Below are 72,089 nucleotides of genomic sequence, written 5' to 3' on the forward strand. Positions count from 1 at the left end.
ACAGTAAAGAGATTACCGTACCCATCAGCATTGCTAGCGGTCACCATGTTGACTTGCCTCGCATTTTTCTTGCGGTCTGCCCTCTGTGGACAGTCCTTAGAAAAGTGGCCAGTCTCTCCACAGGTAAAGCAGCTCAGATCTGCTTTGTTTATCATCTTCTTCTTCTTGAAGGTTGTAGTCTTCATAGGCTTATTGAAGGAGGGCTTGTTATTCCCTTTATTCTTGCTGTAGGGTTTCTTCTGCACCATGTTGGCGCTAGACTGACCCTCTCCTTTCTCAGTAGTATCCTTAGCTCGAGCTCTCTCCTCAACATCAAGAGACGCTATCAGATTTTCAACTGATATCTCATGTCTCTTGTGTTTGAGAGTTGTGGCAAAGTTCCTCCATGAAGGGGGCAACTTAGCGATGATGCATCCAGCCACAAACTTGTCAGGTAAGGCACACTTAAGGAGTTCAAGCTCTTTCACAATGCACTGTATCTCATGAGCTTGTTCGACTACAGAATGGTTGTTCACCATCCTGATGTCGTGGAAGCTCTCCATGATGTACAGTTCACTGCCAGGATCGGTTGCACCGAATTTAGCATTCAGTGCATCCCAGAGCTCTTTATCGTCTACTATGTGCATGTACAGATCACATAGACGATCAGCAAGAATACTCAGAACGCATCCGACGAAAAGAGTATTGTCTTCCTTGAACTTGTTCTGGTCTTGGTCAGATATAGTTCCTTCAGATAAGCCATTACTAACTTGGAATACTTTCAGATGAGTAAGCCAGAGCGTGGCCTTAATCTACCACCTCTTAAAGTGCACACCGGTAAACTTATCCAGCCTCAGTGCATCAGCAAAACCAGCCATAGTTAACTCAGGAAATTGCCTACAATTAGGTTTTTGGATTGTTGGATAATTAGGCATAATTTCCATGATTAATTCCAGAATATTAAGCATGACGACAGTAACTACTAACATGTGAAAATCGAACATACTAGATGCAATGATCAACATGAACAGTAGCAGAGCAAACAGTACAACATCCATCGCTAAACAGATCGAGATATGTCGCACGTACCGATCTGTTGGAGGTGGCGGTGAAGGTGTAGCAGACGATGTCGCAGCAGTAACGTTGTTGATGACAACGTTGTTGACGACAGGGACGACGGGTCGAAGTAGATGGCATTGAAGACGACGGTAGGCAGCACCGCCCGACTTGGACGGAAGGCGACCCGTGATGAAGAGCTTGAGCAGTCACGCAGAGCGCTTTCGTACAGGATCACAAGGACGAGCGGTTCCGGAGACCTGCTCTCCCGTTTGCCGATGCACGTCGGCGCGCGGGATGGAGTAGGCTACGATGGCGGTGCAAGCAGAGAGAGGTGGAAACCCTAACTCGTGTATTAGATGTATTTCTGCGGTAGCCGGGCTGGAGATTATATAGGCTCAGGAAACCCTACGCAACGTGGGGCACGCCCACGCAGCGCAGCCTCCATCCATTTCCCCCTTGGCGCGAATGAAATTTCAGCTCCTCCCGATTGCGCCACCCCCACTCCATCCGCCGCTCCCGATTCTACCGGTCCCACCCATCTCCGGCCACCAGAGCCCTCGTGTCCGCCCCGACATGGACGTGATACGTCTCCAACGTATCGATAATTTCTTATGTTCCATGCCACATTATTGATGTTATCTACATGTTTTATGCACACTTTATGTCATATTCGTGCATTTTCTGGAACTAACCTATTAACAAGATGCCGAAGTGCCGATTCTTTGTTCTGCTGTTTTTGGTTTCAGAAATCCTAGTAAGGAAATATTCTCGGAATTGGACGAAATCAACGCCCAGGGTTCTATTTTGCCACGAAGCTTCCAGAAGACCGAAGAGGAGACGAAGTGGGGCCACGAGGTGGCCACACCCTAGGGCGGCGCGGCCCCCACCTTGGCCGCGTGGCCCTGTGGTGTGGGCCCCTCGTGCCGCCTCCTGACCTGCCCTTCCGCCTACTTAAAGCCTCCGTCGTGAAACCCCCAGTACCGAGAGCCACAATACGGAAAACCTTCCAGAGACGCCGCCGCCAATTTCATCTCGGGGGATTCAGGAGATCGCCTCCGGCACCCTGCCGGAGAGGGGAATCATCTCCCGGAGGACTCTTCACCGCCATGGTCGCCTCCGGAGTGATGTGTGAGTAGTCTACCCCTAGACTATGGGTCCATAGCAGTAGCTAGATGGTTGTCTTCTCCCCATTGTGCTTCATTGTCGGATCTTGTGAGCTGCCTAACATGATCAAGATCATCTATCTGTAATTCTATATGTTGCGTTTGTTGGGATCCGATGAATAGAGAATACTTGTTATGTTGATTATCAAAGTTATGTCTATGTGTTGTTTATGATCTTGCATGCTCTCCGTTACTCGTAGATGGTCTGGCCAAGTAGATGCTTGTAACTCCAAGAGGGAGTATTTATGCTCGATAGTGGGTTCATGTCACCGTGAATCTGGGGAAGTGACAGAAATCTCTAAGATTATGGATATGCTGTTGCCACTAGGGATAAAACATTAGTGCTATGTTCGAGGATATAGTCACTGATTACATTACGCGCAATACTTAATGCAATTGTCTGTTGTTAGCAACTTAATACTGGAGGGGGTTCGGATGATAACCTGAAGGTGGACTTTTTAGGCATAGATGCATGCTGGATAGCGGTCTATGTACTTTGTCGTAATGCCCAATTAAATCTCACAATACTCATCATAATATGTATGTGCATGGTCATGCCCTCTTTATTTGTCAATTGCCCAACTGTAATTTGTTCACCCAACATGCTGTTTATCTTATGGGAGAGACACCTCTAGTGAACTGTGGACCCCGGTCCAATTCTCTATACTGAAATACAATCTCTTTGCCAATCTTGTTCTACTGTTTTTACGCAAACAATCATCATCCACACTATACATCTAATCCTTTGTTACAGCAAGCCGGTGAGATTGACAACCTCACTGTTTCGTTGGGGCAAAGTACTTTGGTTGTGTTGTGCAGGTTCCACGTTGGCGCCGGAATCCCTGGTGTTGCGCCGCACTACATCCCGCCGCCATCAACCTTCAACGTGCTTCTTGGCTCCTCCTGGTTCGATAAACCTTGGTTTCTTTCTGAGGGAAAACTTGCTGCTGTGCGCATCATACCTTCCTCTTGGGGTTCCCAACGAACGTGTGAGTTACACGCCATCAAGCTCTTTTTCTGGCGCCGTTGCCGGGGAGATCAAGACACGCTGCAAGGGGAGTCTCCACATCCCAATCTCTTTACTTTGTTTTTGTCTTGCTTAGTTTTATTTACTACTTTGTTTGCTGCATTATATCAAAACACAAAAAAATTAGTTGCTAGTTTACTTTATTTACTACCTTGTTTGCTATATCAAAAACACAAAAAAATTAGTTACTTGCATTTACTTTATCTAGTTTGCTTTATTTACTACTGCTAAAATGGCCACTCCTGAAAATACTAAGTTGTGTGATTTCACAACCACAAATAATAATGATTTCTTATGCACACCTATTGCTCCACCTGCTACTACAGCAGAATTCTTTGAAATTAAACCTGCTCTGCTGAATCTTGTTATGCGAGAGCAATTTTCTCGTGTTAGTTACGATGATCTTGCTGCCCATCTTAATAATTTTGTTGAACTATGTGAAATGCAAAAATATAAAGATGTAGATGGTGATATTATTAAACTAAAATTGTTCCCTTTCTCATTAAGAGGAAGAGCTAAAGATTGGTTGCTATCTCTGCCTAAGAATAGTATTGATTCATGGACTAAATGCAAGGATGCTTTTATTGGTAGATATTATCCCCCTGCTAAAATTATATCTTTGAGGAGTAGCATAATGAATTTTAAACAATTAGATACTGAACATGTTGCACAAGCATGGGAAAGAATGAAATCTCTGGTTAAAAATTGCCCAACCCATGGACTGACTACTTGGATGATCATCCAAACCTTCTATGCAGGACTAAATTTTTCTTCGCGGAATTTATTGGATTCAGCTGCTGGAGGTACCTTTATGTCCATCACTCTTGGTGAAGCAACAAAGCTTCTTGATAATATGATGATCAACTACTCTGAATGGCACACGGAAAGAGCTCCACAAGGTAAGAAGGTAAATTCTGTCGAAGAAACCTCTTCCTTGAGTGATAAGATTGATGCTATTATATCTATGCTTGTGAATGATAGGACTAATGTTGATCCTAATAATGTTCCATTAGCTTCATTGGTTGCACAAGAAGAACATGTTGATGTGAACTTCATTAAAAATAATAATTTCAACAACAATGCTTATCGGAACAATTCTAGTAATAACTATAGGCCATATCCTTATAATAATGGCAACGGCTATGGTAATTCTTATGGGAATTCTTACAATAATAATAGGAACACGCCCCCTGGACTTGAAGCCATGCTTAAAGAATTTATTAGTACACAAACTGCTTTTAACAAATCTGTTGAAGAAAAGCTTGGGAAAATTGATATACTTGCTTCTAAAGTCGATAGTCTTGCTGCTGATGTTGATCTTTTGAAATCGAAAGTTATGCCTAATGAAAATCATCATAATAAAATTGTTACTACAGCAAATGCCATCCAAGTTAGAATTAATGAGAATATAAGATTAATGGCTGAACTGCGTGCTAGGTGGGATAGAGAAGAAAATGAAAAACTAGCTAAAGAGAAGAATGTAGCTAAAGTTTGGACTATTACCACCACTAGTAATGCTAATGCTACACATGTTGCTGCACCTCCTACTATTAATAATAAAAGAATTGGTGTTAGCAATGTTTCCACTTCTAATGCAAAGCGCGAGAAACTACCCGAAACTGCTAAAATCATTAAATCGCTCGCGATAAAACTGCTGAAATTTTTTCCAACATTGGGGATGATGATCCCATTGCTTTAGATTATAATGGTTTGAATTTTGATGATTGCCACATCTCTGAAGTTATAAAGTTCTTACAAAAACTTGCTAAAAGTCCTAATGCTAGTGCTATAAATTTGGCTTTCACGCAACATGTTACAAATGCTCTCATAAAAGCTAGAGAAGAGAAACTAGAGCGCGAAGCTTCTATTCCTAGAAAGCTAGAGGATGGTTGGGAGCCCATCATTAAGATAAAGGTTAAATATTTTGATTGTAATGCTTTATGTGATCTTGGTGCAAGTATTTCCGTTATGCCTAAGAAAATTTATAATATGCTTGACTTGCCACCGCTGAAAAATTGTTATTTGGATGTTAATCTTGTTGATCATTCTACAAAGAAACCTTTGGGTAAAGTTGATATTGTTCGCATTACCGTTAACAATAACCTTGTCCCCGTTGATTTTGTTGTCTTGGATATTGAATGCAATGCATCTTGTCCAATTATATTGGGAAGACCTTTTCTTCGAACTGTTGGTGCTATCATTGATATGAAGGTAGGTAATATAAAATATCAATTTCCTCTCAAGAAAGGTATGGAACACTTCCCTAGAAAGAGAATGAAGTTACCTTTTGATTCTATTATTAGAACAAATTATGATGTTGACACTTCGTCTCTTGATAATACTTGATACACACTTTCTGCGCCTAGCTGAAAGGTGTTAAAGAAAAACGCTTATGGGAGACAACCCATGGTTTTTACTACAGTACTTTGTTTTTATTTTGTGTCTTGGAAGTTTTTTACTACTGTAGCAACCTCTCCTTATCTTAGTTTAGTGTTTTATTGTGCCAAGTAAAGTCGTTGATAGAAAAGTTCATACTAGATTTGGATTACTGCGCAGAAACAGATTTCTTTGCTGTCACGAATCTGGGCTGTTTTCTCTGTAGGTAACTCAGAAAATTATGCCAATTTACGTGAGTGATCCTCAGATATGTACGCAAGTTTCATTCAATTTGAGCATTTTCATTTGAGCAAGTCTGGTGCCTCGATAAAATTCGTCAATATGAACTGTTCTGTTTTGACAGATTCTGCCTTTTATTTCGCATTGCCTCTTTTGCTATGTTGGATGAATTTCTTTGATCCATTAATTTCCAGTAGCTTTATGCAATGTCCAGAAGTGTTAAGTTTATGTCACCTCTGAACATGTTAATTTTTATTGTCGCTAACCCTCTAATGAGTTGTTCTAAGTTTGGTGTGGAGGAAGTTTTCAAGGATCAAGAAAGGAGTATGATGCAACATGATCAAGGAGAGTGAAAGCTCTAAGCTTGGGGATGCCCCGGTGGTTCACCCCTGCATATTCTAAGAAGACTCAAGCGTCTAAGCTTGGGGATGCCCAAGGCATCCCCTTCTTCATCGACAACATTATCAGGTTCCTCCCCTGAAACTATATTTTTATTCCATCACATCTTATGTGCTTTGCTTGGAGCGTCGGTTTGTTTTTGTTTTTTTTTGTTTTGTTTGAATAAAATGGATCCTAGCATTCACTTTATGGGAGAGACACACGCTCCGCTGTAGCATATGGACAAGTATGTCCTTAGGCTCTACTCATAGTATTCATGGCGAAGTTTCTTCTTCGTTAAATTGTTATATGGTTGGAATTGGAAAATGATACATGTAGTAATTGCTATAAATGTCTTGGGTAATGTGATACTTGGCAATTGTTGTGCTCATGTTTAAGCTCTTTCATCATATACTTTGCACCCATTAATGAAGAAATACATAGAGCATGCTAAAATTTGGTTTGCATATTTGGTTTTCTAAGGTCTAGATAATTTCTAGTATTGAGTTTGAACAACAAGGAAGACGGTGTAGAGTCTTATAATGTTTACAATATGTCTTTTATGTGAGTTTTGCTGCGCCGCTTCATCCTTGTGTTTGTTTCAAATAAGCCTTGCTAGCCTAAACCTTGTATCGAGAGGGAATACCTCTCATGCATCCAAAATACTTGAGCCAACCACTATGCCATTTGTGTCCACCATACCTACCTACTACATGGTATTTTCCGCCATTCCAAAGTAAATTGCTTGAGTGCTACCTTTAAAATTCCATCATTCACCTTTGCAATATATAGCTCATGGGACAAATAGCTTAAAAACTATTGTGGTATTGAATATGTACTTATGCACTTTATCTCTTATTAAGTTGCTTGTTGTGCGATAACCATGTTCACTGGGGACGCCATCAACTATTCTTTGTTGAATATCATGTGAGTTGCTATGCATGCCCGTCTTGTCTGAAGTAAGAGAGATCTACCACCCTATGGTTAAGCATGCATATTGTTAGAGAAGAACATTGGGCCGCTAACTGAAGCCATGATTCATGGTGGAAGTTTCAGTTTTGGACATATATCCTCAATCTCATATGAGAATAATAATTGTTGCCACATGCTTATGCATTAAAGAGGAGTCCATTATCTGTTGTCCATGTTGTCCCGGTATGGATGTCTAAGTTGAGAATAATCAAAAGCGAGAAATCCAAAATGCGAGCTTTCTCCTTAGACCTTTGTACAGGCGGCATGGAGGTACCCCATTGTGACACTTGGTTAAAACATGTGTATTGCGATGATCCGGTAGTCCAAGCTAATTAGGACAAGGTGCGGGCACTATTAGTATACTATGCATGAGGCTTGCAACTTGTAAGATATAATTTACATGATACATATGCTTTATTACTACCGTTGACAAAATTGTTTCATGTTTTCAAAATCAAAGCTCTAGCACAAATATAGCAATCGATGCTTTTCCTCTATGGAGGACCATTCTTTTACTTTCATTGTTGAGTCAGTTCACCTATTTCTCTCCACCTCAAGAAGCAAACACTTGTGTGAACTGTGCATTGATTCCTACATACTTGCTTATTGCACTTATTATATTACTCTATGTTGACAATATCCATGAGATATACATGTTACAAGTTGAAAGCAACCGCTGAAACTTAATCTTCCTTTGTGTTGCTTCAATGCCTTTACTTTGAATTATTGCTTTATGAGTTAACTCTTATGCAAGACTTATTGATGCTTGTCTTGAAGTTCTATTCATGAAAAGTCTTTGCTATATGATTCACTTGTTTACTCATGTCATATACATTGTTTTGATCGCTGCATTCACTACATATGCTTTACAAATAGTATGATCAAGGTTATGATGGCATGTCACTCCAGAAATTATCTTTGTTATCGTTTTACACCGCCGGGACGAGCAGAACTAAGCTTGGGGATGCTGATACGTCTCCAACGTATCGATAATTTCTTATGTTCCATGCCACATTATTGATGTTATCTACATGTTTTATGCACACTTTATGTCATATTCGTGCATTTTCTGGAACTAACCTATTAACAAGATGCCGAAGTGCCAGTTGCTGTTTTCGGTTGTTTTTGGTTTCAGAAATCCTAGTAAGGAAATATTCTCGGAATTGGACGAAATCAACGCCCAGGGTTCTATTTTGCCACGAAGCTTCCAGAAGACCGAAGAGGAGACGAAGTGGGGCCACGAGGTGGCCACACCCTAGGGCGGCGCGGCCCCCCTTGGCCGCGCGGCCCTGTGGTGTGGGCCCCTCGTGCCGCCTCCTGACCTGCCCTTCCGCCTACTTAAAGCCTCCGTCGCGAAACCCCCAGTACCGAGAGCCACGATACGGAAAACCTTTCAGAGACGCCGCCGCAGCCAATCCCATCTCGGAGGATTCAGGAGATCGCCTCCGGCACCCTGCCGGAGAGGGGAATCATCTCCCGGAGGACTCTTCACCGCCATGGTCGCCTCCGGAGTGATGTGTGAGTAGTCTACCCCTGGACTATGGGTCCATAGCAGTAGCTAGATGGTTGTCTTCTCCCCATTGTGCTTCATTGTCGGATCTTGTGAGCTGCCTAACATGATCAAGATCATCTATCTGTAATTCTATATGTTGCGTTTGTTGGGATCCGATGAATAAAGAATACTTGTTATGTTGATTATCAAAGTTATGTCTATGTGTTGTTTATGATCTTGCATGCTCTCCGTTACTCGTAGATGCTCTGGCCAAGTAGATGCTTGTAACTCCAAGAGGGAGTATTTATGCTCGATAGTGGGTTCATGTCTCCGTGAATCTGGGGAAGTGACAGAAATCTCTAAGATTATGGATGTGCTATTGCCACTAGGGATAAAACATTAGTGCTATGTTCGAGGATATAGTCACTGATTACATTACGCGCAATACTTAATGCAATTGTCTGTTGTTAGCAACTTAATACTGGAGGGTGTTCGGATGATAACCTGAAGGTGAACTTTTTAGGCATAGATGCATGCTGGATAGCGGTCTATGTACTTTGTCGTAATGCCCAATTAAATCTCACAATACTCATCATAATATGTATGTGCATGGTCATGCCCTCTTTATTTGTCAATTGCCCAACTGTAATTTGTTCACCCAACATGCTGTTTATCTTATGGGAGAGACACCTCTAGTGAACTGTGGACCCCGGTCCAATTCTCTATACTGAAATACAATCTACTGCAATACTGTTCTACTGTTTTCTGCAAACAATCATCATCCACACTATACATCTAATCCTTTGTTACAGCAAGCCGGTGAGATTGACAACCTCACTGTTTCATTGGGGCAAAGTACTTTGGTTGTGTTGTGCAGGTTCCACGTTGGCGCCGGAATCCCTGGTGTTGCGCCGCACTACATCCCGCCGCCATCAACCTTCAACGTGCTTCTTGGCTCCTCCTGGTTCGATAAACCTTGGTTTCTTTCTGAGGGAAAACTTGCTGCTGTGCGCATCATACCTTCCTCTTGGGGCTCCCAACGAACGTGTGAGTTACACGCCATCAGGACGCAGCCGCCCCTCCGCCGCTCCTAGGCCCGCCGCACAACGCAGACTAGCTGCAGCGACCGCATCTGGATTACAGATAGCACATGGTCCGGGAGCGACCCGAACCGACTAACTGCGACGCGTTCGTCTAGGACTCTATTCGTTTTTTCCTGAACTGCAAACAGAAAGGAAAGTCTCGGCTCGAGGCTCAATCCACTCACCACGAGCGCGAGTCGAGTCGAGTCGAGTCGAGCGAGGAGGAGGAGGAGCGCGCGTGAACCACTCCTATTCTTACTCACTTACTAGTGGTGGAACAACCCACCTTATAAGGTGGTCTAACTTCCTTCCAACTTTCCATGTGGGACTAAACTTCCCACCTCTTGCCACTCCCTAGTGAGCTGCCACCAACTTGGGCTCAAACTCACAAGGCTGCCACTATGTGGGTTTTGAGATTTATAGGGAAATCTGAAATCTACTATGGGCCACTTAGTGTAGGCCCAATATTTCAACAGTATTGTTATCACAAAAAGATTCAGCATCCATCATTAGCATGCAACGGAAGGGCAAACTGGCGAATCTATAATTATCTCCGTTTGGAGTTTGATGAAAACACCTACTTACAAAAGTATTAACTGGCATCTTATCTAAACTCCTTGCACAATATCTGAAAACCCCGGAGAAAGTAAATAAATTTACATGGCACATTAGAACTAAATAAACTGCCATCAAATATTTTATTCAGCCAAAGCAAATGTCTTTACTGATTAGTATATCATATACGTTGATGGCAAGTAAATCGCACAGAAGTTGGCACTTTCAAGAAAAAAAATTAATAACTTTTATGTAGTGCTACACTAAAATACTCAATGTAATGCTCTCAAGCCATTTAATAGCAATGTAATGCAAAAACTCCACAGGTAACCATGCAATCAGATCTGCACATTCGAATTGGTTTGTTCCAAAGTAAAAGGACAAACTTACGAAGAAATGGATTCTATGATGAACCTTCACCGAAGGCGTTTCCTACAAAGAATCACACTATAACTTGGGAGGATGAGGGAAGCATAGCTAAGAAATCGGGAAACAAAAGACACGCCATGATCCACATAAGGAAAAAAAAAACCCAAAAGGAACTAAAAAATAATGCCCACTAACAATGCTCGCAACATTGCCTCGTCGTCCACGCTAGCCAGTGCAGCGATAGACATGACAAATCTGTGAGCAACCATTCCTAGCATGACATGTGTTGCAACTTGCAAGTTATTTTCATCAATCAATGACAGAGATAGAATTTCCAAACAAAATAGTTCATAGCCATGATCTTTCTGTAAAATCATATAATCGTAGTAGGTGAGCCCTTACTCAGCCCATGCTTTCTGATGTAACAGTGCAAGCAGTAGGTAGCTTCAAACAGGAATATGACAGTGCAAAACTGATCCATAGCTAAGACATTGAGAAACTCGGGAAAGTACAGAACTGACCACACACATTCACATTACTCCAAACTCTAACATCCATGGGAATGAGACTAAAACAGCGGAAAACTGATCGCCCACCTTCACACTATTACTACAGTAATGCCCCTAATCTACTGCTACATGATTGTTTACTGATTTCATATAGTCACCATTAAACGTAATGGAAACCTCGCCCAACACTCAGCTCCAAACTGCCAGCTTACAAAATGCCAGTGCATATATTCAGATATGTATTTGAAAACAAATGATACACAGAAAAAGATGGGGATATGTAGAAAGATAAGTGCTTTAGTTTGAGCAGTGCTTGATTAAAAAGTGAACTTCTCCATTGACTATAACGAAAGTTTGCATGAGGAGTTAAGACTTAAGGCACATGTCTATGTGAGATATATCTCTGAACTTCACTAAACTAGAAGATTAATTATGTGATAAAAGACAAATGTGCAACTAAATTCCGTTGTGACTCTTCAAAATCCAAACCTTGATATATGCTTGGATGTTAATATTATCTGCCTGCATACAAAAAGAAGCTGTAATAAAACAAAAAGGAAAACCTCATGTACCGGCGATCATCCCCATGACTGGCAAGGCTCTGTCCAACGGTTGGCCCACCTCGTAAACGACCATAGCACTGGCTGGCCGTCGCGTGCGGACCTGCGGCTTCCACAACTTTTTTTTCGATAAAGGGAATACATTAATATCAAAAAGATACCAATTACACCCAACCTCTGCAACAACCCACCACCCTAATGGCACTACGGATGCACACAGCCAAAAAAAGGAAAAGAAAACTAAGAAACAAAAGTCCCGCTACAGTATCTCGGGCTTAACAACAACAATACATCCACCGCCAAGACAACACCTGAAATACAGACTCTCCAAAAATGACGCCTTCAAGAAGGGAACAGTGCTCTAACACCGTCGTCGCCCGATCAACGATCTTAGGTTTTCACCCTGAAGATAGTCCCCACTCTCAAAACAATGCCTCCAATAAGGTCATTGCCAGGCACAACCAGTTAAGGCCAGACCTTGGGTTTTCACCCTGAAAGGTAGGACACTGAACTTCACCTGTGTTGTCGCCCCCACTTTCATACCGCTGTTGTGAAGCCCGGAACACCAAGCAAGTCCCTCAACAGCGCGGAGACTTGAACCTCCCTTAGCTAGTCCTCCCCTCCGGCCTTCATGAACTTCTCTTCTTCCGACTTTCATCATGGATCCATAGTCACTTGATGTCAACACAGAAAAAGAGCTTCGCGCCGCTCCCTCCAGAACCAATCGTTCGGAATAAAAATATGGGTGCGCACGACCGAATACCATCGATCCAGCAAACTCCAGGCACAAAGCACTGTTACATTCGCCGGCGGAGCCTTCCGGAACTCAACACTCCGTCTAGATCACGAGTCCAGGCCTCCGGTAGGTCTTCCTCTTCATGCAAGAGAGACCCTAGGACCACCTCCTTTATTCACGACGGACCCCCACGTCGACGACCATCCCGGGATGGCCACTCCAACCCTCCACCGGTGACTCCGTCGCCGACTTCCAAGCATCTCCATCTCGCCGCCGGAACGCGGTGATAGATCGATAGATCCACCACCACCAACCGCAGGCCGACCCTCTCTGGCAAAGAAGAGGGCCATCTCCACCGTCGTACCCAAGGCTGCTGCCCCGGGCGACCTCGTGTCGCGGGTGAAGCCCGAGATCGCTTCCACTCACCGGCGAGAGGCGGGGGGGGATTGGCGCAGGCCATGGGCCTGGTCGCCGCCCACCACCAGCCCATGCCGGAGTGCTGCGGAGAGCCGACAGAAGGAGGGAACGCAGCGCAGGCCGCCGCCGCCCATCCCAACCGCGTCGGCCGATCCACCAGGGGAGAGCCGATGGGAGAAGGCGGCGCTGCGCAGGCCGCCGCCACCCATCCCATCCGCGCGTCCGCCATGCTCGAGGAGGGGAGATCCGGCCGCCGTCCACCATGCGTCGATGATACGTCTCCAATGTATCGATAATTTCTTATGTTCCATGCCATTTTATTGATGATACCTACATGTTTTATGCATACTTTATGTCATAATTATGCATTTTCCGGCACTAACCTATTAACGAGATGCCGAAGAGCCAGTTGCTGTTTTTTGCTGTTTTTGGTTTCAGAAATCCTAGTAAGGAAATATTCTCGGAATTGGACGAAATCAACGCCCAGGATCTTATTTTTCCACGAAGCTTCCAGAACACCGGGGGAGAAACGAAGTGGGGCGACGAGGCGGCCAGACGCTAGGGCGGCGCGGCCCAGGCCCTGGCCGCGCCGGCCTAGTGTGTGGGCCCCTCGCGTCGCCCCTTGACCTACCTCTCCGACTATAAGAAGCCTTCGTCGATAATAACTCCAGTACTGAGAGCCACGATACGAAAAACCTTTCAGAGACGCCGCCACCGCCAATCCCATCTCGGGGGATTCAGGAGATTGCCTCCGGCACCCTACCGGAGAGGGGAATCATCTCCCGGAGGACTCTTCACCGCCATGGTCGCCTCCGGAGTGATGAGTGAGTAGTTCACCCCTGGACTATGGGTCCATAGCAGTAGCTAGATGGTCGTCTTCTCCTAATTGTGCTATCATTGTTGGATCTTGTGAGCTGCCTAACATGATTAAGATCATCTATCTGTAATGCTATATGTTGTGTTTGTTGGGATCCGATGAATAGAGAATACTGTGCTATGTTGATTATCAATCTATTATCTATGTGTTGTTTATGATCTTGCATGCTCTCCGTTACTAGTAGAGGCTCTGGCCAAGTTTTTGCTTGTAACTCCAAGAGGGAGTATTTATGCTCGATAGTGGGTTCATGCCTCCATTAAATGCAGGGACGATGACAGAAAGTTCTAAGGTTGTGGATGTGCTGTTGCCACTAGGGATAAAACATCGATGCTATGTCTAAGGATGTAGTTGTTGATTACATTACGCACCATACTTAATGCAATTGTCTGTTGTTTGCAACTTAATACTGGAAGGGCTTTGGATGATAACCTGAAGGTGGACTTTTTAGGCATAGATGCATGCTGGATAGCGGTCTATGTACTTTGTCGTAATGCCCAATTAAATCTCACAATACTCATCATATCATGTATGTGCATGGTCATGCCCTCTTTATTTGTCAATTGCCCAACTGTAATTTGTTCACCCAACATGCTATTTATTCTTATGGGAGAGACACCACTAGTGAACTGTGGACCCCGGTCCATTCTTTTAATCGAATACAATCTACTGCAATACTTGTTCTACTATTTTCTGCAAACAATCATCATCCACACTATACATCTAATCCTTTGTTACAACAAGCCGGTGAGATTGACAACCTCACTGTCACGTTGGGGCAAAGTAATTTGGTTGTGTTGTGCAGGTTCCACGTTGGCGCCGGAATCCCTGGTGTTGCGCCGCACTACACTCCGCCGCCATCAACCTTCAACGTGCTTCTTGGCTCCTACTGGTTCGATAAACCTTGGTTTCTTACTGAGGGAAAACTTGCCGCTGTACGCATCACACCTTCCTCTTGGACGGACGCGTGTTGTACGCGTATCAAGCTCTTTTTCTGGCGCCGTTGCCGGGGAGATCAAGACACGCTGCAAGGGGAGTCTCCACCTCCAATCTCTTTACTTTGTTTTTGTCTTGCTTTACTTTATTTAGTACTTTGTTTGCTGCACTAAATCAAAACACAAAAAAGTTAGTTGCTAGTTTTACTTTACTTGCTATATTGTTTGCTATATTAAAAACACAAAAAAAATAGTTACTTGCATTTACTTTATCTAGTCTGCTTTATTTACTATTGCTAAAATGAGTAATCCTGAAGTTGAAGTTCGTTCGTTTAAGCAACAAGGGGGAGAATGTTTAAAAGATGCTTGGTATAGAATTAGTGATGCCCATAATAGGTGCACTAAGAAACACTCCACCACTATCCTACTCAGGAAATTTTATGTTGGTATCTCTAGCTGGAATAGGTATGTTCTTGATTGTCTCGCGGGAGGTAACTTCCTAGGTACTCCTGCCTTAGAAGCTAGTTGCATTATTGAGAGTCTATTTGGAATACCACCTGTTAATGAAGTTAAAATTGAAACCTCTCTTGAAGATGTCATGAAAAAGTTGGAAACCATAGAGCAAAGTCTTCCAAGTATTGAGACTAATTTGGGAGCATTACTTGATAGCACTGATAAACTTGATATATCTCTAGGTGGAATTAATGAGAAAATTGCCATCTTAGAAGCTTGTGCTATTCATGATAATCAAACCCAAATGATTAGTGAACTTGAAGAAGCTATGGGAACCTTGGGTTCAACTTTTTCATCTATTAAGTTTAGAGAGAAAGCTTATGTGGGTAAGGAGCAAAAGTTCATGTATGTCTCTAAGGTGCCTAAACCAAAAAACTATTATAGGCCTAAAATTGATAAAGCTCTTAATACCACTATAGAAAAAGGAGAATCTAATATACCTAATGGGATAAATTGTGAAAATGATGTAGATGCATCATCTCTTGATAATACTTGATACACACTTTCTGCGCCTAGCTGAAAGGCGTTAAAGAAAAGCGCTTATGGGAGACAACCCATGATTTTACTACAGCACTTTTATTTTATATTTGAGACTTGGAAGTTGTTACTACTGTAGCAACCTCTCCTTATCTTAGTTTTGTTGCATTGTTGTGCCAAGTAAAGTCGTTGATAGTAAGGTTCATACTAGATTTGGATTACTGCGCAGAAACAGATTTCTTGCTGTCACGAATCTGGGCCTAATTCTCTGTAGGTAACTCAGAAAATTATGCCAATTTACGTGAGTGATCCGCAGATATGTACGCAACTTTCATTCAATTTGAGCATTTTCATTTGAGCAAGTCTGGTGCCTCAATAAAATTCGTCTTTACGGACTGTTCTGTTTTGACAGATTCTGCCTTTTATTTCGCATTGCCTGTTTTGCTATGCTTGATGGATTTTTCGATTCCATTAACTTTCAGTAGCTTTTTGCAATGTCCAGAAGTGTTAAGAATGATTATGTCACCTCTGAACATGTGAATTTTGATTGTGCACTAACCCTCTAATGAGTTGTTTTGAATTTGGTGTGGAGGAAGTTTTCAAGGATCAAGAGAGGGAGATGATACAATATGATCAGGGAGAGTGAAAGCTCTAAGCTTGGGGATGCCCCGGTGGTTCACCCCTACATACTTCAAGAAGACTCAAGCGTCTAAGCTTGGGGATGCCTTGGGCATCCCCTTCTTCATCGACAACATTATCAGGTTCCTCTAGTGAAACTATATTTTTATTCCATCACATCTTATGCACTTTGCTTGGAGCGTCTGTTGTTTTTTGTTTTTGTTTTGTTTGAATAAAATGGATCCTAGCATTCATTGTGTGGGAGAGAGACACGCTCCGCTGTTGCATATGGACAAATATGTCCTTAGGCTTTACTCATAATGTTCATGGCGAAGGTTGAATCTTCTTCGTTAAATTGTTATATGGTTGGAAACGGGAAATGCTACATGTAGTAATTGGTAGAATGTATTGAATAATTTGATACTTGGCAATTGTTGTGCTCATGTTTAAGCTCTTGTATCATATACTTTGCACCTATTAATGAAGAAATACATAGAGCTTGCTAAATTTTGGTTTGCATAATTGGTCTCTCTAAGGTCTAGATAATTTCTAGTAAGGGTCGAACAACAAGGAAGACGGTATAGAGTCTTATAATGCTTACAATATGTCTTTTATGTGAGTTTTGCTGTACCGCTTCATACTTGTGTTTGTTTCAAATAGCCTTGCTAGCCTAAACCTTGTGTCGAGAGGGAATACTTCTCATGCATCCAAATCCTTGAGGCAATAACTATGCCATTTGTGTCCACCATACCTACCTACTACATGGTATTTCTCCGCCATTCCAAAGTAAATTGCTTGAGTGCTACCTTTAAATTTCTATCCTCTACCTTTGCAATATATAGCTCATGGGACAAATAGCCTAAAAACTATTATGGTATTGAATATGTACTTATGCATTTTATTTCTTATAAGTTGCTTGTTGAGCGATAACCATGTTCCTAGGGACGCCGTCAACTACTCTTTGTTGAATATCATGTGAGTTGCTATGCATGTTCGTCTTGTCTGAAGTAAGGGCGATTTACCATGAGTTGAATGATTTGAGCATGCATATTGTTAGAGAAGAACATTGGGCCGCTAACTAAAGCCATGATCCATGGTGGAAGTTTCAGTTTTGGACAAATATCCTCAATCTCATATGAGAAAATTAATTGTTGTTGAATGCTTAATCATTAAAGAGGAGTCCATTATCTGTTGTCTATGTTTTCCCGATATGGATGTCTAAGTTGAGAATAATCAAAAGCGAGAAATCCAATGCGAGCTTTCTCCTTAGACCTTTGTACAGGCGGCATAGAGGTACCCCTTTGTGACACTTGGTTAAAACATATGTATTGCGGTGATAATCCAGGTAATCCGAGCTAATTAGGACAATGTGCGGGCACTATTAGTATACTATGCATGAGGCTTGCAACTTGTAGGATATAATTTACATGATGCATATGCTTTATTACTACCGTTGACAAAATTGTTTCTTGTTTTCAAAACCAAAGCTCTAGCACAAATATAGCAATCGATGCTTCCCTCTGCGAAGAGCCTTTCTTCTACTTTTATGTTGAGTTAGTTCACCTATTTCTCTCCATCTCAAGAAACAAACACTTGTGTGAACTGTGCATTGATTCCTACATACTTGCATATTGCACTTATTATATTACTTTATGTTGACAATATCCATGAGATATACATGTTACAAGTTTAAAGCAACCGCTGAAACTTAATCTTCCTTTGTGTTGCTTCAATGCCTTTACTATGAATTATTGCTTTATGAGTTAACTCTTATGCAAGACTTATTGATGCTTGTCTTGAAAGTACTATTCATGAAAAGTTTTTGCTATATGATTCAATTGTTTACTCATTACATTTACCATTGTCTTGGATCGCTGCATTCATTACATGTGCTTACAATAGTATGATCAAGATTATGATGGCATGTCACTCCAGAAATTACCTTTGTTATCGTTTACCTACTCGGGACGAGCAGGTTCTAAGCTTGGGGATGCTGATACGTCTCCAACGTATCGATAATTTCTTATGTTCCATGCCACTTTATTGATGATACCTACATGTTTTATGCATACTTTATGTCATATTTATGCATTTTCCGGCCCTAACCTATTAACGAGATGCCGAAGAGCCAGTTGTTGTTTTCTGCTGTTTTTGGTTTCAGAAATCCTAGTAAGGAAATATTCTCGGAATTGGACGAAATCAACGCCCAGGATCTTATTTTTCCACGAAGCTTCCAGAACACCGGGGGAGAAACGAAGTGGGGCGACGAGGCGGCCAGACGCTAGGGCGGCGCGGCCCAGGCCCTGGTCGCGCCGGCCTAGTGTGTGGGCCCCTCGCGTCGCCCCTTGACCTACCTCTCCGACTATAAGAAGCCTTCGTCGATAATAACTCCAGTACCGAGAGCCACGATATGGAAAACCTTCCAGAGACGCCGCCGCCGCCAATTCCATCTCGGGGGATTCAGGAGATCGCCTCCGGCACCCTGCCGGAGAGGGGAATCATCTCTCGGAGGACTCTTCACCGCCATGGTCGCCTCCGGAGTGATGAGTGAGTAGTTCACCCCTGGACTATGGGTCCATAGCAGTAGCTAGATGGTCGTCTTCTCCTAATTGTGCTATCATTGTTGGATCTTGTGAGCTGCCTAACATGATCAAGATCATCTATCTGTAATGCTATATGTTGTGTTTGTTGGGATCCGATGAATAGAGAATACTATGCTATGTTGATTATCAATCTATTATCTATGTGTTGTTTATGATCTTGCATGCTCTCCGTTACTAGTAGAGGCTCTGGCCAAGTTTTTGCTTGTAACTCCAAGAGGGAGTATTTATGCTCGATAGTGGGTTCATGCCTCCATTAAATGCAGGACGATGTGAGAAAGTTCTAAGGTTGTGGATGTCTTGTTGCCACTAGAGATAAAACATCGATGCTATGTCTAAGGATGTAGTTGTTGATTACATTATGCACCATACTTAATGCAATTGTCTATTGTTTGCAACTTAATACTGGAAGGGGTTCGGATGATAACCTGAAGGTGGACTTTTTAGGCATAGATGCATGCTGGATAGCGGTCTATGTACTTTGTCGTAATGCCCAATTAAATCTCACAATACTCATCATATCATGTATGTGCATGGTCATGCCCTCTTTATTTATCAATTGCCCAACTGTAATTTGTTCACCCAACATGCTATTTATTCTTATGGGAGAGACACCACTAGTGAACTGTGGACCCCGGTCCATTCTTTTAATCGAATACAATCTACTGCAATACTTGTTCTACTGTTTTCTGCAAACAATCATCATCCACACTATACATCTAATCCTTTGTTAGAGCAAGGCGGTGAGATTGACAACCTCACTGTCACGTTGGGGCAAAGTAATTTGGTTGTGTTGTGCAGGTTCCACGTTGGCGCCGGAATCCCTGGTGTTGCGCCGCACTACACTCCGCCGCCATCAACCTTCAACGTGCTTCTTGGCTCCTACTGGTTCGATAAACCTTGGTTTCTTACTGAGGGAAAACTTGCCGCTGTACGCATCACACCTTCCTCTTGGACGGACGCGTGCTGTACGCGTATCAGTCGACGAGGAAGGGCCCCCGCCGCTGCCACGCCCCGTGGGTCTTTGTCCCGGAGGCGCTACCAGCGGCGGCGGCGGCGGTTAGGGCTGGGAGGCCGGGAGGCTGAGAGCTGTAGACTTAAGTCCTATTTTGCATGGATATTTTTGTCAGATTATGAAATGGCTAATGGACGCATTCGGCTTCCACAACTTACCTGCGGCGCCAACATCCATCTGCTGCATGTGTGTTGGGGTGGCCCCAGTGCGAGCATTACCTCGAGCTCCAGCAGCGCGCTGACCAACTTCATCATGGCAGCAATAGTGGGGTGGGGAGCTTCGGCAGGGGGGACTCACAGCGGTGCACCTTGACCACGGGGGATTGGAGCATATGTAGCACCAAACAAGATATTTCTTTTGTCAGATGAGAGAGATTTGGAGGTAGAGGGAGGAAGGGAGATCCATCAAAATGAATAAAGTGGATGAGAAAATGAAATCGAGGAGTGGTGACGGGGTTTGATGCAATTCTTCGAGAGGGCTCGGGAGCTAAGTGGAGATAGTGGAAAGGAAACGTGACAATCAAGTGGAGAGGAAATGTGCCGATCAACATGGAAAGCACCGCTCTAAAACACAACCGTTCTAAACCCCCACTACAATCACCGACAAATTTTCAACCAAATTAGATTTTTTTAGACATGCCACATTAGATTTTTGCTTAGTTGGAGGAAAGAGAATGAAGAGAGAGAAAGTTGCCTTTCCTTAGCTAAGAGATCATCTCTTATGAAATAAAAGAAGACTATTTTCTCCATTGTATCACATATGTCTTCCCTTAGCAACAAATTTTCAACCAAAATTTAATTAATATTAATTGCTAGAGATTGCTATAAGAGATAATGCATTATATGACTTATATATATTGCCTTCTCTAACTGATGTGGCGTGATAAGGGAAGAAATGTCTTCTCTACTATTGTACATGCCCTTATAACAATACAAAGGAAGGCAGCCCTAGAAACCGGTAAAAAACAACCGTTCTAAACCCCCACCGGGGCTCCTCTACAGTCGTGTTGTTACAGCATGGATGTTGTAGCTTTTGTGTCAGCCGTCCAATTCCCATCCAAAGGTTCCCTTTCCTTAGCCTTAACTATCTTGTTAATTAAGAAAACCAACAAGCTGACGCCAGAGATGAGAGATGCCACAACGACGCCATGGTCGTCGTGCTCCTCGCATCCGCTAGCTCGGATATCCGCACAACTGAGCAGGTGAAACTGAAATGCACAACACCGGCACCGTCGACGGTGTCGACCACGCTCGCCTCGTAGAGACGCTGCAGTATTCGATCACGATTATGGCGGTTGCAAAATCCTTAGCATAGTACAAAAGCACGAATGGAGAAGTGGTGCAGGGTGAGGCCGAGCTGAGCCTCGTCAGCCAGGTCTACATGAGAACGTGAGACGGTAATCATCACCACCACGGCGAGTTGGAGCTCTACTTCCATGGCGACCATGCCAGCCGAGGGAGTGAGGATGCAGATGTTCACGCCGTCGTGAGGGAGGGAGGGGATCAGGGTAACTCCTCAGTGCGCCTCGTATCCATGAGAACAGGGGCCAAGCGGGCCGCCGCCTCCTCCTCCGAGCGACCTCACTGCAAGTGTAAGCTAGGCGCGACGCACCCGTGGCAACAGTCGGCGAGGAGGGGCCCCGACGCGGAGCCTGCTGGTGAGGCGGTGGCTGATGAGTTCTCCGAGGTGCTTGCTGACGGGGAGCGACGCGCCGCCTTGTGCCCTCATCTTTGTCCACCACCGAAGGGGATCTCGGCCGCTTGCAATCGATAGACTCGTGCCCCTTACCGCCGCACTTGATAAACTTTGGAATCCAATAATGCTGCTCTGTGCAAGATGTTTGAGGATCACCGCCGCCACGCCCATGGCTTCCTCGGCGTCTGTCCATCACTGCGGTATTTTTTTCAGTTAATACGGTGAATTAACTAAGAGGTAGGGGAACCTTTGGATTGCGGCGGATGGCTGATATAAGAGCTACAGCATAGGCACTGTAATACCACGACTGCAGAGGAGCCCAGCCCACCCCCACCACAGTCACCAGCAGCGCTTATAACAACTAGATGATACCCCGCGGCGTTGCTGCGGGAATTTATGAAACTAAGTTATATGTATGGTAATGTGGGTTGAATGAAAAAATTGGATAATAGAGTATTAGCACAAGCAAGCATCAAAGTGACATGCAAATTATCCAAGTAAAATGTCTAATTGGAAAAAAATGATATTTCAAAAGTAAATTGAACGTTAAGAATAACATAAGTGAGTCAAATTAATGAGGCATTCTTATTCTATAAGTAACTGTTTTTCAGAAGTATCTAAACACAAATGTTGTAACTGAGTATAAATTCATTTACAAAAAATTAAATACATACATTCACATAAATTAAATAGTGAAGGATATTTTGGATGTGGTCGATATTGTCAGCAAAATGTTGGAATGAAACTATGAGCAGAAGCTATATGCACTCTCTTGTCAAAATGTGGGATTACTTTCTGTATTTCCTGCATACAACGAAGGTACTATAAAAAGCCTTATATAATTCTTAATTGAATAGAAATGTACTAACATGATAATTAGCATGGCAACAACGAAGCTATATAGTTCACAGTTTAACCACTAATACGGAAATTATGAAATTACTTCTTGCACACTGGAAAAATACATATAAAATTTCTGGAAAAAATGTGAATAAATGATAGTATAATCATGGAGAAGACTATTCACTCAATTCTGATTTGAATGCTGAACACAATACATCAAAAGTGACAGGTTTTACATTTAGTTTCTCAACCTGCATTCCTTGATTGTATGTTCCGTAGATTAGGTAAGAAAAATGCAATCAGAAGGTATATTGATTTAGTTAATGATTGTGTAAAAAATGCTAAACTTGATTTTTTTTTTTGGTTCAAATGTTGCAACACATACAGGTTAGAACTGGCAAAATTACTGTACCAGCTTCCTAATACTTTTATGCTGATGAAATTTTGTGCTTGGGCTAATCTTCAAAACCCTCAATTCCAAGAGTATAATAATGATTTTGATCCCTTAATAAGAAACCATAAGTCCACATGATTAGGTTGAATAGATGTAGCAGTTCTATACCTGATCGAAGAACGAAATAGTAAGTATAATAATGCTTAGAGTAACCTCCATATCTGAAGATTTAGAAAAAAAACTGAAGCTCACGTCATCAATTTCTTACATTCCAATATCTGCAGAATAAATCTTACATTACGTAAACTCTAAGCACCAATCTATTTGCATGCAATCCAATCTAGGCAAAGAATCATCAACCAAACCAGAACGGCTAGAGGAACATGAAACAGATAAGGAAGTATGTAGTCTGATACATCTGCAGCTGGTGGAGTGGTGTCACTTACTGGAATTAAGAGAAAAAACATGTCACAAATCACAATGGTAAATTGGATAACACATCAACCCCAAACCTGACAGTGGAGGAGGTAAAATGACTATGCATGAAATGCCGGAGACCAGGCACGCTGGAAAACTCAAATCCTTATAAATGGATGTGATAGCTGCTCCTTGCCTGGACTTTGCTTGCTGGTCGTTGGGGAGGCCTCACCAGTCACCAGGGGCGTTTGAGATTCCAATCAGCGGGTTGGCGCAGGAACACAGCCACTCAACTGCAGCAGAAACAATGAGAATGGAGCTGCTCCACTGCTGCTTAATGGCGAGAAAGCTACTATATAAAGTCTTCAGCGATTACTCCCGCTTGCTGAAGACGAAGAGATAGAAGAAAATCATCAATGCCAATTGTTCTGGTGTGCTAGTGCTGCGAGGAGATGAAAAGAAAGGTGAGGTGAAGAGCTTCAGTTACCATATGCGACATTAGAATGATATTGGCTTCACCGAGAAATGAAATAATAACATTAAAGATGACGTGGATGACATGGAAAGTTGCAACTGACGTGGCAGGCATGGATTGCTCAAAATACTTGGTGAGGTGTATAGCTTGCATGTTGAGAGAATTATCTTTAGTGGGTTGCTCCAATTTAGATATTATAGATACAAAGAAAGGTAGCCTAGAAAAGGGTAACTGGTAACCCTCACTGTCGAGAAAAGGGAAACCAAAACCAAATAATCAACTGATTCAACGTACCGCGGAAAAAGGAAGTGACGTGTCGTACATAGATAGGAGAATGGAGAGGATAAATAGCCCAGTGCTCAAATCAGTATGGGATGTGGTAAACTTATGGGTTTTTATATAGCTAGTGTATGTTGATCTAAAAAAAATATAGCTAGTGTATTATTAGGTGTAGATATTTGTGTGTTCAAATATGTTTGTGATGTAAAATATGAAAGCACATATGCCCACTGTGTGATGAGCTCCGTTGAACCTTTTATGTGTGTGAGTAATTACGTTGTGATAACAAACCATTAGTGGACAAATGCCTACTGGGATCCGTCAACCTGTATTTTGTTTGTGGGTAATTGGTTGGACATGCCTACTGGACCTAATGTGATATGTGAACTCAGTTGATCGAAATATTGACTATATGGACTGAGATACCATACTCGGATGGTGAGAGTAGCTTTGTTGATGTTGCTGCGATAAGGGTAAGAAAGATTTTACACATACAAAGATTACAAGGAAAACAATCTTATTTATTCAATCTTGGAGGAAAACCATCTTACGCCAGACACCCACGAATCATGCAGTCCAGATCGGTGGAAAAATAAGGAGAAAATATAACGGGTAGTCTAGTCCTCTCTCTCTAATCTGAAGCTGGAGCTACATCATGAGCCAAACACCTTTTTAACTGCTCTGGAGCTGGTTGGTGGAGTGGAGTTGAGAGAGGGGAGTGGAGTGAAGTGAAGTGGAGCTCACCCAAACACACCCTTAAATCTTAAGCCAAACGGAATCAAATGACCTGCCTAACAAACTTGCCGTCAAGACAGTAACGTTTGGACTTGTGCTTGATCATATGTAGTCCCATGCCATCCACGTTCTCCACCTCCACACCCGTAAGCACCGCAAACATTTCACTTTTGTGACACCTGTAGCCCGCTGCAGAAATCACTACCTCTGACGTTGTAAATAACTGAACAACGCAAAATTTGCCAGAGCCCAAAGGCACTAGATACGGCTTGATAGGTATCCAATCTTGCGGTAGCCGGAGATCCAACTCCCACACCTTGTGCAACGAAGGCTGCTCCTCCTCCTCACAGGTGAGGTCACATGCACAAAATCGCCTATCTTCAGACGAGAATCCAAACCAAAGCTTGTGCTCCGGAACATACTCTACGCCGCCACGGAACGGCAAAGACCACTTGCCATGTTTGCTCCAAACACCGCTTGCCGTGTCAAAGGAATAGGTTCCTGCAGCCGCAGTAGATATCCAAATCTGCGAGTCGCCAACCACTGCGTAGGCTCTAATTTCGTATGGCTCAAAAATATCCCCCTCATCATCGTACTCATGGTCATCTTCACTGTAGTCAGGGTTATACACATAGGGTGGTGGTGGGAGAGAGCGCCAGAACCAGCCGTGTGTACAGCAATCCGGCAAGGGTCCATGCACAAGGGCCTCGAAGGTGTGTTGTTGAGGCGGCCCAAGTCTCGAGTTCATTACGTAGAGGCTGTCGCCGGCGGCGATAGAGATGGGGAAAGACTTGGGGACGTGCAGCGTGGGCATGGTTCGGACAGCAGGCACGGCGGTGTCGTAAAGGATGGTACGCCCCCTATGATCCACGCCAACTATGTCGTTCCGGTTGCGGCCAAGAGGCATGAAGTCCATGGATCCGTAGTACTCAGGAGGGCTGCCTGGATGGTAGAAGGACATGGCCGGTTGAGGCAGCAGATCATCCTCAATTGTAGCTGCAAATCTACTTAGTCTTTCTGGGTAGAAAAAGCTCGAGGCATTGATACTGTGCAGCGTGTAGGTGCAGGGGCGGCCTATTATATTGCTGACTAGCACATGCACAAACCGGCGGCTCATCATTGCCAAAACAATACCCTGTGAAAGATGAATCAATGTTACTATCCTGATATCAGAACAAGAGAAATACATTTATGGATATCATATTCTCTGACAAAAATATATGCCTGTATGGATGTAGGGATGATGGGAAAGCAATTAAAAAGTACCACGCCAGGGATATTCTCTATCCTGAATATCCAACATAAATACTGCATTTTTTTTTTAGAAATGGAACATAAATACTGCATACGCAAATGATAAAAAAAATAAACTGTACCAGGCAAAGGATGTGCAACGCAGGATCCAATGCAACTATGAGCGAACCCAAATTCTTGATCCTAATATCCTGGTTATCAAAAGAAAAAGAAATGTGTTGCTTGATTAATTACTTGCCCAGGGGACTGCTACAAATCTTTAGCAGTTGGTCTTAGGAGATGCTTGTGCCATGTGCGTTCTCCGAAAAAGTTGTCAAGAATATAGCTGCATATGTATGTTCTTGGTTTACCGACCTTTTGTTCATTGTAAAAACAATTGTACACTAGTATTTTATCATTGCTACATCAACATATAACAGTATCCAGTTTCTTTAGAAATATATATCCCATAGAGTTAAATACCATAGCTGCAAGAAACAAGAAAAGAGTATCCCATAGGATTACTGATCATGATGTCCTTTTAAGGCGAAAGGCCCAAATGGCAACAGGATGCTGAAATTCTGTTATGCTATAGTTTGTAATGTTTGTTACCATGCGCCCTAGGCTATGTTGTAAGAGCTGCAGCAGTATTGATCTCCTATATTCTTTTAAAAAAGCAAAATTGTGTACATCTTGTGCTAAACTGCTAATTTGTACTTCGTGGATTAATACTCATACGGTTTATAAAAAACTAGATTCTGGGCGTTCCTTTACATTATATATACTCTCTGATATTTATTTAATCTGGTATATTTTTTCCGGAACTTATGGTCAAGTTCTATGTTCAAATACAGTAATAACCACCAAATACAAGCTAGCCCTGTGTAATCCAAACAGAACTGGACTGGAACTGGAGCGAGGGATTGATCCCTACGGACAGAGGCCTCAAAGATCCAAACAAGGCCTCAAAGATTTGCGTAGGTCCCAGGGGCGGGATCTACATGGCGTACCTGATCACTACTGGATGACAAAGTATTGCCGGTACCACCAAGCAAAAGCAGCGGACCTTGTTGATACAGCAGGGATGGGATGATGTAAAACGGGACGGCGATGGCGGCGAGCCGGCGACGCGCGGCTTCGCGGGAGGGAGCGGCGGCGGCTTGGGAGAGATAAAAGAAAATTCACAATTCAAGTACGTTTTGTCAGTTTAAATTAAACTACCAAACGTCTTATGTTTGGGCCAAATATGTTTTGTGAGTTTAAATTAAACAGTCAAACGTCTTATATTTGGGAAAGGACAAAGTAAATGCTAATACTTGGCACGCTGCTATCTCCACCAGATCGGTCATCATCTACTTCTACAACTCCATCATTTGTTAAAAAAAAAAATACAACTCCATCATGAGGTTTAGCCCATCCCCAATATCCTTTGCTTCGAGATCTTAGAGCATCTCCACTCGTCTCCACGAACAGGCCCCCGGTGTGGCATTTTTTCATCCGGACGGCGAAAAATGGTCTAGCCGCGTCCCCGGTTCCTCGTTTTTCGCCGGATTTGGGCTTTCATCCATCCGGCGAGCCCACGCCAACCCCGGCCTACCGGGGAGCGCTCGGGGACTCCGGACGAAGCGAAAGCGCGCGAAACACCGAGATATTTCTCCCGCGCTTTTCGCTTCGTCTTCGCCGCAGAGGTGGACCCGACCGGTCAGCGACACACGCATCGTCTTCCGCGCGCACTAAAAGCCTGCCGCCGGTCAGCTCGCCGCGGACGCGTCGCATTCCACGCGTCATTTAATCGCCGGCACCAGCCGCGCCTATATACCCCGCTCCACTCACCGCGACGCGTATCCCCGCTCCACTCTCCCGATCCATGGCGTTCAACAACGAAGACGGCGCAGCCAACAACGGCTTCCCCCGCCGGTCGCTCCACGCGTGGGAGGGGCACCTCCTCCACCAGGCGGGGTACCCCTGCCCGCCGGACACGAGGCCTCCCGGCGGCGGGTGGCGGCTAAGTGCTGGCGGCGTACCAATCCCGCCGCCGCCCCGGGGCCACGCCCTCGACATCGCCATCAAGGAGGCTCGGATGACGATGACGGATGAAGAGCGCGCCGACCCGCGCCACCACCCCGACAACTACACGAGTTGGAACTCGTTCTTCCTCCGGCGGTGGGAGCGGGAGCTGGCGGCCTACGACGGCCCGCCGCCTCCGCCTCCGCGCAACAACGCCGCAGGTCGCCGACGTTGGTGGAGCGCGCCGGATAGGACGCTGGGGAACTTCCTCGAGCACATCGAGGGCGGCAACTTCCCGGTGCTGACGATGCCCCCTCCATCAAGGGCATCGGCCAGCCACCGCCGGGGAAACAGCTGGCAGCCACGGCGCATGGCTGCCAGCTCGTCGTCTTCCGGATCGGCGTCGAGGTCGCTCTCTAGGTCGGCGCCATCCTTGGCGCCGGTGAAAAAGGAGGCGGCGTCTCCATCGACACCGGCGCGCGTCAAGAAGGAGCCGGCGTCTCCACCGCCGAGCAGAGGGCGCAGCAGCGGCGCCCTCGTCATCCGCGACCAACCCTCCTCTCCGCAGAGCGGGCGGAAGAGGAAGTCGGCGAAGAAGGAGGACGCCACGGCCGCCGCGAACCAGCTCGCCGAGGAAGAGGCAAAGCATGCAGAGGACGCCGCGGTGGCGGAGGCGATCGCCAGGTCGCTGAAGGACCTGGTGCCCACCGACAACAGCCTCCCCATCGACACCGCACTGGAGTGGTCCAGGCGCGACTGGGAGCGCCAGGAGGCGGAGCAGCAGCGGCGGATGCTGGACCTGGCCGCCGCCCGCGCTGCCGCACCATCCGCCGATAGGAACGCCGCCGCGCCCAGTAGGGAGGTGATCAAGCTCGAGAAGAGCAGCGACGACGACATCTACCGGCCGTCGCCGCCACGCGCCGGCGGCGCTGGCCAGGGTACGAGCCGCTGGTACGAGGCGCCGGCTCGAGCGACGACGATGACGGCGGCGACTACACGTCCTTCTACCGCCATTTCGGCATGTAGGAGGCCGCTTTTTAGTTTAAGTTTTAGTTTGCCAATCGCCGAATTCAAATATATGTACGAATTCGGCCTATTTATGTACGAACTCGCATATATATGTTAAATATCATTAAATTTCGCTTATGTTTGTCTGAATTCGCCGAATAACGTCAAAGTACTTGCATCCATCCTGGGCTCGCGGCTGGGAAAATGAGCCTCCCCAGGTCTAATTTTCATCCAATCCGGACGGGAATATCGCCGAATTTCGGCGTGGGGAGGCCAAACGAGTGAAGATGCTCTTATCTATGAGGGTGAGAAGGCTATGCATTGCCATCTGCTTGCTTACATTCCAGCTCTACAACATCGCGGTGAGATATGGCCTTCCCATGATGCTCATTGCTTAATTTTGTCATACTCACCGGCAACTTCTACACACAATCATGTGATGTGTCGTGCTCAGAGTGCCAAAGACAAAGGGCTACCAAAGATCGATTACCGCTGACTCCAAATACATCCGTTCTCATTTCTCGACGAGCCATTGCGCCGCAAGATTCGAATCAAGAGAAACAAATGCATAACTAGAGAAACACCGTTATTTAAAAAAACGTTGATCAATGGTGGAATGATCTCTCCCTTAGCTATGCGTTATTAAATAGGTGAAACCTCTCTAGCGTGCGATTTTTCAGCACGGAATAGCACCACGTTGGTCAACGAGCGCTTCTGCGACTCGAATCCGGGTAGGCTGGCTCGACATCTAGAGCTCTAGCCACCAAGCTAGCACTCGGTTCTCAGGAACACCGTCATTTGAGTGTGTGAAATTTTTGGTGTTGTGGAGTTTTAGTCTATGCAGGATTGCCTATGTGGAGAACATACCATGTGCACCACGTCGAAAGTACCCACTAAATTTCGTAAAAGAAAATACAAGAACAGTTGGTACATGACTTAAATCCAGCAAGTTTTTTTCATTGAGCCCCGCTGCACATAATACACTCTAAGAAAAAATCCGGTGGAATGTACACGCCCTCTTAACTTAGTTAATTATATATTTTATCATGTTTCTATTTTCTTACCACGTCCCCTTTCCATTCGTTGGAATGAGCTTAGCTTTGTTGACTTAGAAATAATAATTTTAATTGATGAGATTTCAGTTAACATCATCTCGGCCCTTTTGAATTTGCACGGATGGCATGTTGAGGTCAGATGGTTCTTAACAATGATTTAGCAATTTTTATTTCCTCTAGATACATCCGTACCTAGACAAATATATGTCAATCAATTTGTAACGAAGGATTCTCGGTCGACTAAGAAAAAAAGAAAAAAACATTAGTTCAGAAAAAAAAAAGTACTAGGTTATCTGGGCCACGGTGCAAAGCCCATTCCGCGAGTTTGGGTTCAATTGATTTGAATTTTCCAAAAGAAGCCTGGTCTGGCCTGGCCCGGCCCGTGTTTTAGTGGGCATCATCATGGCTTTCTTCTTCTTCTTCCGTCGAGCAAACGAATACTCTTCCCCACCCCTGCTAAAACCCTAGCCGGCGGCGGCCTCCTCCTCCTCCCTCCGCCTCTCCACCGCACCACAGCCCCAGCACCCTCCCCGTCCCGGCCGGAATGGGTCGCCCCGACGGAGAGGACAACGCCGACCTCTCCTCCGACGACTCGCCGTGGAGCGACACCGCCTGGTCCGAGGACGACGACGACGAGGTCCGCCACTCCTCCCACTCCCCCGTCGATTTCGACGTATTATCACGCCTATTCTCCTCTACCTCTCCTTCTTCTCTGTCGGATAAGCCTGATGGTTTTGCTGGCTTGTTCGAGCTGCTGCAGGGCTCGCTGTCGCTCGAGGACAGCGGCAACGAGGACAGCGGGGAGGGCTCCGGCCTCGAATCCGACGACGGCCTGGAGGAAGAGGCGGAGGACGCGGAGGCGGGAGGGGAGAGCGACTCCTCCGAGGACGAGGTGATTCAGTCGCTCTGCAGTGCTCTGGCTAGCGGCTTACATAATTCGCCATTTTTAGGTGCTTGCTCACCTGAGGTACTCGGAAAGTTTGTATGAATATCGTTGCTCTTTGCCTGACGCAGGCCGGGCCGCGGAACACTGTGGGGGACGTGCCGCTAGCGTGGTACAAGGACGAGGACCACATCGGCTACGACATCGACGGGAAGAAGATCAAGAAGCGGGACAGGGAGGGACGAATCGATACGTTGCTCAGGAATGCTGACAGCGATACCAACTGGTACGGGGCTTCGAACTCGGTTTTCTGTAGTGTTTGTCGCTTCACGCATGCTGCAACTTTAGTTCTACTGCCAGTGAAAACGGAACTGGGCAGCTGATGACCGGTTTTGCTTTCATCATGTAATATAAGTATAAGTACTTTTGTCATCTCAATCCTGTCATACTCGAAAATTAGCTCGCTTAAGTGCAGTTCTGATATTTGAAAAGCGTCTTATGCTCCAGATTGCCTTTTGTAACACCTCAATACGAGGACTGATTTGTATTTCATCATTGATTTGTCCTTACATTCATACATTTTCTGATGCTAGCTTAGGTGGATCTTATTTTTTTGTTACTAATTAAATGCCCTGTCCTTGCTTTCTGCTGTTGCCAAGTATAGGAGAAAGGTCATTGATGCCTATAATGACGAGGAGGTGCAGATTACCAAGGAAGAAGCTAAGATAATTAGTAGATTGTTGAAGGGAAAGACTCCACATGCCAGTGTTGATCCATATCCAGTAAGCATGACTGCCAAAACTATTGCGTTTACTTGAACTGCTCATTTTGTGACGACTATAAAAAAATAACCCTGTTGGCCATCTTAGTATTTATGTCTGGTACCATCACTACGCTTGTATCTTTATTATGATAAACTTCAGAAGTGGATCCATGTTCACCATGCATAATTCTTTGCAGATGTGTGGCCCATATGCAAGTATAAACTAAGCTTTGTATTTAACAATTAACATGTTAATTGCTGTTATCTACATGCATGCAAATTGAAGTTAAATCTTCTACTCCCTCTGGACCTAAATACTGTCGTGGGTATACTAAAAAAATAGACAAAAATGTGTCTAGATTCATTGAATCTGCGATAAGTATTTAAGGCCAGAGGGAGTTCAATTTATGGTTTCTTTTCATTTTCTATAGGATTAACTATAATGCTCAACATGGACTGATTAAACTTCTCTCAGGATTATGTTGACTGGTTTGAATATGATGGTAAAGGTCATCCACTTTCTAACGCTCCTGAGCCAAAGAGGCGATTTGTGCCCTCGAAGTGGGAGCAAAAGAAGGTATATCCTCAGTCTCCTCTTTTATGTTATTTTAGAGCATTTGATTAAATTTACACGCTCTTTAATCTCTTGTAAAGTTGTAAGAATATAACTAGCTGGATGTGTGGCTTGTTAGTCTGTTCTTTCAAGCTGAAGTATCTTGCTAAATACCCCCATTGAATCGTATCTTAAATATAATGATTTAAGAAATTTGTGCCACAATGAACCACTGATTGTTGGGCTGTCACAGTTTGCCTGCTTCAATACCTGGGATTTTTTATTTACCTTTTACTGCAATGTTCTTGTTGGTAGGTTGTTAAACTTGTTAGAGCCATTCGTAAAGGCTGGATCAAGTTTGATAAGCCAAAGGATGAGCCAGATTATTATCTCTTGTGGGGAGATGACACTGATACAGCAGACAATAAGAGGCAAGGCTTGAGCTACATCCCGGCACCTAAACCAAATTTGCCAGGTACCATGCCATCATTTTGCAATATCCTTTCATGCTTACATGAAAAGCTTTTCGGCAATTATTTTGACATGATGACCTCTGGTTCTATTAAAATCATGTGATACAGTTGCACTGGGCATCTATGTTCCGTTGTAGTAGTTCTATTCATTATGTATGATGCCATTAATTTATCTTATTCAGGTCATGAAGAGTCATATAATCCTTCTGTTGAATATGTTCCCACGCAAGAGGAAATAGATTCGTACCAACTTATGTACGAGGAGGACAGACCAAAGTTCATCCCACGACGGTATAATTTCATTTACATTGCCATTATGATTTTTCTGGTCTGATTCGTCTGAGGAAACTTTGGTTTGTGATCCCTTTATATTGTGTTGTCGATTATGCAGATTTGAATCTCTCAGAAGTGTACCTGCCTATGAGAAGGCACTTAGGGAAGGATTTGATCGGTGCCTAGATCTTTATCTATGCCCTAGAACTCGCAAAAAGCGTGTAAGTGGAGGACCTATCTTCTTTTAATGATTATATATGTGGGTCTTTATTGCTTGGATTCCAGTTTATCATTTATTAGTGTGATGTTCTTTCCTAATTCATGATGATTATCTGGCAATCTTCAGATTAACATTGATCCTGAGTCACTCAAGCCGAAGTTGCCTAGCAAAAAAGATCTCAGGCCATATCCAAGAACGTGTTACCTTGAGTTCAAGGGCCATAGTGGTCCAGTGAGGTCACTGTCAGTTGAAGCAACAGGGCAATGGATAGCCTCAGGTATAGAATGTTGATATGTATCTATGTTCTTCCTGAATACATATGTGGACAATGTGCTGATGATCCAAATGGTAATCAACTCACTGTTATTCGTTAATTTGCTTTGAACTCTGATGTTTCTTCTTCTTTCCTTAAGGTTCATCTGATGGAACAATTCGTGTTTGGGAGGTTGAAACTGGTCGCTGTCTTAAGGTTTTCAATGTTGGCGCTGATGTCCATCGTATTTCTTGGAATCCTTCACCTGATAAGCCCGTTCTGGCTGCTATTGTGTACGCCTTTGCCATTCCCAAGTATATTTTCTTTTCTAGCTTTGCACATTCTTACCATTAATCTTATCTGATACAGTGGCCATGATCTTCTGCTTCTTAATGCTGAGGTGGGGGATGAAGAAACTCAAATGAGGACAAAGCAGCTCCTCCATATAGATGAATCAGCTCCGGAAGAAGATGCTGGTAAGAGTAGTTGTCACCCTAACAGTTCTTATGATGTATTACTACTAGGTACTAGTTCTTATAAATATTTTTATTATATTGCAGATGATAAGAAACCAGCTGTGAGGTGGGTGAGGCATGACAAATTTGATGGAATCACATTGATTCATCATAAGGTATAAATACTTAAGAGTTTCTTGTCATTCTCCTTTCAAATGCTTAAGATTTTTTATTCGCACTCTTACCATCTGTTTTGTTGTTCAGGCTGCATCAACTGTGGAGTGGCATTCAAAGGGAGACTATTTCACCACAGTTGTGCCAACTGATATCCTTTGTCATTAAGCATATCTTTTTTTCTTCGTTTAATTTCTAAGTGGTGCAAGAGCACACTAACTAATATGCTTTAAAAAGAAATTTCTCTAGTTCATTTTTTCAGCGCTCATCGAACATTCTAATTACAGTTTGTGCCCCTGAAAAATGCTATTTTCTTTGTGTCAGGGTTGTGTGCTGTGTGGGTTCTTTCAATTCAGTAATGTAGATATGTACACAGATTCTTCACATTTTGAAGATTTATTCTTCCTATTGTCTACCTTAATTCCTTTGTACGTGAATCAAGGGCAGTGCTGTTGCATCAGCTCTCAAAGAAGCATTCTCACCATCCTTTCCGGAAACTGCCGGGCCTCCCTGTTGCAGCAGTGTTCCATCCAACTCAAAAGATGTTCTTTGTTGCCACTAAGAAATTTGTTCAGATTTATGATCTCCAAAAGGCAGAGGTAGTCAAGAAACTGGAGTCAGGTCTCCGTGAAATTTCCTCTATCTCCATCCATCCTGGTGGTAAGTATGAAATCAACTATATACTAATTTACCAGTTGATAGATCTTGAGTTGGTTCATGTTGTCTTTGTTAATCTGAGCTGTAAATCAGTTGTTAGAACTAATGGTAGTGCAACACTGTTTGTTGGATTGCCATACTGATGACTATGCGATTCTTTTATGCAGGTGATAACGTTATCGTGGGAAGCAAAGATGGTAAATTGTGCTGGTTTGATACCGATCTATCTACGAAACCATACAAGAAGTTAAAGTACGACTTCTCTTACCTTGAACTCTCTTTGTTTCTGTATTTTTTTTTCGTGCACAGTTGTTGAAGATCTTTTTAGATACATTGCCACGTTTAGTGCTCTAGGCAGTTGCTGTTACTTTTGCTTTTGTTTGTCCATATTTAGTTCTGCCAATTTAATGTTTTTTAGAATCTGTATCACATAGTGTGCCATTGATTACTCAATTGACAATGTGGGTCACATGCTTTTGCATCTGATGTGGCTGCTGATTACTCCTTTACACTTGCCTTCGAGTCATGCTTAACTTTTCCTTCTCGATAGCACCTTAATGTGCACAAGCGTTGTCTGTTACTACCTCCGTTCCAATGGATAAGTCTTATTATTTTTGAAAAGTCAAACCATGTAATGTTTGACCAAGTTTTACATAAAAATGTTAACATGTAAAATACAAAATCAGTATCATTAGATAGATCATGAAATATATTTTCATATGATATAGTTTTATTAGTATATCATATTTGTTGATAGCTTTTTTCTAAAAGTTTGGTTAAACTTTACTTGGTTTGACTTCTTGAAAAAAATAGGCCTTATTCATTGAAATGGTGGGAGTAAAGGTCAATGATTTCCACTGTTTAGTCTACTGTTCTCAAATAGTGTGTACTGTAAAGAATGTTCTCATTTTCTCCGGTTCTAGTTATTGCCTTGTTTTTTGAAATCCCATTGGGCACAGTTATTTTTTGGACGGTACCCACTAGTTTTACTGCTCTGTCTAAATTTATTTCTTGTAATTCATTTTCTTTATTCAGGAACCACTCGAAGGATATAACCAATGTTACTTTCCACCGGAGATACCCTCTTTTTGCTTCATCGTCTGAGGATTGTACAGCATACGTGTTCCATGGAATGGTCTATGCTGATCTCAACCAGAACCCACTTATCGTGCCATTGGAGATTCTCCGTGGCCACTTGAGCTCAGATAGAAGAGGTATGTAGTCATACATCACTTGGTTTTCATGATTTGAATTCTGCTACATCTTCCGTCCGCGGATTCTTGTTTGCACTTGTAATTTTTAACCATAATCAGAGCAGTTATATGACAGTGCTTGAACTTAGTTATGCATTATTATGCTTTTCACTGGAAGGATGCAAGTCACAAATGTTTTGCATTGAACCTCATGTTCTGCGGTCCTTGTTTCACATGATGCCAGTTTGAACTGAAGTGAATATTTGTTGCTTGGATATTTTTGAGAATCAGGCACAGAATAGGATCGTGCTGAGTGTGTTGGATAAATGTGCCTTGTTAAATTGAAATAATAACATATATTCATATTCATAAGGAAGAAAGTTAGATTCAGTCAATTGGACAGAGTAGTCTTAGTATTTTGGATCCACAAGGATGCATTGCTGCAAATTCAAGATTTGAGCAGGAAAAAAAATTATGCGTAGATGGAAATTAGTAGTTAGGTTATCTTCTGATGTTGCCAAAAGAACTACACTTGTCTTATAACAGTGACTTGGGCTATTTTGCATTACCACACACTGTTGCCATGTCAATATTGCAAGGCGTAAAAGGTTTTGCTTTTGTTCCTGTGTAGGTGTTTTGGATTGCAAATTCCACCCAAGGCAGCCGTGGTTGTTCACTGCTGGTGCTGACTCGGTGATCAGGCTTTACTGCGAGTAGTGACGATGCTTTGAAGGAAGATAGCACATCAGTTTTATCAGGCATTTTTGGCAGGGCTCCGTACGATGTGAATGTTGTGGTGTTGAACAGTCATTATGTCTCGTGTCTCGGAGGTGTGCTTGCGATCGCAGTTTTGTTACGAGCTATGTTGTATTTTTTTTTTACTTATTATTTGTAACAGTTAGATGAGATTGTACCGTACCTGTGTAAGCAATGGAAAGAGGAGTTTGAGCTATTCCACAGACAACAGCTGTCACAAAGCTGTAGCAATGCCGTCTAATGTTTTTCAGCCGATTTTGTTTGGCTTGGATGTTTGGTGAAGAAAAACTAACCAGCAGCTGCAATGGATGATGCTCGGTCTTATCTCCTTCAGAATTCCCAGTAGGTTTGGCGATAGTTAGGTCTAAGCAGCGAAGCATCAGGATCATGTACATTTACTGAACTTGTTAAAATGGTGGGGACACCACTATCTTCTACCTGGCCTATTTGCTTCGGTGCTTGCAGCTTGCCTGCTAATTCATTGAGGGCAAGGAATGACTTACGGGTGTCTTTGCTCAGAACTTTTAGAGTTAGAAGGCCGATCTAAAAGTTAGAAGGCAGATCTTTATTTCTTTCCCACTGTTTGTTTTCTTCTAGTACTTCCTCCGATCCATGTTATTTGATGTTGAAATGGATTATTCTCTCATATTATTTGATGCTGAAATGGATTTATCTACAACTAAAATGTGTATAGAAACATCTACATTAACATCAAGTAATATGAATTGGAGGTTTACATCTTAATGTTTACATGATTTCATTGGGATGGCTTATCTTGAACTTGCGGAAGCTCTACATCTTAATGTTTACATGATTTGGTTCTGAAATTGTAAACTGCCTCAAATATAAATCGAAGCATACGTGAAGTTTTCAAACCTAACAGTTATAGAAAGGACAAACCAAACCATTCAAGATGGACCCCAATTAGGGTTTTGGGCATGAATCCGGTCCTCTTTATTGCACGGAAAGTTCAGCCGCCCTTATATACTTAAGGGATGAGGACGATTGAACCAACACCAATCAAATAAACACATCTACTATTTTTTCTGTGTTCATCTACTCTTTATCCTTCTTTGTTGGTCTTCTCGTTCTTTGTCGGGCGGTCAGATACTGAGGAAGCCGAAGCGCCGGCTGCGCAAAGCACAACGACAACTTGAAAAGGCAATGAATGACCCTATGTCTGATGAAAATGAGGCGACGACGAAAGAGATGGCAAATCTGATTGAACTTTTGCTGGAACAAGATGAGGTTTATTGGGCCCAAAGATCTAGGGCTAATTGGCTTCACCAGGGGGATATGAACACCTCATTCTTCCATAATTATGCTTCTGCCCGAAGGAAGAAAAATACAATCACCAAGATGAAAAATGACAATGGGACATGGATTGAAGGTACTGAGACGCTAAAGCCTTTAATTCATGATTATTTTTCTAATATCTTCTCTTCGGAGGTTTTTCATGTAGATCCCAACATGATGGACAAAATACACCCTAGAGTGGATGCGGCCATGAATAATATGTTGCTGGCTCCCTTTGATGCGGACGATGTTAAAAAGGCGGCGTTTAGTATTGGCGATCTTAAAGCACCGGGCCCTGATGTTCTTCATGCAGTATTTTACAAAAAAAATTGGGACATATGCGGAGTGGCGATTACTCAAGAGGTTCTCCAAGCCCTGAATTCTGGCATTATTCCGGAGGGATGGAACGATACTATTGTGGTTCTTAATCCTAAAGTTGATGACCCAGAGAATATTACGCAGTATCGCTCAATAAGTCTTTGCAATGTGATCTATAAAATCATCTCTAAAATGTTGGCTCATCGGCTGAAGGATATTCTTCCAGAGGTTATTTCTCCTATGCAGAGTGCGTTTGTTCCTGGAGGCTAATCACGGATAATGTGCTGGTTGCTTATGAGTCGATTCATGCTATCAAAAATAAAAGGGGAGGTTCTAATGGTACATGTGCTGTCAAGCTTGATATGCACAAGTCCTATGATAGAGTGGAGTGGGTGTTTCTAGAAAATATGATGAGAAAGATGGGCTTTGCTGAAAGATGGATTGAGTTAATGATGGCTTGTGTAAGATCAGTAAAGTATCAAGTTCGGTTCAATTCTGAGGAAACTGATATGTTTGTTTCCACTAGAGGGCTGAGAAGGGAGACCCTCTCTCCCCCTACCTGTTCCTTTTGTGTGCAGAAGGATTATCTAGTCTCTTGTTGTATGAAGAAGAAGTTGGTGACATATATGGGGTTAGGGTGTGCAGAAATGCACCGTCGAAGTATCACATTTACTTTTTGCTGATGATTCCCTTATTATCATGAGAGCTGATATGACTAATGCAACTTCCTTGCAACAAGTTCTGGATACTTATTGTGCTAATTCTGGACAGTTAGTGAGCGTAGCTAAGTCAAGCATTTTCTTCTCGCCGAACACAAATGTGTTGGTTCGGGCAGAAATTTGTGAGACCCTTCATATCAATACAGAAGCTATTTCTGACAAATATCTTGGCCTCCCTGCGCTTGTTGGGGCTGAGAAAAGTGAGTGCTTCCTACATTTTGTGGAAAGAATTATCCAGAGGATTAATGGCTAGAAAGAGAAGATGCTTTCTATTGGGGGAAAGGAGATTTTGTTAAAGGCAATGGCACAGGCTATTCCGGTTCATGCTATGTATGTGTTCCAAATACCAAAAGGTGTGTGTAAACGGATGATGGATGCTATTTCCCAATTCTGGTGGGGTGATGATGAAAATGGAAAACATATGCATTGGTTCACTTGGTGGAAGCTTTGTTATCCAAAGAAGGAGGGTGGCATGGGGTTTAGGGACTTCCAGTCTTTTAACCTTGCAATGCTAGCCAAACAAATTTGGAGGCTGATCTTGACTCCGGACTCCCTATGTGCTCGGGTGTTGAGAGCAAAGTATTACCCTAGTGGTGATATCCTTAAGGCGGGACCAAAGACAGGTGCCTCATTCACCCAGAGAAGTATCATGGCTGCGTTACCCACATTCAAAAGAGGGTACATCACGCGGGTCGGAACTGGAGACTCTATTAGCATATGGAATGAATTAAACAGATTCATTAGTAATTGTAAATCCCAATTTCCAGTCATCGGGCAGATCAAACAGGATCCCAATTAAACAGAATTAAACAGGATTCCGTCGAGCCCTGACAGCGCCAAGGGCAGGGGCGGTTTTTACAAGAGTTAGTGAGTTGATCTGCCCGATGACTGGAAATTGGGATTTACAATTACTAATGAATCTGTTTAATTCTGCTGATGTAGAGCGTATCTCTCGGATCCCTCTCAATTCTGGTTTTGATGACTTCATCGCATGGGGCGCCACTTCTTATGGGAGATATACGGTAAAATCGGCTTACTATTTACAATGGAAACATCAATTTGGCCGTTGGGCGCAACAGTTGTCTCTGCCTGGTTCCTCGGCCCAAAACCCTATGTGGAGTTCTATTTGGAAATTAGAACTTCCAGCCAAGATTAAAATTTTCGCCTATAGATCCCTGCATGGCATTATTCCTCTAAAGTGTGTCCTTGCAAATAGACATATTGGAGTGAGTAGAGAATGTCCTATCTGCCAACTTGATGCTGAAGATGTTCGTCACCTTCTATTCCTTTGACCGGTTGCTAAATAACTTTGGGAAACAATGGACCTGCAGCATGTGATAACGGAGGCGTTGGCTGTGGACAGGTCCGCATCTGCCATTTTGGAACATATAATGTGCACTCCTGATAATGATATTCAAGGTTTTACAACGGTGAACCTCAAGGAGGTCGTCATCACGACGTGCTGGTACCTTTGGTGGCTGCGGCGCCAACGGACCCATGGTGAGTCTACCCCGCCCATGGTTAAGTGTAGATTTTCGATTCTATCTATAGTGGCAAATTCTCTTAAGAGTCTATGTCAAGCAAAGTCAAAATGAGGTGGCTAGATGGACTAGACCGGAGGCTTCACACGTGAAGCTGAATGTGGATGCCTCTTTCCATGATGATCGAAGGGCGGGAGCAACGGGAGCTGTGATTTTATTGCGGCATCAACCTCTTACTCGCAGGGGATCGACACATCGGTGATGGGTGAGGCTGTGGCTCTGAGCAATGGCTTGGACCTTGTTATAAGAATGGGATGTAATAGATTGATGATCGAGTCTGACTGCTCGGAGGTGGTGGAAGCATTCAATGACAGGGGACAATGGTGGAGTGCTCAAACAACAATATTTACTGAGTGCGTTGACAAGATGGCGACTATTGGGTGGGTCTCGGTTAGACATATCCACCGTGAGGCCAACCAAGTTGCTCATGTCTTAGCTCAGGACTCTTATACTAGTCACTAGTAAAAATACCCGTGCGTTGCCACGGGACGCAAATTTTATTTCTAAATACACATATATAAGGAATATATATTTTCTTACAGAAAACAAATTCCTTCTAGCAAAGAACTTCAATGGAATCATCTTTGTCCACACTATAGTTCAACTCTAATCACCGAATCATTGTAGGTAGCTCACAAAAAATGCAAGAAACTGGGCATCTAGTGATAAAACGAAAATACTGTTATATTTTTCAACCAAGTAGTTACATAAATCTCGTTCCTTGCCCAAATCTATCAATTAAAAAGCAACATTAACAACGCGCGATCTATTAACAGCTAGACCCTTATTTAGGCTTCCAAGCCTATACTTCAGCTTTATTTTTGGCTTGCAATGAATGCTCACTTTTTTCTTGCCACTTCAGGCAGCACCCTGAACCCACTTGATTCTCTCCCTCCTTGGTTCCTTGCTGCATATCTCTTTCCACACCACTACATTGCAGGAAATCAAAGACTCCTCTTACTTCTTTCTTCATCTTATCAATGTTCTATGCCATTATTGCTTTTGGGAGATTAGAATAATAAAAAACCAGTCTCATGAAGTGAAAGTAGAAGGAATAAAATGTTGTAGCGAACCAACAGACAACATACCATATATAATCATTTTCGAGGTCATAGGGTGTCTCATGCAGCCATTCCTTATCTATATTTTGATCATGTTTGAAGTGGCACATTAGATACAAAAGAATGGTTCTTAAGCCGATCTGCAACTACATATATCTGACCCAATCCAAGTAGACGAAAAAACTACAATAGAATAAAATGGTATAAATTAGCTTTTCTTTTCAATGTTATATCTAAAGAAAGTAAATGAAGAGCTTTAACTACTCAAATCAGTTCTAAAAGTGTGGTGTTTCTAAGAGTTGCGGAGAGAAGGAAACAAAAGACTAAAGATTATTATCGAGTCTTTTCCCCACCTCTCCCGAAAGCTCTCCTCTCTCCCACTGCTTTGAGAGTCGGCCTCGGCAGGCCGGGCCAATCTGACGTCCTCCTCACCGGAGTAGCTGGCTGGGGATGGACAAGGAAGGGCGCCGGATCTAGGGTTGTAGATAGTAGGCTCAATAAAAGTAGGTTTTTGTTGTCTCGGCATCATGATGGTTGTTGGCGTTCTGCCAGGAGGATGGCATGGGATCCCTCCGGCCGGATTCTGTGCTGGCTGGTGCTCCTGCTGCTTGCCGCGGCGCTCCGATGGACGGAGACAGATGCGGTGACGAGAGGAGCTGCAGCCGCCTCCGTGAAAAAGACTGGTGTCCTTGGCGAAACTGCTGCTGGCGGTCGGTGGTTGAAGTTCTCCTTCTCTGCTCGCCATGGTGGTGAGTGAGGAAGAGATCTTCACTTTCCGTTTTGCTGGTGGTGGGATCTGCGACAGGGGAGCTTTGAAGCTGCTCCCAGGAGAGAATCCACGGCAGCTCTTCCGCAGCTGCCGTCCAAGATGGCCGAAGGGCGGCCGCTCCAACCCTCTTCGTCGACTTCGGTTCTCTCCGGTCGACGATTGAAGGAGAAAAGCAACCTCCAGGCCTCAAGGCCAAGAAGGAGGCCCCTCAACCCCACTGCAGTTGGCTTCCGGCGCCTCGCCCCAAGTGGTTCCGTCCCCGCGGCGTTGCGCTTGACTGCTCTGCGATGAAGCGATGCGGTGGTGAAGGTGGAGCTGGACCCGATGGCTTTTTTAGTTTTTCTTTCAGGGTCTGTTGTGCAAAAATTAGGGGCCTGTTTGTATTTTCCTTTCTCTTTTGGTCCTTCATGTACTTGTATCTGCCACCGCTTAATGAGAGCTTCTAGGTCCCTCTGGGACCGCCCAAAAAAAAAACTAAATAGATCAATGTTGGGAAAGAAATCATACTACCAGCAGTACAATATTAGATCTACACCTGCTATATTTCACAAAAATAAGCAATTTACATTTTTCCTTGTGGCCTATTCCCTACAAAGAGTCAGTAACTTGGGGTGGACAAGATATTCCCTACAAAGAAATATATATGTTTTGAGCATGGATTCGGGTTCAACTAATGTTAATTTTGTATTGTGGGCATCGCAGAAACGAGCAAGAAAACTAAGAAGTCTACCTCAGCAAATCATGATTACCAGAGATGCAACTTGCACCAATATTGACATTACACCTAGACGATAAGCAGATGAATCATCATGCAGCAACTGATGCAATCTTAATTTTGAACACAAATAACTTTTCTGATGCTCATGTCTACATGTGGTAAATGCAAGAGAAACATTAGCTTCATAAACACTCCTTATACAGTTGTACCTGGTATCTAGAGAATAGAATAGAACTTCTCCACGGTATCTTAACACAACTATCATCCATGATTACCTTTCCTGGTAATACCATTTTTTACAGTAGGAAAATATCTACTACTTAAAAAGAAAGCAAGAGTATATACACAATGGGTACTATGTTACTTTGTAGTGCTAAAATGTGCGCTATAAAGAAGCAATGCAGTAGTTCATAATTCAGATGAATCAAAGAAGAATCGAGCAAAGGCATACTAAGTGCACAGGACAGCAACAAATGGTATTCCGAAAAAATTACGGACATATACACGATCTACTTTGCTTGATCAAGATATAAATCATTTTAGAGAAGAACTTGTGAACCAATTGCTTGACAAATAGCTTTATGGTAGCCCGTAACCTACAACAAAGGTTCCCCATGACGACATGCAATCCACTTGCAAGAATTCTTTGATCTTCACGAATAGAAGTTTTTTGCAAGATTTCAGAACTGTCAAGTTGTTGCAAGATTACATAACATAATGCATCAGTCTTTCCTGTTCCAGATTGTGCTAGTCCGGGCTCACTTTAATCTGCAAGTTTTTGCTCTAGTGAAATACATCATCTGAAAATATCTAGAGCGTGTTTGGATCAGATATCGTAAACGGGACCGACAATGGAATTGGTTAACAGAGGCATTAGCGGTGTAATGGAAAATTGCCGATTTTGTTTGGTTCAAAATGGAAAGGGATTTGATACCAGAGCGGTAGGTGAATCCTAGTTGTAAATGGGAGCCTAATCAACAAATCGGCATCAAGAGGGCATGGAAGTTAACTGGACAAAGGAGAACGCCGGCGTCGCTGCTGTGACACAGAAGGCGGGATGGAAGGTGACATGTACCGTGCCGGCGGCGGCAGACTCAGCGGAGGTGAAAACTATGGCGGTACTTGATTACAGGGAAAAACAAGCGAACCAAACACGTCCCTAATGCCAGCAAATAGGTGGTTCCGTTGCATACAAAACTTGCAACTATACAAACAAATGAGTCATAGGAAAAAAACATCATCTTTAGCATCTAACAGAATCCAGATCGTATTAATCCCCGAGTCACAAAAAAATGAGTCATAGTACTATTCGCTCCACCTAATAATTATAAACTATTCATCAATGAAATAAACCGAGAGAAGCAATTGATCTGGACTCAAGAGGACCTTACCGTAAAAGTTTCCAGTACAGGGTACATTCCACTACATCAAATTTCGCAGATGCATACAATCGAACACCTTCGTTGGGGCATCCTCCATGACGCAGAGCTCCCTACCCCCACCATGACGCGTAGCTCCCTCCCCTCCTCCAAGGGCACGACCATGGTGAGTTCCCTCCCCTTCCCCAGTCACCTCCGACCCTTCCCCTCTACGAGCTGGAGGCGCAACAGTACGGCGTGCAGCGACACATTGAGGTGTCAGCCTGTCAGGGAGAGGTGGTTGACCTGCAGCAGGCCCGTCCATGGTCATGCCGCCGCCACAAGGTACCCTCCCCTCCATCTTCTTCTCTCCCTGGATCCCTACCATGTCGGGCCTCTTTCTTCTTGACGCTCCCTCCGGCCACTGGCCATCATCCATGGAAGCCACCGGCCATGGATACAAACGATCTCAGGTTAGCAAGCCATCAACAATTTCATTTGGTATGTATGATCTCAGGGCGCTATCGGCAGCTAAGGTGTATACCATCACCTCATTAAGCATCTCAAATGCATAAGCAGATGGGTTATTCTGTCGGGTAGGAACAAACCTGAGGAAAAGGAAAAAAAATAAGAAATTGAAGTTGGAAGAAGCTAAAATTGTATAATATGCATGCAGGATTCTGAAGCCTTAAAAGGATGAGCAAATAGGTAAGTAGTACAAGGCATTGCCAATCCAAGCTAACATTGGCAACAAAATGATAAACTGATGTAGCCTGTTAGTTTCAGAGTTCAAGACTGTTAGAAATACCCACTATGTCAGATAAGCGCATAACATAACCAACCATCAAATTAACCAACAAGAGGTAGCCTGCGTTGGTTAGGATTATTTTTGTAAAAGTGCAACCAGGAACCATTCCAGCACCTTGCCACTAACATAGACACAAGCTCCAAATTTAAGATGTGCCATAACGGCAATCACCAAAACAGCCAGCAGAGGATAATGTACCCTTAGGAAGAGGGCACACCCCACATGTCTAAACAAAAATCGTAAGGAAACATCCAAGAATTTTATGTTGTCTCTATACACGTAAAAAAATATGTTACTTGATTAGTCATTCAAGTGCCATGTGTCTCTATACCCGTAATCATCATTCTGAAAACATATATCATGTACTGTGGTTGTTCCAACACAAATCATGTACTGTGATGCAATTATACAAGTGGCTATTGAGCTGCAGATCAAACAATATCATTTTTTATGACAATTAACTCCACATATATTCTTTGTGAAATGAAGGGAACTGGTTGAGATGGCAAACGTCAAAATCATAAATCATGAATAAACAAAAAATGGAAATCCTCATTAATTGAATTCTATTTTTACTTGAGATGGCACACTAATTCAAGACACAACTATTTTTACTTCCCACACCTGTATGACTAATTGACTATGCACCCAGTTAGAATACATGGAATAGTCATGGAAGCCTGAAAAATGCAATAAGTGAAGTACTTTGGTTTGCATTACCAACTGTGGAAAAATATAATCCATCCATAGTTTAGCAGGCATAAGACAAAATATTTGAGTCAGACTTAGAATTTGGATCCATCAGGGTAATATTTGGTCCCAGTTACCTAGATCTAAAAGGAAGTATTAGTATATACATACTCGTAGAGCACTTTCTTGATTGGGTCGTAGCGGATCAAAACTCGAGAAACAAGTCTACCACCGAGAGCCAAACAAATTAACAAAAAGCTAATAGATAAATCATTTGAAGGGATCATACATTGGCTGATATACCAGATAGAGCAATGGTGACAAACTCAAAACTGCTTTATATGTGCATTGTAGATAAATAATCAATGAAGCATCAAAGGTAAAGAAAGAAAATATGAGAGGTGATATCTTATCCTTCCTGTACGTAATACAAATTAGTCAATTGTGGGCAGCATCACCCAATTGCGGATACCCTGTCAACGGGATCCTCCCGATGCTAGAAACAGAATGCATAAATACATATAAATCCCCTAAGAAACAGTCACAACATAACAAACCAAGAAAAAACTTAATCACCTTCATATATCCATAAAGGTCTCCACCTATCTGATCTGGATCTGTATCCTTTCCCATCTTCTCATGGTTTTCTTATTTAAGAAGGGTGACCAGGCTTGCACTTGTTGCATGTATGCTGCAATGAGAATATCATTACTCAGCATCATTGTTAAAGCATTAAATCAAGTATTAGCTAAACCAATAGCATGGGCATCTACGAAAGTCTAATGCAGACAAAATGAAACAAAAGAAAACAGGTCATAACCAGCTCATTGTAACTCCCAATTGGCAGCGCGGTTTTCCTATACATGCAAGACTTGTGTAACACAGCTCCATTGAATGGAGAAAAGGTATGAAATTTCCTTACCCAGCCATCAGGTGTGCCACTACTGAAAATATCTATGTAATGCATGGTATCTAGTCCTTTCTCCACATGTGACATTGTCTCTAGAGTCTAGATTCAGATGAGTGCTAAGAAGTATTTGATTGCAGGTTTTGTTGCTCAGAACTGAGGCTAGATCCTTTCAAACCCATTTCCATTCTTTGTACTACAACTGCAAAAGCTAGCACAACCTTAAAGAGTAAATTGGCTATTTGAGAAGCAAAACCGGTTTGTCCTAAGAACACATAAGTGCAAGAACTCATCTTGCTCGGGGCTACGAAGCACCGATACGGCGGTACGGGATACGACAATTTCAGAAATCAGCAATACAGCGATGCGCGAGTATATATATATAAATAATAATATGCCATGTAAAAAGATAGAATAATGGGTGAGATGAGATGAAAATGCTGCCCCATTTGTAGCCTTTCCAAGTCCTCACTGACCCAATTGATCCTGCAGATGCCAGGCTGGTATCTCATTCCCTCACCAGCCCCAACAATCAAAGCATCAGCGCACATCGCGCAACCCAGCAAGGCAGCAAGCAACAACAATCAAGCATGGATAGCACAGCAGCCCAAACGTCTAGGTGTCCAACAGATCATCAAGCAGGCAGCATCAGCGCAGAATGCAAGACGGGAGCAAACACGGAGGAAGCATTTACTTTGCTGATGGCGATGCGCGCCGGTGGAGGCGGCTCGATGCGGCGGAGGGGCAATCCAGGTGGAGCCGGCTGGAATCCGGGCGGCGGCGGCGCGGTTCCGGCCGGTGGCTGCGCGACTGCTGTCGGTGGAGCCGCGATTCCAGGCGGCCGAGGATGCGACTCCAGGCGGTGGCTGCGCCTTCGATCTACTTTCGTGACAATATAACAAAGAGAGAGGGAGTGGGCTGGGAGTTAGGGTTAGTACTGCGTGTCGGCTCGACTGAGCTCTTCCTCCTCCCTACCTCACCTCCCCTCCATCCGCCTCTCTCTCCCGGCGCGAACACATACCTGCTAGATGGGACGCGAATCAGGAGGGAACGATACCTGCCTCCTCTCTCGAGCGGCAGTGGCAGATGCATCGGGAGGACGGCAAGCCGGCAAGCCCTCAACCCCATCTTCCGCGGGCGTTACTGGACGGAGGCGGCGGTGATGACGCGAGGGAGGGGAGACGGGGAAGAGAGACCAAAAAAACGGTGGGGGAGAGGACGAAAATAAGCCGACGGAGCACTCGCGAGCGATTAATTAGGCCCGGCCCGTGTGGACGATGAACGATGACGAAGGGACGAAACGTATTGGCAGAATAAGGAACTAGTAGAGATAGTTCGTGTAATTGGGTCGATGAGCCCCCTAGTTTCATTCTAGATAATCTCCTCTCGATGTAATCTTATGATGGCCACGATCCAACAAGGGCCAGCCTGTAGGTAGCCCAATCTCCATCTCCGACCTTGCTGAATAAGATCCATACCGCTCAATCCCAGCCACACATCTCCATTCCGCAACCAAACCACAGACACAGAGCCCTCCTCCTCCGCCGCTCGCACCGCCGCACCGCGAACCCTAGCGCGCGCCCCAGCGACAGCGACAGTGACAACCATGGCGGCGGCGGGGAAGATCCGGTGGGGGGAGCTGGACGAGGACGACGGCGCCGACCTCGACTTCCTGCTCCCGCCGCGCGTCGTCATCGGGCCCGACGAGCACGGGTTCAAGAAGACCATCGAGTACCGCTTCGACGACGACGGCAACAAGGTCAAGGTCACCACCACCACCCGCGTCCGCAAGCTCGCCCGCGCGCGCCTCTCCAAGGCCGCCGTCGAGCGCCGCGGCTGGGCCAAGTTCGGCGACGCAGCCAGCGGCGACGACGCGTCCGCGCGCCTCACCGTCGTCTCCACCGAGGAGATCCTCCTCGAGCGCCCGCGCGCCCCAGGTTCGCCCCATGCCCGCTTAGATCTGCGTCGATTCATCTGTTTCGATTCAACTGCTGTGTGTCAAATTAGGTTGGATTAATGATATCCATTCCATTTTAGCATTATCATTGAATCGTGATTAGCGATCTATCTAGGATATATAGAACTGTCCGCTCTCAAAGTAATGCAGTAAGCTGTCTGTGTTATGATTACTGTTTACATGCACATCTAGGAAATACATGTGTATTGCAAACAATTCTAGTCGGTATGCAATAATTCGAGGTGGACACTGGGGGAACACTAAATTTATTGGTACCTATGATATGTTTTGAAGCAATGCTGCCATTGGGAAATGATCAGAACGCTTGTTTTGCAAGCTGTTACGAAAATTCAGTTATAAATTGAGAGAAGCAAGCCGCAGTTGAATGTAATTCAGTCAGGAGGTCTAGATAGGTAATTCCGGTAACTGTCTTCTGATTGAGTTAGTAGGTAATTGAAGTACATTGGGTGCAGGCCATGTACAATGTTAGCTCGTTTTTCTTTCGTAGCACACCCACTAACCTTGCATACCGTGCCACTGATGTTTTGCTTTCTGTCTTGCCAAACATGTTGATATTCAGTTAACGGCTGCCGTGGTTAAGTAAGTTAAATGTTTTTGTTTATATAGCAGACTGGTTCCTGAATGACGATTGTTCATCACTGGGGCATCTGAACTTGTCTTTTTTTTTTCCGTAGCCCACCCACTAACCTTGCATACCGTGCCTGATATTTTACTGTCTATCTTGCTGATCATTTTGACATTCAGTTAATGGATGCTGCGGTGGTTAAGTAGGTTAAAGCTTTGTTGTTATAGACAGCACACTGGTTACTGAATGATAATTGTTCATCAATGGCGCATGTGGACTGTCTTTCTTTGGTAGCCCACCCAAAGCAACCTTGCATTACTGTGCCACTGATGTTTTACCTGTCTATTGAGCCTTCACTTGTGCTCTGCTCAAACTCTAACATGAGACTTGTTAGTATTGTTAATTTTACTAATTCCTGTTAATAATCACTTCATTATTGTTGTCCCCAAATCCATTAAACTAGCTGGCTTTTGCTCTATCTCAGTGCTCTTAATTTTAACTCCTCACTTAATTGTAGGGAGCAAGGCTGATGAACCAAGTGCGTCTGGTGATCCACTGGCAGTGGCAAGCAAGGGAGGTGCTGTTCTCATGGTTTGCAGAACCTGTGGCAAGAAGGGTGACCACTGGACCTCAAAGTGCCCCTACAAGGACCTTGCTCCTGCGCCAGATAGTCTTGACAGGCCTCCTACTTCTGATGGACCTCCAACACTGGGTGGTGGTGGTGCTTCCAAGGGATCATACGTTGCTCCAAGGTTGAGGGTTGGTGCAGTGCAGGATGCTGGACACGACATGAAGCGCAGGAACGATGAGAACTCTGTCCGTGTTACCAATCTATCAGAGGACACCCGTGAGCCCGATGTCCTTGAGCTGTTCCGCACATTTGGCCCTGTCAGCCGCGTGTATGTTGCAGTGGATCAGAGAACTGGATCAAGCAGGGGCTTTGGCTTCGTCAACTTCGTCCACAGGGAGGATGCTGAGAAGGCTATCAGCAAGCTCAATGGGTATGGTTATGATAACCTTATCCTCCATGTGGAGTGGGCAACACCCAGGCCTAGTTAGTTACTATATCTACTGCAGATATCCCATAAGTATTTTGTCAGTATGCTCGAATTTTTGTCTCAATAATTCTAATGAACATGTATGACTGAATTTTGGGTGAGTATTCAGCGTATGAGCTGAAACTGTATTCTGACCTTAAGGTTTTGAGAAGTGAATGAGCTGTTTACCTAGGTGATAATCTAAAATCTCCCGAACTGTGTGACTGAATTTTGCTTTTAGTATTCGGTCATCTCGTACTAACGGTTGCAGCTAGAGATACACGCAGGACTGGGGCGAATTGCTCAAGTAGGAGCAGCCGTGAAACAAACTGTTTTCTGAAAGTCTGAACCATCGTACGATTACGTATGCTAGGTGGAAAGTTCTTTGGTGAGATAGATCCTTCAGCAGTTTACGAGACTAGTAAACATGCACGTGCAATGCACGTATAACATTTTCGATGAATCTACATAACCCATCTTTCTCAATCTCCATTGACAACAAATTAGCCAGATTAAAGAAGGGTTTGCATGCATACAATGATACACAAATGTTATCGCACCTGTTTTATCCAGCCTTCTAGCAAAAAAGTAAGGTATTGATCTCAATCATTAAGTCAATTTCAAGAAAAGACATATAGTATATACTCCTTGATTTAAAAAAAAGTACTAAAAAGTAGCATGTTGTCGCTAATACATATTTGATTCAATATTTTGAATCCAAAAGTTGGAAATAATTTGATAGTATTTTTTACAATTATGTTCCTTACATTGAAAACTCTATTAAGAAAATCTGTTAATCAAAGTTTTTCACTTCATGTAAATGATTTACCTAATAACAGACTGTACCCACAAAAAATATTACTGAACAACATCTTAGAGAAAACCTTGGAGCAGAATGGAGATAGTAACATAGCATCAGTAGTGAACATTTAAATTTCCAAATTCTAGCAGAACAATCAAGTAGCTTACATTTGAAAACTTTGGTGTGACTTAGATTTGGAATCTGTGGCGATTTGTCCCCTTTTTTTATTTTAACAACAGTTAAACTTCTGAATGATTTACCTTCAGCTCCGTCACATCATACATTGACTTTCTTGTGAAGTACTATTGATCTGAAGGTAATCAAACTTGTAAGCTGACGCATAGCTGCACTTAAATTTGGATCCTATATGAACGATGAATATCTAAATTATGAATACTACAAAAGTCAGAATATCACAAAAATTATAATGATTTATTGTTTTATTAATAAGGAAACAAGTCAAATGATAACTTATACACTGTTCTCATAAGTGGATCACCATAACGCAAGAGGTCGAAACATAAAGAACAAAATTAACATATTTGAGGGGGCCTCATATTATAAAATTATTCGACCTATCAGTTTCTCTTTTCCAGCTATTTCAGTGAGGAGTTGAACTTGCGCTTATTGAAAACCAAGATCATAACCTGGCCACTAAGTCTTATAACTTCACAAGACACAACCATCAGTAGCAACCGGTTCCATGTTTCCTGCAAATATAAATTGTTGCATGATAGTTCTGAAAATTTGCTAATTGGTTAGGGTATGATGCACAAGTACACACTGGATGTATACAAAAATGAAGCAAGAGACTGAGCTGAATTATTCTACTCATCCCACTTATTGAGAAATTCTTGTTATTACCTCTAAAATAGAACAGTAGGCCAAAATGCATTTTATACTACACCTCCAATCGGACTGAACAAATCATAAAATAATTTAGGCTATGTAGCAGCTACCTTAAACTTGTGAGTGCTACATCATTCCTACTTAATCTGTACCATGTCCGCACATAAGGACCAAGAAGGAAGACTGGTCTGATCCAGATCAGAAAATAGTAGTACAAGACATGTGAAACATAGGGAACAATATAAATGATGTGTGCTAAGATGGAAAAGTGTCACCTCACATGTTAAATGTATTTTTGGAAGAACCACACTACCTGCAGATAAATAACAGCAAATATACTACTCTGCAGAAACTCCCTAGAAGACAATATGTTAGCCAGGTAAAAATTGAAGGAGCGGTCCCTTTTAATGGTACACATGCCTGCTAAATTATTGCACCCAATAGTCAAACTTGGCATGCTTCTTCACATTACCCCTTAAAGTTCACTTCAGAACAATGAGTGACCCGAAGATGGCAGACATATTTTAATTACAACAACATTGCGTTACAGTTGTCTACATACCTAGCAGGATCAAAAATATTACAATTTTATCATCAACTTGTTACTGAGAAAACAAAGGTTGCTAGAACCCGCACGCCCGTGTTCGAATCCTGCGCCTCCGCTGGGGTTTCATGTGCGTTAATTCGCGGAGAGGTCTCATCCTTTCTAACAACGGACAGCTAAAGGAGGGACTCCTCCCCCTTTAGTCAACGCTTAAGACCAGAACAAGCATAGCAGCATTCCGATGATTGCTTGATCTCAATCGCCATTTCCAGGAAGAAACATAACACATAATTGACAACTTGAAGGCGCAGAAAAGGAACTGAAAATAGCATGTTTTTTTATTTAATATAGCTTCGGAAATTTGGCTGCAACCATAGAAAATAATAAACAATCTGTTCTTTTTTTACAATGTAAATTCTACTAAATGATCCAGGAGAACACGCAGTCACACTACATATTTGAAAAATCCTAGGGCAAAGAAACAACTAATGAATCTACTGGTTGGTTCTCCAAGGAGTGTACAATCAGGACCGCTGAACTGATGTTTCTGAAAAAACATTTTGACTCCACATTGTGCAAGATTCTAGTGATGTTAGGCAAGCCATTCTTTTATAACTTTATATCAGGGATGAAGTTGATGTGCATCAGCTGGAGATGTGACAGTACAAGAATCGAGATTTAGCCCCCTACCAACATTTCTTAGGAAGCCCTCAAGTCTTCCATCCCTGTTCTGGTACTTGATCTTCCTTCCAGAGCTGCCATATCTGATGTGCTCCTCATCCTTGTAACACTCTTAAATGCGCTTGTTGATCCATTTCTTGAAGCCTTGCTTGTGGTTATAAGTTACTATGTCAGCCAGAGATCTGATTGATGAGCACACAAAATGGAAAACATGAGGATCCCTTCTTCTCTATTAAATGGAAACAAAATTACGTTACCATGAAAGCTGATTGATAACACAACCAAAAAATAAACTTAAAAAATGATACTTGAGGATCCATTCCTCTCTAGTTAAAGGAAAATAACCTTCACCATTGAAGCTGATTGATAGCGCACAGAAAAGAAATTAACAGCAGGATACCTACCACTGTAGTAGAAAGGAAAAGAATCATTATCAAATATTCTTGATAATAATGGGATATGAAAAGATTGTTTGTGGTGAACTTCCATCTCAACATGAGGCCAACTTGTCACGTTGTCAAACGGAAATAACCAACTCAATAAGGATTATTCAGTTTGTTATTATTACGGCATGGGAGGAGAAAGGTTTAAATAGAACAACTTTATATAGAGGTTTTCGATTTTATTTTAGTCGGATAAATACTGTACTACATCATGTGCATGGATATTTCTGCACCTGGAAGCATAGTGTAAGCAAATATCCTGGCGGTTCAAATATATATTATAATTCATACCTTGTTTCTCCAGCAGCAAGGCATCTATCCCTCTCAGCACTGACCGCATCCCAACCCTCAAGAATAAACGTACCTCCCTGACCTGCATCCTCTTCACAATTGAGATCTTCCCCTGCAACACTGGCACCAACCCTGCGTCTGCTCCAGAACTCAACCAACATCGTTGTTGCTTAAAAGAACCAGTGGAAGCATTCATCTCATACTAAAAAACCTAGGTGATAATTCAAAGATGAGAAGTTATAAATAGACAGTGACAATTTTAGGTTCCAGATGTGCAATAATTGGTTCTTGCAGATATTGCATAATTAATCATAATTTTAGGTGGTCTCCAATTGATTCAAGGTTAATGCTGGCAAGCTTGAATGTTCAGGTTTATGCACGGGGCTTTTGTACCATGTTTCCATCACCTACTAACTATTAGTGATTTGTGTAACTAAGTCGTTGTGAGATATTATTCACAAGCATAAACTATATGTGCTAAACGCTTTGGTGCAGCAGCCCATTCTTCACACCCTCAGTGTTTGCTATGCCCTTTTCAAGACCTTTGAAGACAGATCGTAAGGATAACAGCAAACATTAGTGCAGACTTTGGCCTCCCATAGAATGAAGTTATGTACACCACTCAATTATTGGCAGTGTTGGATCAGAATAAGATCATATGAAGCAAATAAAGCTGCCAACATTCATCATTGGACAAAAGAACTGATAATAACCATCAAGCAAAGGATTGTAAGTGATATTCTCATTCAATTTAACATTCCGAAATGCTGACTGAAGCAAGTTCTGTAGCATCTCTCAACATCAAGAGACACCATGAAATGTTATGAATTTGTAGGAAAAAGAGCAGCTCAAAGGAGTGTTCAATTTTTTTTAGAAAAAAGAAAACTGGTATAAGTGTCACAAGACATGTAAAACTATTTGGCATGATATATGTAAGAGTGTAAGTAAAAACAAGTTATCATATTTAACACCATACAAGAATCTGCATGTGAAAATCACGGCGCTAGGATAATAGCTTCTTATCAGACTACACTATACAAAATTAAAACTGCGACAGTTTTCCAAAATAGATATTCTAGGATGGCCCTGGCTGCCTTATTTCATATTACAATACAAACTGGACGAAGAATAGATATTAGTGAATTAATAGACCGTAGACCAGGGGTGACTAACATGTTCACATACATATTCACTCAAAGGGGATTTTAGATGGAAAAAAAATACCTACATGCACCCATGATGTGAAGTGCATAAGGGGAATAAAATTCCAACTTTCGTTTATCCAGCAGTAGCACTCATTTAATTGCTTCAAGCAATCCACTCTTTTCCAAAAAAAAAAACTAATGCTTGTGGTCTGAGATCAATAATAAAGTAGGTTCCTGCAGTATACAACAAACTGGAATTGAGCAAATCCGGATGCGTTGGAAACATTAAAGATCACATCACAGGCAGTTTATGAGAGATCACAAAGAAGCAGTTTATAATATCAATTCATTAAGAAATTGTTGCAATACGAATTTTAATCCCCAATCATATGAAATTGGTGTCTTTTTCACTTTGGAACAGACCAAGTACAAGTATCACTAATCCCCAATCAGTTAAAACTACCAGTTGCCATCCACATATCCCAATACGGCCAATGACACGTCAATTAAAAATCCTCGCCACAACATATGATGGAAATTCAATACAATTGAGGTATGGGTACAAACCGTGTCTTGATCCCGTGGAGCACGGGCAGGCTGGCTGCCGGTGCAGAGCGAGCACAAATTCAGCGCGCAAGGTGGAGCGGCCGGAACCTCCTAGATCTGATTCGTCCCATCCCGACTCGATCCGACCCCGAAGGAGAGTAAGATCGAGCTCAACTACCCCAAGCTCAAGATCGTCGAATTCGGTTTTCAATCCGAGCTTTGCGTATGGTACTTCTAGCGCCGGGAAGGACCGGAAGAACCCGTCTAACCCGACGGCGTCACCAGCATCTGCGGATGCATGAGACGGCAGGGAGGCTGTCGCAGGCAGGCTCGCGCGCCACCGGGCAGCGCGGCGATGTGTCAGGGTGAGGCGGTTCGAGATTGTGAGTGGTGACGACGGTTAAGACGGACTGCGGACGACTGCGGCGGCGTGCGCGAGGGGAGCATAATCAGCGCAGCCGTCCAAACGGTTGCGATGATGATTTTGGGGATCGTGGGTTCCCGGTTCGGTTCGATGGACGGACAATGTTCCGCCGCTAAACGTAGGAGTAATCTTGAGCGTTAATCACAATCATGTACGGCTAAGATGCGTTGGATCACCACCCTCTCTCCCTTTTAATAGTAGTGGTGATTGGGTTCAGATTGCTAATTTTCATTTTTTTACTTTGGTTTGTTTGAACCACAATTCCACACCTGTCCATCAACCACAGCAGGAAAAACACAGTTTAAAAATGTTTCCTCGCCTTAGTTTGCAATTTTGTATATATTGTTCACCGTTCTCCTATTGAGATTTTAGACAACGACCCACACGAGGAAAGAATCATGCGGCGGGGTTCAGGATTCTTATTGAGGTTTACAGAGGAAAAGTGTTTGCAGGACCCTTTTTGGGAGGAGTTTTGCCTCATAGGAGCATTTGCACCTATTATGTAAAATAATTAAAAAACAATTTTAAAAATACTAAAAAAATTCTGACATAAAATTTATGGTGTACATTCTAACATTTTATGTTTGTACAAAAAATACAAAAAAATATCCCGTACGTAGTCGTTTTGTAGCATCAAATTTGTCTTTTTTGCAGGAGACACAGAAAAAAAATTCTCGAAAGTTGTGTACAAACATAAAATATCTAGATGTACATGTAAAATTTTAAAATAATTATTTTGAAATTTTTTTACACTTCAAAATATATTTTCACATAACGAGTGCATATGCTCCTACGAGCCAAAGTGAATTTCCTCCCATTTTTGATACTATAAAGTATACTGTGTGGTTGAACAGGATATCAAAATGAAATGAAGCAATGGAATGCAATATAAATAATAGGCTTAACAGAATCACTTGGGACACATAAGTGACGTAGCGTCATGTGCAGGGGAGAGTTTTTTTTTTCGAGGTTTAGCAGGGGAGAGTTGGATCGGATGCTTCCGTTTCCTTTTGAACAACACTCGTCAAACAGTTGTGCACCTGGCAAAAAAATGTGGGGTCAAGCAAGCCTCCTATTAAAGAGAAAGTGTGTGTATCAGTCAACAATCAATCATAAGAGGAATAGGTAGAACAATAGAGATGAATCTTTGTTCATCGTACAGGTGCAGACAGTTCAGAGAAAAGAAGAATCAGAACGTCGTTCTCAAATTAAGAGGGTGTGCTAATAACAGAGCTCGGTTGGTTCATGTAAGCATCACCATAAAGATCCATGAAGTGAACATTCTTTGCCGCTCAATTTGCTTTTGGTGAAGAAATACGAAAAATCAAAATGAAAATAGTAATAGGACATAATAGGCTTAACAGAATCACTTGGAGCACATTACTCATATAGATTCGTCAAAATAAACTTTTAGTCAGTAGTGGGGTGAACTAAGCCTCCTATTAAAGAGTAACTACGGGGATCAGACAACAATCAAAGAAACAGAAGGTAGTTCTCAAATTAAGAGGGTGTGCAGCACATTACTCAGCTATATTGGGAAAAATAAACTTGTACTATTAAACAGTACTAAGAGTGCAAATCCAAACAGCAGCTCGTTTCTACGGTTCTAGAAAACTAGGCAAAAACATATTTGGAACTAGTTGGCAGGCATGGGAAATGATAACCTCGTCGATGAGCCTGAAAAATCATGTTGACGGACAATTTTGGCTGCCATGCATTAACCCTGCAAAGGAAGAAATTGAGAAAAGGGCTCCCGTCAGTATCAGAACATGCAAATGTAGAGACCTTAACATAAACAGAATATGTTCATACTAGCAGCAAACATGAACGCCAATAAATCTGGAAATTCCTTTTTTTTTTGTCTAAGAAAGGAAGCCCCATACATAAAAAGATGGTCCAAAATTTAGCTTATACTACATTTTGGGGCGAAGAATTTATAGTCTGATTAGTTTCATCTAAGAGCATATACTACTCTATATATGCTTGCTGAACACGCATACTCACCGGATCTAAGATAAACATAGCACGTAGCGCGGATGAAGCCCGGCTGCTGGTTGTGGAAGCACCCATCTAAAAGGTTCGCGCCTTTGCAGATGCCTGAGGATGGGAGGACGAGGCTGTACTGCTGCGGCGTCAGCCGGTTGGCGGCGTTTATAAGCGACTGGACCGCGCGCTCGTCGGGGATGCACCCGCCGTGGACGCAGGTCTTGATGCGGTAAACTTTGGTACTGGGGTGGCAGACACAGATACGGCCGAGCTCCGCCTCGAGCGAGGAGAAGGCGACGTCGCGGAAGACGATCTCGCGGCGAGGGAAGAGGCCGCGCCACCGGCGGGACAGGGCAGTGGTGCGCATGGCGTCGCGGGCGGATCCCAGTCGGCCGAGGATCATGTGGAGCATGTCGTTGGAGAGGGCGCTGATCCGATCCCGTCCGCCGTCTGACTGCTGCAGGGAGGATCGCCGGCGATGCCCTGAGCTCAACTCCATCGGTCGGAGCTTGCGGACGACGATACACGCTGGAGGCTTGAAGATGTACGAATTGATCGATCGCTCGAGACGGCCGCTCTGGAAGTCGGTATATATACGGTAGGGTTATTTTGTTCTTTTTACTGCACGAGCAACTTTTGGAGGCCGACCTACATGCATCTCTTTATTTTCACACTCAAAATTTGTATTTTAATTTTTTTAAATCTGAAACAAAATTCTAGCGGTGGCTAATGATGTATGGTACAATGGTGTAAAATCTCAATACAAAATAATTTCTATTCTAGGTTACATGAAATTGACAAAATCTGACATATTTTATAATCTTGAAATGTACACACTATAAAATTTGTCAGAATTTGTTATTTTTGTGTAGCCTGAAATATGCAGTAGTTTATATTAATTTTTTTACAACGTTATAGTATAAATCATTAGCTATCTGCACAATTTTGATTCGGATTTTTTGAAACTTTGAATTACAAATTCTGAGTGTTTACAAATAAAAGGCCACATGTTGAAGTTTTCCCGCGAGTGACGAGTTTATTCATGATTCACAGTTGTTGTGTTATAATCGTTTTTTCATCCCACTTGTAAAAATTGTATAGGCTTTCTATAAAAAAGCAAGCAAGTCACAATAATGGCACAATTTTACCGGCAATCAAACCCGAAAAATCCCGTACATGGAGAAGTGTGGAGAAATTTTCTTAGTCCTAAAATCGCTTGCCTGCGACACTTGTTCACATCCCTGCTCTGAAATCGTTGCACTCATGTAGAAGGTGGAGTGTGTCGGAGTTTGGGTGTGTCTGTGGTGTCTAGCAGCCTAATTGCTCTTGTGCCTTCTATAAAGATAAGGCACGTCGAAGAAAAATCGTTGCACTATATCCATTTGGTTCACATCTCTGCTCTGAAATTGATGCACTATGAGTCTATGACACTCGGTTCACATCCTTGCTTGATGTATATTTTTTTCTAAAGATCATTAAACTTTGATATGTGATGCGGGGTGGGGGCATTAAACTTTGATATGTGATGCGGGGTGGGATCATTAAACTTTGATATGTGATGCACTATGAGTCTATGACACTCGGTTCACATCCTTGCTTGATGTATATTTTTTTCTAAAGATCATTAAACTTTGATATGTGATGCGGGGTGGGGGCATTACCCCCCCCCCCCCCCACCCCCTATACTAGATCACCTTCTCGATGTACACCTTGCCGGTGGGGTGGTGTACCGCTTGTCGACTACGCACGAAGTTGGAGGATAGAAAAATGTCCTCGCTAGAGCTCTGTCTTTCGGACGGTTAGGGTTGCAGGGCGTGACGTGATGCATGATTGAATTTTCTCAACACTACCAATCCCCTTCGTGTTTTCTGTTTCAGGTCTACTGTTAACTTTTGATTAAATTGTTCTTTGCGGGACATATGCGTGACACCCCTACGCACGGTGGTACTGATGCAGATTTTCCATGCCACGATGGCCTTCATCTTCTTCAAGCTGCACTTTATCAACCGTTCCGTTTTATATTCACTGTTTGTCTTCCTTGACATTTTGCTACACGTGAACGTGTAGGTCAACCTACGTACGGGGAGTAAAGGCCAACGCCGACCTACGTACGCTAGCTATTATTTTAGCGGGGAAATACATTGGGGTACATGCTCATGCATCAAAGCCCTTCCTCTGTCGTCACGTTCACTCCTTGTGCTATCACGTCGTGACCCCATTCGCCTTGGTGATTTTTTTTTACAGAAAATTAGATAATGAGCTAAGCGTCCTAGCTAGCAACGCTGAGCATTTGTCTGGTCGTTAATAAAATTTTGTAAGCGCCCTCCCATCCAACGTGAGATGCTAATTATTTAGTTGCGGCAAGATTCTTCTGCCCATGAAATTAGTGCCCTTCTCTAGCTCCCTAAAATCGTGGGTGAAATCAAAAGCTGGGTTAGCGCTCGGCGCTCAGGAAGGAGGCGACGCCAAGGATAATCCTGAGATCGCCTGGGATTTCGGCATAACGGACAGGAAAAGGATCCTAGCGTCTCCCTTTAGCGCTTTAGCGCTCACGTTGTACATGCCCTAATTCCTCACTTCCACCACAATAAAAGCCATCAACGACTATGCCGGAATGATGATCCCTAACAATCCACCGCACCTCATATTCGGCAACAACACAACCTATCACAAGGTTCATCGTCAGCTGTGCGGCAACTTGTGAAATATCTAAAAAAACATGACGTACCACGAACAGGTGGGAAAATTGCATAGTCTGGCCGGTGGTCACCATCTCCTCCTTTGTGTTATGTTGTTTTACCAAAACATCATTAAAATTTGAGGCTTTTTACGGTATGGACCGACATATATGAACCGTCCGTCTAAGCCGATCCAAGGGTTCAGATTTCCAAATACTAGTGGATGAGGTGACTAGTATTTTTCAGAAGAGTAAAGTTTGAAATAAACCTTGAAGTCGTAATGGATGTCCGAATCAAACCCCAAACTACTAATCCCGAAAATTAGCACCCTCAACTTAGCGTTCCCGGCCAGTTATTGCATTTGGGCAGTTTCCAAACAGGGATTCATATGACGTGGCCAGGGCTTCTCATCTCTTTCTGACTGACAACAATGGCCCACATGTCATCATGTTCACCGCCGGCCCTTCTTCTCTTTCCCCTATCAAAATAAGGGCCACCGACCCCACTTATCCCTATGTCGATAGTGCCCTCCCATAGTCCCATTGGTGCCCTCACTTTCCTCATCGGCGTTCTTCCCTCCTCCTCTGACTCTCCTCCCTCCCCGGCGTTCCCTTCCCTGTGGGGCGCCCTCAAAATCGCGCGCGGCATGGAGCTCGACAGCGGGACCTGCAGTGTAGCGCACAACCTCAAGCTCGACGGGGATTCTTGCAGCGCGGCGCGCGCTCTATTCTCCTTTTCGCGCTGACCATTTGGTCCGTCGTGCTTGGCATGGCCGGGGGTGGCCGACCATGGGAGCTGCGGAGGCGGCCGACACCGGAGGAGGCGAAGTGACAGACATAGGCGAGGAGCGGCATGCCGAGGAGGACGAGGCCAACGGGTGGTGGTATCTGCCAAGGCGGCGGTATCGACACGCGCCGAAAGCGGTAAAGAGGGAGAGCCAGGCGAGGAGGATGAGGCCGACAGGCACGATCCAGAGCAGCTCAGTCGCCGGGTGGAACGCCACCACACACCAAACTATCACCCTGCTACCGACCATCCTCGCTGCCGCCATACCGTCACTGCAGCGCGGAACGTCCACGGCGAAATCGCTCTCTCCTCTCACTCTCTTGCGTCGCCCTTCTCCATGTCGACGACGTCACCGACGGGCTTGCTGGTGCGTGATTCTTGCTGCAGGACCAGAGCTGCTGCTACACGCATGCAAGGTGTGTTTGGACGCTCAGGCAGCAGCTAGCCAGCTAGCGTAGTCTAAATATACTGCATGGGAGGTGATGGGCAGCTGCAAGCAGAGGATGCGTGCGATGGTGCGAGGAGGAAGACGAAGAGTACAGGGTCGGATTCTACGTTCGTATTTGTTGAGTCAGCGATCCCGGCGTTGACTCCTTCCACGTCAGCAAACCCCATGTAGAAATAAGTTTCGTGAAGCAAAGTCCGGGGAATACTGAGTTTAGGGTGCTGAATTCCAGGATCGAAAGTTCAGGGTTCAGTGTCAACACCTTCTATGGATTCAGGGCTTTTTTCAGACTTCACTCTTTTCAGAAACACATGCTCGTCCTGCTTGTTTTTTTTTCCTTTCCCTTTTTTGTGGGGCTCATCCGGCATGTTAGGGGCATACCTTTGGGAATCCCACGTTTCGTTAGTTGTGGAAACTAGTGGGGGAGTTTGATCTAGAATCGTTATTTCTATTTAGTTCCTTTTCGTTTATAGTTCTTTGTTCTGATTAACTGCTTAATTGAATGTACTTCCAACTTTAGTTCCTTTTCTTTCCCTTTTTGTTCTGTTTATTGGGAGTACATCGTATGTTCTACCGTCGACTACACGTACAAGTGAATTGAGTCATAGCGATCCTCCACATGCAACGCTAACCTCCATCGACACTCCTGCATAGGCAAGCAGTCCGAAATGGTCCGCGTGACGTCCGTATGGGCCAAAAGTGCTCCCATCGGTGTCCCCCATATGATGTCCACGTGGAGGATAGGCCAACGGACCCCATTCTGTCCCTAAATTTGGGTTCCAGGTGGGGGTTGACAGACGGAGTCTGCGGTCTGCGTCGTGTCCTCCCTAGCCCACATGTCTGTCCAATGTCCATCCACTGCCTACCAACCCTAAATAAAAAGGCAATCTTCATGTCGCCATCCTCAGTCCATGCCCGCTCGCAAGCCCTAGCCACCTTGCCATCACACCCACCACCACTCGCATCTAATTGTAGATCGCCGCGACCCCCGCCGGTAACACGCCATGCCAAATTGGATGCGTCGTAGATGGGGCGGCACTGTTGGAGGGTACAACAGCGAAGGGAGTTCCCACCGTGGTACACAACGTGGAGGTGGAAGGTGTCACACCGGCTCCTGAGGCTTAAACCGCACCAATGCTGCTCCAGCGTGGGCCTCGTCATCGCGAAGATGGTATGTCGACCGCGTCGAGCGATCGCACCGCGTGGTCTTCCAGTTCCCGGGCCTTCGGCAGCCGCGGAGGAGCGCAAGCGCCACCGCTTGCCCATCTCTGTGCGTACATGCGGATGGGTGTGGCGCACATACAAAGAGGTGTCACCCGACATCAAGATGTCGGAGGGGTAGCACCTTAACCCTAAAAGGGTTCTAGTGCCACTGCCGCCGAGAGGTCAAGCACGCACCACACCGACATGATGCCAAAGTTGTAGGTTCAGTATTAACCCAACTCGTGCAAAATGGGGTCAGCTTTTCAAGCACGAACACGGGATCCACTGCCACAGTTTCTTCGATGTGTAGTCGCTGAGGTGGTTCACACGCCATAGCAGCAGCCCGCTGGACCCGCGCTGGGACTCCAAGATGTATGAGCATCTGCTAAATGAGCGCGCGCCGCGGGTGGACGTATCAACGCGGCCACGATCATTGTGGGTGCCCAAACCAACGATTATACATTTGAACATGCTTTTATTTGTAATTTGGACCATATTTAATTTTGTTTAATCGAAGTTTTAAGTATGAAGTATGAACTCTAGTTTTTTTTAAATAAATTGTACCGTGGAAAATATTTATGGTGCGCAGTTGGGAGCAAGGGTGACACATCGGATGGACATAGAACAAATCAACCTCCAAATCATTTTCTCTACGGCCTAAAAGGGACACCAAATGCCTAACTCGCTTCAAGATGCTCTTGACATAACAATTTCCCATCGCACCAACGATACAACGGATTTTAAGTCCCCTATATAATTAACTCCCATTTCCTGCTGCTAAATACCTCCAACCAAACTTGCTGGCAAAAGGCAAAAGCACAACCGAAGCAGGCGATTTGCTTCCATAATGCGATTATACCCTGCACCAAATATGCTCGCGGAGAGTTAAGTCAATACTACTCTCTCCTAACACTAGTAAAATATACCGTAAAAAGCCTCTATAATTTGACGTATGATGGTACGACTTTTGCCTCATAAAGCGTGTTATGGTGTATATATCAACTCTCATGGACTCAAGTAAGCACATTGCGTGTTTCGGCTTGCAAACTACTCTGTATATATGGCAAATAATTGAAGGCGTGGTCTAAGAGATCGTCCCCTCACTCTCCCTCTCCTTCTCCCTCCATTATAAGGGCATCTCCAACGGAGCGATGCATTTTATGTCCGTTTGCGTTAGATACAGACACAAAAAGTGGTCACATGTTCGCAAGAGTCAGCCTCTTCTCTAGCGGTAGAGGCGCATTTTTTGACGGCAAGAATCTGCCATGCAGTGATTAGTTAGGAGAGAGAGAAGATTCCTTTTGTGTGGTGAGAAGTGGCAACCTGCATTAAAGGAGGAGAGAAGAGACTATGCAGCATATTTGGTCCACATTTACATTAGGACGGACGGAAAACGTCTGTTTACGTCGCCCCATTGAAGATAGCTTAGCCCAAGCTGATCATGAAAAATGGCAAGGTTTGGCGGACAACCAATCACAGCAACACGTCAAGTAGCGGAGAAATTAAATTTCTTCGTCATGTCGTTATAATTTTCTGCACTGTGACACTCAGTTCACATCCCATCCCTACTTTAAAATTGCTGCACTCCGCTCACATCCCTGCTCTCACCGTTGCACTGTGACATTCAAAACTCTGCTATTTAGTTGGAAAAAAGGGAGCGCCTAGGCATCAGGTGTCCGATTTTTATTAAGTCTAAATTAACTACTTAATCATTCGCTTTGCATGCGCAACTAATAGAAAATCAATTGCAACACGAATGACTTAGAAGATGACTAAGTCATAGCAAAACTCTGAAAATTGAAAATGAAGCTATAAGATAGAGAAACCTCTGCTTTTTTCCCATGAAATTAAATCAGTGTTTAGCTAGCAGAAATGGATCTTGTTTTATCAAAACACATGATTAAACTTGAAAAAATACAAAAAAAAAAATTGAATCCCGATCCTGCGATTCCGGCGACTACCGGTGCTTGGCGGATGTCCGATCGCCACACCCGGAGCCGACTCCTCCTAGAACAAGGAATCCCAAGCTGAATCCGATGCAAAAGGAGTATGATTAGAATGTTTCATTGAAAATCAACTTCAATGAAAGGATATGGACTAAAAACATATTTAGCGTCAAGATATATGAAGATAGATTGAAACTCATAATAAGTTTAAAGTCAAAGTAGAAAGAATGAATATTGAAGTAGTTCAATATGAAAACATTAAGAAGGTGTTCTTTTCCATGTGGAGGTTTAAACAAGATGTCAACACCCGGATTTTTATGTCCGAATGCCTATTATGTCATACATCGCAATCCCAGGAATATTGTTGTTGCGAGGCATAATAGTTAAGTATCACAGTCATCATTCATTACAGACCATAAGTCTTACAAATTTGGAATCACATGATCCATATTACACGAATAGTTGATCTATTGATCATCAAACGAACACAAGTTCATAGTTCAACATAGCGGAAGCGTAAGATACAAGGACTCTCTAGTCCACAGGCCAACGCTTGACGTCGGAAGGCGCTTAGTTGTCGTAGGCGTCCTGCTGGTCATCTCCTTGGTCATCTTCATACTCTGGCCATTTGAATAGCCAGGGACAAAGCCGTGAGTATGATGAGTACTCGCAAACTAATACTAATGTAAGTGCTAGACATTCTAGTATGGTTTGCTAAGCTCTAGTTTATTTGCATAAAGCTAGTTTTAGTTCACAAAGTTTGAGAAAAAAGCTTATTCAAGTGCCAACTAACTCAAGTGGGAACATTAGTGTCATTCCCACCATTCAAGTGGTGATTTCAATTCAATTCACCACAAGTCATTTCACCATCATCTTTCAACATCATTTTCAAAGATATGACATTGGAAACTGTATGGCCTTTCCAACCGTCCGTAACCGTGGACGCGGCTATTCGAATAGGTTTACACTCTGCAGAGGTTGCACACTTGTGCCACAACATTTGATTTCATCCGTCGGGATTACCCCGAATCATCGTAACACAGTACGCGGATCATCAACCATAACCTTTCACTTACAAATCCTAGTATGAGCGCCTCTCCCCATGAGCTTGGCCTCCCAGTGAAGACCAACTGTCAACCTGGGAACTGCACAGGGCTTGGGCCGTACATTCACCTCATTTCGCATCATATCATATCATTTCTTTTGTGGTAGAGGCAGCTTTCGGCATAACCCCGATGACGCTTGTCTAGAGGGAACCCATACTAAGACGCATAAACTTCCAGTTAAGCCCTACCCATAATCAGGTATTGTGGGGGTACTTAATAATTGGAAAGGTATCGCATTCAAACCAACACCATTGTTTTATCAAAAATCACCATCTTCTCTTGTTCACATTCACCTTCATAAATCATTCAATGGAATGCATCTTCATTCCAAGGTTTCAAAACCATTTCAAAATCACATTGTTCCCATCTAGAGTAGTCAAGTTTTATTTCATTAGCACTAGCTCTAAATCATGAGGGGTGCTATCTTGCTTTGCTTGGAAGAGACTAACTCACTACTCTAGTAACCAACTTGTACTTTGACCAAAGTTAACTATAAGAGTAACTCATTTAAAAAACAAGTAAAGCTTGTAAAGTAAAATTGAGATAGGCTTATGTAAGATAAGATAAGAATCCTGGTGCCTTGCCCCTGATACGTCCAATTTGCATCACTATTTTATATCATAATTTGCTGTTATTCATTGATATATTTCATATTGGGACACAATACTTATGTTATTTCATCTATTTTGCATGTTTCATCATTATTGGAGGATCAAGCACCGGAGCCAGGATTCTACTGGAAAAAGCACCGTCAGAACGCAATATTTCGGAAGATCAACTGTGGAAGGAAATTATACCAAAAATCCTATTTTTCAAGATGACGAAGGAAGCCAGAAGGAGGAGCCAGGTGGACCCAGGGTGGGCCCACACCATAGGGCGGCGCGGCCCATGGCCTGGCCGCGCCACCATGTGGTGTGGGGGCCCCACAGCCCCTTTCGCCTCCTTTTCTTCGCGAAACCCTTCGTCCAGAAAACCTAAGCCACAGAGGGTACCTCGCGAAGAGTTACAGCCGCCTCTGCGGGGCGGAGAACACCAGAGAGAAAAGAGCTCTCCGGCGGGCAGGAATCCGCCGGGGAAATTCCCTCCGGGAGGGGGAAATCGACGCCATCGTCACCGTCATCGAGCTGGACATCATCACCATCACCATCATCATCATCTCCACCATCATCACCGCCGTCTCCACCGCTGGACACCGTCACCGCCGTAGCAATTTGGGTTTGATCTTGATTGTTTGATAGGGGAAACTCTCCCGGTATCGATCTCTACTTGTTGTTGATGCTATTGAGTGAAACCATTGAACCAAGTTTATGTTCAGATTGTTATTTATCATCATATCACCTCTGATCATGTTCCATATGATGTCTCGTGAGTAGTTCGTTTAGTTCTTGAGGACATGGGTGAAGTCTAAATGCTAGTAGTGAACTATGGTTGAGTAATATTCAATGGTATGATATTTAAGTTGTGGTGTTATTCTTCTAGTGGTGTCATGTGAACGTCGACTACATGACACTTCACCATTTATGGGCCTAGGGGAATGCATCTTGTATTCGTTTGCCAATTGCGGGGTTGCCGGAGTGACAGAAACCTAAACCCCCGTTGGTATATCGATGCAGGAGGGATCGCAGGATCTCAGAGTTTAAGGCTGTGGTTAGATTTATCTTAATTACTTTCTTGTAGTTGCGGATGCTTGCAAGGGGTATAATCACAAGTATGTATTAGTCCTAGGAAGGGCGGTACATTAGCATAGGTTCACCCACACAACACTTATCATAACAATGAAGATTATTTAGCCGTATGTAGCGAAAGCACTAGACTAAAATCCCATGTGTCCTCGAGAACGTTTGGTCATTATAAGTAAACAAACCGGCTTGTCCTTTGTGCTAAAAAGGATTGGGCCACTCGCGGCAATTGTTACTCTCGCACTTTACTTACTCGTACTTTATTCAACTGTTACATCAAAACCCCCTGAATACTTGTCTGTGAGCATTTATAGTGAATCCTTCATCGAAACTGCTTGTCAACACCTTCTGCTCCTCGTTGGGATCGACATTCTTACTTATCGAAAATACTACGATACACCCCCTATACTTGTGGGTCATCAAGACTATTTTCTGGCACCGTTGCCGGGGAGTGAAGCGCTATTGGTAAGTGGAATTGGTAAGGAAAACCTTTCTTGTTTGTGCTGATTTTATTTCACTTTCTGCTATAAGTCATTATGGAGAGATCTTCTCTTCAATTTTTATTTGGGAAATCTACTACTACTGCAACGGTAGTGGATGAGGCGCCAGGTGAGGAAGTGATACCATATAAAATACCTATGAAAATTATTGAACGTGTTATGGATAACCGCTATGAAGGGGATGGAACTGTCCACCCTGGAGATCATTTATTGTTCTTACATGAATTATGCGGTTTATTCAAGTGTGCAGGTATTGCTATGGATGAAGTGAGGAAGAAACTATTCTCTTTATCGCTGTCTGGTAAAGTGGCGCATTGGTATAAATTACTGGATAATGGGGATTCTCTTGAATGGAATGATATTGTGCCCCGGTTTTATTCTAAGTTCTATCCTCCAAGTGAAATTCACAAGGATCGGAATCGCATATATAATTTTTGGCCTCATGATGGAGAGAGTATTGCCCAAGCTTGGGGGAGATTGAAGTCTTTAATGCTCAAATGCCCCATTCATGAGCTTCCTGGTAATGTTATTATTGATAATTTCTATGCAAGACTTTCTTTTCAAGACAAGACCTTGCTGAATACTTCTTGTTCTGGATCATTTACACGCAACAAAGAAGAGTTTAAAAGGGACCTTCTTGATCGGATCCAAGAAAATACTGAAGGTTGGGAGAACGACAAGGACAGAGAATCAGGTATAATTTATGATTATAAATGCATTGAAGCTTTTATGGATACTGATAAATTTCGTAATATGAGTGCTACATATGGTCTTGATTCTCAAGTTGCTGTAAATCTTTATAAAGCTTTTGCCTCTCATTATGAATTGCCAAAGAAGAATTTTGATAAGTATCATGAACCGTATAAAGATAAAATTGATTCATCTATTAATAAATGCGTTGTAGTTGAAACTGCTGATCATGTTATTCCTGAAGCTTATATTGAAAAAACTCCTTTCCCTGCTAAAATGAAGGAGTACTCTGTTATAAATAGTGCGGTTCATAAAAGTGAAAAGAAACCTGTAGAATCTGAAGAACAAATAAAAGTTGAACCTGCTGTTGCAATAGTTAAAGATCTTGTGACTGAAAATGTGGAGGATGGTCATATTATTTTCTGTGAAGATGCTTCTAATATTGTTTCACATCCTAATAAACCCAAACAAGCTAGTGTTCCTATGCTATCTGTTAGAATTGGTGATCATTGCTATTATGGATTATGTGATATTGGTGCAAGTGTTAGTGCTATTCCTTATGAGCTTTACACGGAGATTATGCACGAAATTGATTCTTGTGAACTTGAAGATATTGATGTGGTCATTCAGCTGGCTAATAGAGAAACTATTTCTCCAATTGGTATTGTTCGAGATGTGGAAGTTTTATGCGGTAAGATTAAATATCCTGCTGACTTTTTGGTACTTGGTTCTGCTGCTAGTGATTATTGTCCTATTATTTTTGGTAGACCTTTTCTAAATACTTGTGGAGCTATTATAGATTGCAAGAAAGAGAAAATTTTGACTAAATTTGCTGGTGAATCTTATGAGTTTAACTTCTCTAAATTTACCAAAACTCCTTATAAAGCTGATTTGCCTAGTGATGATTTTAAAATGGAGCAGTGTGCATCTATTGTTCTTGTTCCTAATAATCCTTTGCAGCAACATTTGGAGGATAGCGAGAGTGAAGTTTTTAGGAAAGAAAGAGATGAGCTTGAGAAATTTTTTCTTCGCCAACCTATTCTCAAGCATGATTTACCGGTGGAAGATTTGGGTACAACACCGCCACCAAAGGAAGATCCTGTTTTTGATTTAAAGCCTTTGCCTGATAATCTTAAATATGCTCATATTGATGATAAGAAAATATATCATGTTATTATTAGTTCTAAGCTTTCAGAGATTGAGGAAGAAAGGTTATTGGAAATATTGAAGAAGCACCGAGGAGCTATTGGCTACACTCTTGATGATTTGAAAGGGATTTCTCCTTCTATTTGCCAACATGCTATTAATATGGAAGATGATGCAAAGCCTGTTGTTGAACATCAGCGTCGTCTAATTCCGAAGATGAAGGAAGTGGTAAGGAATGAGGTATTAAGACTTCTTGAAGCTGGTATTATATATCCTATTGCTGATAGTAGATGGGTTAGTCCTGTGCATTGCGTTCCCAAGAAAGGAGGAATGACTGTTGTGCCTAATGATAATGATGAGCTCATCCCTCAAAGAGTAGTTGTAGGGTATAGAATGTGCATTGATTTTCGAAAAGTTAATAAAGTTACTAAGAAAGATCATTACCCTTTACCATTTATTGATCAAATGCTAGAAAGATTGTCTAAAAATACTCATTTTTGCTTTCTTGATGGTTATTCTGGATTTTCACAAATTGCTGTTAAAACTAAAGATCAAGAGAAAACCACTTTTACTTGTCCCTATGGAACTTATGCTTATAGACGCATGCCTTTTGGTTTATGTAATGCTCCTGCTACTTTTCAAAGATGCATGTCTGCTATTTTTCATGGTTTTTGCGAGAGTATTGTAGAGGTATTCATGGATGATTTTTCCGTCTATGGGAATTCTTTTGATAGTTGCTTGCGAAACCTTGATAAAGTTTTGCAGAGATGTGAAGAAACTAACCTTGTTCTTAATTGGGAGAAATGCCACTTTATGGTCAATGAAGGAATTGTATTGGGACATAAAATTTCTGAGAGAGGTATTGAAGTTGATAGAGCTAAAGTTGAAGCAATTGAGAAGATGCCCTATCCTAGGGATGTTAAAGGTATTCGTAGTGTTCTTGGTCATGCTGGGTTTTATAGGAGATTTATTAAAGATTTCTCCAAGATTTCAAAACCTCTTACTAATCTTCTTCAAAAAGACGTACCTTTTGTTTTTGATGACGATTGTAAGGAAGCTTTTGAAACTCTAAAGAAAGCCTTAACAACTGCTCCTATAGTTGAACCTCCTGATTGGAACTTACCATTTGAAATTATGTGTGATGCTAGTGATTTTGCTGTAGGTGCTGTTCTTGGACAGCGAGTAGATAAAAAACTGAATGTTATTCATTATGCTAGTAAAACTCTTGATGCTGCTCAAAGAAATTATGCTACAACTGAAAAAGAATTATTAGCTATAGTCTTTGCTTGCGATAAATTTAGATCTTATATTGTTGATTCAAAAGTTACGATTCATACTGATCATGCTGCAATTAGATACCTTATGACAAAGAAAGATGCTAAGCCGAGGCTTATTAGATGGGTACTCCTTTTGCAAGAATTCGATTTACATATTGTAGATAGGAAAGGTGCTGATAATCCTGTTGCTGATAATTTGTCTAGATTGGAAAATATTGCTTATGATCCTGTTCCTGTTAATGATAGTTTTCCAAATGAACAATTGGCTGTAATAAAGGTGAACTCGCGAGACAGTCCTTGGTATGCTGATTATGCTAACTTTATTGTTTCCAAGTACTTGCCTCCAACCTTTTCAGCTCAGCAAAGGAGGAAATTCTTTTATGACTTTGATACGTCTCCGACGTATCGATAATTTCT

The 72,089-nt window shown here is 43.2% G+C and overlaps 4 protein-coding genes and 1 long non-coding RNA gene across 7 annotated transcripts; 2 read left to right on the top strand and 3 right to left on the bottom strand.

Annotated features, from left to right (window-relative positions):
- Window positions 1–24,588: 24,588 nt before the first annotated feature.
- LOC127338151 (uncharacterized) lies at window positions 24,589–25,905 on the bottom strand. The gene has a single exon (XM_051364388.1). The coding sequence runs from the start codon at window positions 25,902–25,904 to the stop codon at window positions 24,828–24,830; it is 1,077 nt and encodes a 358-aa protein (XP_051220348.1). The 5' UTR covers window position 25,905; the 3' UTR covers window positions 24,589–24,827.
- A 4,607-nt stretch (window positions 25,906–30,512) lies between these two features.
- LOC127341233 (ribosome biogenesis protein BOP1 homolog) lies at window positions 30,513–36,936 on the top strand. The gene is made up of 17 exons (XM_051367024.2): window positions 30,513–30,724; window positions 30,848–30,979; window positions 31,102–31,256; window positions 31,635–31,752; window positions 32,209–32,310; window positions 32,602–32,761; window positions 32,942–33,050; window positions 33,151–33,253; window positions 33,379–33,529; window positions 33,666–33,798; window positions 33,875–33,981; window positions 34,066–34,136; window positions 34,225–34,285; window positions 34,567–34,794; window positions 34,959–35,043; window positions 35,827–36,005; window positions 36,616–36,936. Exons 1-17 carry the CDS (start codon window positions 30,632–30,634, stop codon window positions 36,699–36,701), a joined length of 2,073 nt encoding a protein of 690 aa, XP_051222984.1. The 5' UTR covers window positions 30,513–30,631; the 3' UTR covers window positions 36,702–36,936.
- Window positions 36,937–48,358: 11,422 nt separating this feature from the next.
- On the top strand, window positions 48,359–50,712 carry LOC127341232 (eukaryotic translation initiation factor 3 subunit G). The gene is made up of 2 exons (XM_051367023.2): window positions 48,359–48,862; window positions 49,986–50,712. Exons 1-2 carry the CDS (start codon window positions 48,532–48,534, stop codon window positions 50,525–50,527), a joined length of 873 nt encoding a protein of 290 aa, XP_051222983.1. The 5' UTR covers window positions 48,359–48,531; the 3' UTR covers window positions 50,528–50,712.
- Window positions 50,713–53,060: 2,348 nt separating this feature from the next.
- On the bottom strand, window positions 53,061–56,297 carry LOC127341230 (uncharacterized). Of its 3 annotated transcripts, none has more exons than XR_007875360.2 (4): window positions 55,828–56,294; window positions 55,340–55,494; window positions 54,116–54,326; window positions 53,061–53,563 (listed from the first exon to the last, which is right to left on the bottom strand). It is a non-coding gene; the product is annotated as an uncharacterized lncRNA (long non-coding RNA). The 3 variants fall into 3 exon arrangements; XR_007875361.1 differs by having other exon boundaries at window positions 55,344–55,494; window positions 55,828–56,293; XR_007875359.1 differs by having other exon boundaries at window positions 54,116–55,494; window positions 55,828–56,297.
- Window positions 56,298–57,839: 1,542 nt separating this feature from the next.
- On the bottom strand, window positions 57,840–58,656 carry LOC127338149 (uncharacterized). The gene is made up of 2 exons (XM_051364387.2): window positions 58,235–58,656; window positions 57,840–57,953 (listed from the first exon to the last, which is right to left on the bottom strand). The coding sequence occupies exons 1-2, from the start codon at window positions 58,626–58,628 to the stop codon at window positions 57,916–57,918; spliced, it is 432 nt and encodes a 143-aa protein (XP_051220347.1). The 5' UTR covers window positions 58,629–58,656; the 3' UTR covers window positions 57,840–57,915.
- Window positions 58,657–72,089: the final 13,433 nt, after the last annotated feature.

This window comes from Lolium perenne, chromosome 3, assembly GCF_019359855.2.
Source record: "Lolium perenne isolate Kyuss_39 chromosome 3, Kyuss_2.0, whole genome shotgun sequence".
Taxonomy (NCBI): Eukaryota; Viridiplantae; Streptophyta; class Magnoliopsida; order Poales; family Poaceae; genus Lolium; species Lolium perenne.

Coding starts and splice junctions, on each gene's coding strand:
- LOC127341233 (XM_051367024.2), top strand. CDS start 30,632: ATGGGTCGCCCCGACGGAGAGGACAACGCCGACCTCTCCTCCGACGAC. Junction 32,762..32,941: donor ACCTAAACCAAATTTGCCAG/GTACCATGCCAT, acceptor TATCTTATTCAG/GTCATGAAGAGTCATATAAT. Junction 33,799..33,874: donor CCCGTTCTGGCTGCTATTGT/GTACGCCTTTGC, acceptor TATCTGATACAG/TGGCCATGATCTTCTGCTTC.
- LOC127338149 (XM_051364387.2), bottom strand. CDS start 58,628: ATGCTCCACATGATCCTCGGCCGACTGGGATCCGCCCGCGACGCCATG. Junction 57,954..58,234: donor CTATGTTTATCTTAGATCCG/GTGAGTATGCGT, acceptor CTTCCTTTGCAG/GGTTAATGCATGGCAGCCAA.
- LOC127338151 (XM_051364388.1), bottom strand. CDS start 25,904: ATGATGAGCCGCCGGTTTGTGCATGTGCTAGTCAGCAATATAATAGGC.
- LOC127341232 (XM_051367023.2), top strand. CDS start 48,532: ATGGCGGCGGCGGGGAAGATCCGGTGGGGGGAGCTGGACGAGGACGAC. Junction 48,863..49,985: donor CGAGCGCCCGCGCGCCCCAG/GTTCGCCCCATG, acceptor ACTTAATTGTAG/GGAGCAAGGCTGATGAACCA.